Raw genomic sequence first — 71,734 nt, 5'->3', positions numbered from 1 at the left:
TCAGCAAGTTGTAATCTTTTTTCGGGTGGAGGGTGTGGTCTCAATGTTGTGGCTGACCACGGTGGTGATTGCTGGAGGCTGGGGTGGCTGTGGTCGTTTCTCAAAATAAGACAATAAAAGTTGCCATATTGATTGACTCTTCGTTTCACAAACAATTTCTCTGTGGTGTGTGATGCTGTTTGATAGCTTTTTACCCACAGAACTTCTTTCAAAATTGGAGTCCCTCCGCCTGGGTGGCTCAGTTGGTTAAGCCGCTGCCTTCGGCTCAGGTCATGATCCCAGAGTCCTGGGATCGAGTCCCACATCGGGCTCCTTGTTCTGTGGGGAGCCTGCTTCTCCCTCTGCCTCTGCCTGCCGCTCTGTCTGCCTGTGCTCGCTCTCTCTCTCTCTCTCTCTCTGACAAATAAATAAATAAAATCTTAAAAAAAAAAAAATCGGAGTCCCTCCTCTCAAACCCCTCCACTGCTTTATCAGCTGAGTTTATGTCATATTCTAGGTCCTTTGTGTCATTTCAACAGTCTTCACAACATCTCCACCAGGACTAGATTCCATATCAAGAAACTACATTCTTTGCACATTCTGTAAGAAACTCCTCATCCGTTCACGTTTGATCAGGAGATCAAAGCAATTCAGTCCCATCTTCGGCTCTTCTGACTCTGGTTCTCTTGGTATTTTCACCACATCTGCAATGATTCCCTCCATGGAAGTCTTAAAGCTTCACTTTGTAAAAAATGCAAGATTTGCTAAGCACAATAAAGTAAGATATGCCTACAGAACCAATCCCAGGGAGCAGGCCTGAGCCTTGGTACACATTTCCTACCCATGGAGCGAGGGGAATTGTACTCGGAGGAATTTCATAATTGCAATGGACCTGTGACTCCTCTGTGCCGCCCCCCTTTTTCTTAAAGATTTTATTCATCTATTTGAGAGAGAGTGCACCAGCAGGGGGAAAAGCGGAGGGAGAGGGAGAAGCAGAAACAGGACAGATGTAGGACTCGATTCCAAGACCCTGGGATCACAAACAGAGCTAAAGGCAGATGCTCAACTGACTGAGCCACACAGGCACCCCTGCGTTTCCCCTTTTTGAATGGGAGTGTATGTTGTGACCCTCAGTTCCTGTCTTATCGTAAATTGAGTATGTGGGGGCAGATAACCTCTTCCTTTAGTCCACAGGTCTTCAGATCAAGAGAAACCATGCCCAAGTACCTCCTTGAAAATGATGAAATTTAGTTGATGAGAAACTGGACTTCAGGCCTGAGCGGGAGGCTATAATGGATAAGCCTTTGGGGGATTATGGGAAGAGGGGCAGATTTTATTTTGCATGCTAGAGGGACTTCAGGGACCAGATAGTAGATTAGGGTAGCTAGTCTCTAAGGATGACCTCTGATGAATCATACTTCCTGATATCCATGCCTTTGTGTACTCCCTTCCCATGTTGATCTGGGCTGGTCCTGTGACCTACTTTAACCAACAGAGGCAGCAGAAGTGATACTATGTTGCCTCTGGGCCTATGGATGAAGAGGGTCTGGCAGTTTCAACTTCTGCAGGCTGGGGAACCCTGAGCTGCCTCATTAGAAGTCTGTCTACCCTGTGTTGGAAAGACCACAGGGAGGGGACTTTGGAAGAGGGAGGGGCCTGAAATGACTTGGAAAAAGAGAATTTCAGCCTTTCTATTCCTGCTCAGTCCAGACTTCTAGCTATCCCCACCACCTGGCCAGAGAGAGAGCAACATCTTGGATGTTCCAGCAGAATTGAGTCCCCAAGGGACTGCCACCACTGAGGACATCAGGTGGAGAAGAACCAACCCCAGAGGACCCGGGTCAACCCACAGAATCATGAGAGACTATAAAGTAGTGGTATTTTTAAGCCACCAAGTTGTGAGGTAGCTTATTATCCCCCAATAACTAAAACACCATTGGCCCAACCTAATCAGAAACTAAAGAACAAGGAAGCCCATTCATGATGGCCATATAATCAACTTCCTGAGGCAGAGAGTAGAATGGAGAAGGATGGAGAGTGGATCTGGAGGGGTAAACTAAAGATAACCAATTTTGAACATGGTGGCTTGAATAGGGTGAAAGAGGGAGGGATTCCTGGGTGTTAGATGTTTAGAATTATGAGGATTGGGACACCTTTACTGAAGGAGAAAATGCTGGCCAACAACCAGGCTTGGGAGGGAAAGTCACGATTTCTATTTTGTGTAGATGGAAGGGGAAAGGCTTTGAGATACTCATGCAGAGGTGTCCATGGAGAGGAATGTGGGAATCCTCCATGTATCATGAGGGTAACTACAGCCAAGGGGTGTGTGAGTAAGCCTGCAGAGGGGGTCAGAGCGAGGTGGGACGAGAGCACGGACTATGCCCTGAGGACCTCCCAACAGGCAACAGTCATGCCTCCACCTGCCAAGGAGACAGATGAGGGGCAGCCAGTGAGGGAGGGGAAAATAAGGACACCGCAATGTCAAAGAAGCCAAGAGGGTGATGGGCAGACAAAGTGGTCCACCCAATGTCACATTCCTCAGATGTCAAGTCAGAGGAGGGCAGAAGTCTTCACTGAGATTGGTGGCCTCGCTCCCTTAATAGACAGCATTACGTAAGTGGGTCTGTGGAACTGGAACTGGCAAAGGAGCTGGGGCTATTCCCAAAGAGTGAACCCAAGTGGCCGGTAAACCCACAAGGTGCCCAACCTCATTAGTCATCAGGGAAATGTAAATTCAAACCACAATGAAATTCCATTTCACACCCACCAGGTTGGCTAAAAATAAAAAGCCTAACAATACCAGGATTTGGCGAGGATGTTGAACAAATAGAACTCTCATGCACTGTTGGGAGGAATGTAAGTTGGTACAGCCATCTTGGGAATGGTTTGACATTAGCTCGTGTGGTTGAGGATGTGCACAGTGTGTTGGGCCAGGTTCCCTGGGAAACAGACTTGGAGGAGGAGGTTTGCCTGCAAGAGATTGAATGGAGAGCTCTCGGGATCAACACTTCTGAGGGGGTGAGGACAGCAGAATTTCACACGGGGAGATGAACTGCATGGGAGTTGTAACAGAGACCTCAGGCACTGGGAGCTCTGAAAATGGAAGGGCTCTTTATAGATGTCCTGAATTGATGGGAGGGGGCCAGCCCTTTATAGCCCTGCTTGGCCAGTTACTGGCTGGGGTTATCTCCAAAGAGGGACCATCACCTTGGACAACGCAGCCCGGTCAATAAAGGGCAAGACTCCTGGCAGCTGCAGAGGGTGTGTGTGGCTTCTGAAGGAGGAGATGTGAACACACACCACCACATTCACCACACCTCCATATCATTTGGATCTCTTGCTTTGTAAAATAAGGTAAAGCCATCTGAGAACGCCTCCTCCAGAATTCCGATCCTTCTGGTTTCCTGGGGAAACTTTAGCTGGTTAGTGGAATAAGCTACAGCTCTCATGTTATGGCGAGTATACTTGCTATCTCCCTCCCATTCTAGACTCCCTAACCCTCAGCTCAGACCTCTGCTGGTCCAAGGAGCTTCCCTAGCAAGATGACCCAGACCGTCATCTCTCAGGGGTCTGAGACCTTTGTCACTGTGCTTGTCTTAGTTGTGGTTGCTGTGTCTGTATATTTACCGTCTGTCCATTTACCATCAGGAAACACACAAGTGGGTCCCCTGGAGTGTCAAATGTATTTTTCCCTGTCTTTGTGTAACAACAGGTCTGCTTTCTCTTGATGTTGCAGTCAATTCACTTGCCGGGAGGGTGACTCCTCTTCTTGCCTGCTGGTCTCTTGGCATCAGGAGCCTGAAATGATCAAGTAGCAGCCGTAGCTTGAAGTTCTATGGGACTCTCATGTCTCCTGGTGGAAGCACCCCCTGTCCCCTCAACCCCCAGGAACCAGGACCTCTAGACCTACAGAGCCCAGAGTTGTGAGGATGGGAAGCCCAAATTCTCCCAGTGGCTCACTGGGAGTATGGTGAGAGGAGTCCCTCCTATTTCCATCCCCTGATTCCCAAATCCATTTATTCTGCTCATAGACTGCACCCATCCATGTTGTTGGTCTAGAGTGAATGCTGCCTCTTCGCAGATTATCCTTCCTTGCAGAGTATCATTTCCAAATTGGTGCCTCAGTTGCCTCTCTCTCTTTTTTTTTTTCCTAGCTAGAGTATTTTTTATTTTTAGGGCTACCAAACATTTTATTTTATTTTTAAAGGTTTTATTTATTTATTTGTCTGAGAAGGAGAGAGAAAGAATGAGCAGGGAGAGCAGCAGGCAGAGGGAGGAGCAGACTCCTTGCCCAAGCAAGGAGCCCGATGCAGGACTAGATCCCAGGACTCCAGGATCATGACCTGAGCCAAAGACAGATGCTTAATTGACTGAGCCACCCAGGTGTCCCACCTACCAAACATTTTAAATATAAAATTCTGGGTGCCTAGGTGGCTCAGTGGGTTAAGCCTCTGCCTTCAGCTCAGGTCATGATCCCAGAGTCCTGGGATCGAGCCCCACATCGGGCTCTCTGCTCAGGAGGGAGCCTGTTTCACACACACACACCCCCCGCCTCCCTCTCTGCCTACTTCTGATCTCTGTCAAATAAATAAATAAAATCTTTAAAAAAAATACAAAATTCTTTCACATACAAATTGTGATCACAGCAGCATCCACAGGACAGCAGACCCAGGTGAAGAGGGGGAAGGTTTTCAGGTTCCTGACTGCTTCCATCACCCTCCCCCATCTGCCATGTTGCCTGTGAGAACATGGTCTTAGCAGAGGACGAGTCAGGGCCACCAGAGGTGTTAGGGGCCTTAGAGCCTGCTCTAAGGTGGCTTCAGTTCAGTGGCCCTCTCACATGATATCATCACCACCTGTAGATTCCTCACCAGATCTTGTCTTCCTGTTGGAAGACAACAGGAAAGTGGTTGTTACCGAGAGGAACCTTATCATTCCGTAGGATTCTGCTCATCACAACTTTTGGGCATAAAATAGAGTTTTCTAGAGATTGTTAGATTGGCAAGAGCTAAACACATCTGGGAAAAGAACAGAAATTGAATCTGAGCCTACCTCCTACCAAGATTCCTTGCCTATGACTCTAGAAAGCTGGAGTCATGGATCTGCTCAGATGTTTATGAAAGGGAAGGAATGACAAATTCTTGGCCCAACAGGACTGGAGCCCTACCAGCTATTGACCAAGAAAGCCTCCAGGAGGGCCCGGGAGGTGTGTGGGAAGCAGCTCATGGCAGTGGTACTCAAAAGAGCATGATGGTACAATGGCTTCTAGGCAGAATTTATTGCACGTGTGCAAGAGAGGAAGAACAGAAGTCGGAAAGAATTGAGAACTAAAGAACCTGCTTCTTAGAAGTCTGTGGGATAGAAGTGAGATACTCCTGGACTTGAATTGGGAGAGACCCAAAACCTATTCTTTCCTTGAGCTTCACTTTGACTGGCTTGGATGTAGGTTTCAGCACCCAAATCCTCCAAAGTCCTCCAAAAGCCAGCAGTTTCTGGGCAATGTGGTATGTCCTAAGTCCAGTGGATCCCATGATCATATGCCTGCCACTGCACCTCCTTTTCTATAAAGGGAGTCCTTTGGTCTAATGTGATGTTATCTGAGACCAAACATTAATAGATCAAACACTCTGCAAGTCTTTAGAATGGCTCAGACCCAGGAGTCAGGAAAGGTAAATGCATGCTAGGAAGATGTGTCCCTGTCAAGATGAATTGCTTCTTCTTCCAGGTAAAAGAGGTCCAATTTAATTAACTTGCCACCAAGTGGCTGGTGGGGTTCTCCAAAGAATGGTACCACATTGATGGCTCCATGTTGATCTTGGCTGCTGGAAAAGTGGACACTCAGCAGTGGTAGTGGCTAGCTCATTCTTTTTTTTTTTTAAGATTTTTATTTATTTGACAGACAGATCACAAGTAGGCAGAGAGGCAGGCAGAGAGAGAGAGAGAAGGAGGAGGCAGGCTCCCTGCTGAGCAGAGAGCCCGATGTGAGGCTCGATCCCAGGACCCTGGGATCTTGACCTGAGCCAAAAGCAGAGGCTTTAACCACTGAGCCACCCAGGCGCCCCTAGCTCATTCTTCATGAATGCAGAATATTCCTGCCACATGGCTTCTTCACTATGAGTCCATTATGCCAAAACTGGAGTGGCAAAGACAGACTGATGACCTGGCTGAGTCACTCTGGCCTGCTTGGTTGTTTAGTACCTCTTCCATGATGGATGCTGTCTGGTGGAGGTCAACATATGATGCAAGATCTTCACACTTGGTGCCCATTTCCATAGACACCTTCTTTCCCAGACCGCCCCATCCCCAGTCTTTCCATATTTATCCTGCCTGTTTTTGCCACTGCCCTTAGTCTGTGTTTATTCTTCCCTCATGCTACTTCTCTTGTCCACAGAGCATAAGCCTAAGTGCATTGCCCAAAGCCCGGCCCACTGGTAAGAGTCCACCTCATTATTGTCTTTAAAGGTCACCTCTGGGTGACACTGTAATGTAGCTGTCCTCCATTTTCATTTTACACCCACCTCCCAAATAGACACATCTGTGAATCAAGCTTAGTCTTTTCCCTCCTTGTCAGCCGGACATAAGGGAGCCCCCTGCCACCGTAGGTGTGAGATGAAGGAGCAGTGTTGGTGCCATGTTGGTGGATGACATGGGGGTCTGGGCCACCTGCCTGTGCAGCTTACTTATGACCTCTGGACCCTACTTTGGATTATTGTCAAGTCCACCTGACCTTATGATTTGGTAGGTCCCACAGATCCCAGCTGGTAACAGGCCATTCCAGCTACAGGCTCCTTAATGTTCCATTGTCATGTTCTCTGTCTCTACCAGTGCCCACCCCAAGGGGAGTTTCTCACATGGTGATAATTCTAGTTTGCAGATTGAATGGCCTTGCTCCAGAGTGCTAGGGGTCTAGATTGTGTTTATTTCACTGGGCTTGCCATAGACTTGTGGTACCTTTTCTCATCAGAGACATCAAAGACCAGAAGGTCTTCTGGGCCTTGTGGGCCTGGAGGCAGAGAAGCCTGCAGTCCAGCCTGGATCTACTACAAGGCTCATTTCTGGCCAGCACCTACTCAAAAACTGACAGTCTTCCACACCATTCAGAAAGTAGGTTGTATTCCTATCATCAAGTATAAAATATGCTGACTCTGGTCCGCAGAAGCCTACTGGGTACTTGCACTTCCTTCTGAATGGAGGGAGAGACATGATGCAATCACACATTCTTTACTTTGCAGGGGCTGTCCCAGCAGGTCCCAGACCACTCCCCCAAAACTACACTGATGGGGTGAGCACCTAATCCTTAATTGGGGGAATTGGCTCACCTCTAGAGTCCTTGAATTCTTAGAGGCTTCATCTCCTACTCTCCAGAAACAGGTCACATTCATCCAATCCTATAAACATTATTTCACTAATAGAGTGGACCACTGTGATGTTTTGCAGAATGTCCAATGGTCCAGTCCTTCAGCCTTTATTAGGACAGAGAGCTGGAGCAAGAACACAACTGAGATAGATCATAAATGTGTATCGTTATCTGCCCTACGTTAAGAGTGGGCTGTTTCTGGACCTTTTTCCCACAAGGATGAAAAAGAATGTATAATCCAGGTCAACGCTTGGATATCATGAACTTCAAGTTCTGTTACTCTGTCTAGCAAAGCTGCTGTATCCGACACAGCAACTGCAGTGTGGGTTACTGTTTGGTTTTTTTTGCATGGGACAGATTAATGGATTAAGGTGGGGGGATAGATGGTGACTACTACTCCCTGAATCATTTAGATCTTATATCGAGACCTATCAAGAAAGTATTCTTAGCCCCATTTGCAAATGAGGAAACTGAAGCTTCCAGGGTCAGAATAATTTACTGTAAAACCTTCTGCTTTGTCAAATCTGTTTAACTCACAAGTTCTCGCATTTAATCCTATGAGATAGGGAGGTCAAAGTTGTGATTAGTTAATTTAGGAAAGTGAAAAACAATGTCTGACTGAATTGCTCCATGTCCATACGCATCTATCCTGCTTTTTGTGAGAGGTTTTTCTAAGAAGGCTAACTTTGGGATCAAATGGGGCCAGTTCTGCCTGATTTCTTGAGTGGGAAGTCAAGCTCAGTTGAGCTTTTATTCCTGGCAACTTTGTGGATGAGCTTTATTTCCAAATGCTGTATGCCAGGATGTTTCCTTATTTGACTTTTCCAGGATCGTGATGGGGAAAAAAAAAAAGAGGGAAGAGAGTTGCCACCCAAAATTAAAATCTTCCCGTCACTGTGGAACAATGGAGCATGAGGCTGCCTGGAGCCAGCAGTGACTTTCTTTGTGCAAATGATTGAGGCAGCCAGCCCCAGGATACGGCCACCTACTGAGTCTTCCCAGGCAAGTCATTTCATGGATCTCAGTTTCCTCAGCTATACAATGGGAGTAATAGTAGTATCTATCTCATAGGATTGCTGCATCTTGCTTAATCCTGAGTCCCCAAAGTGCCTGGCACAAAGTAACATTCAATGAGGGGCCCCTGAAGGGCTCAGTCAGTTAGGTGTCTGACTCTTGAGCTCAGCTCAGGTCTTTTCAGGTCTTGAGATCAAGCCTCACTTTGGGCCCCACGCTGAGCATGGAGCCTACTTAAAAAAAGAGGAGAGGGTGCCTGGGTGGCTCAGTTGGTTAAGCGACTGCCTTCAGCTCAGGTCATGATCCTGGAGTCCCGGGATCGAGTCCCACATCAGGCTCCCAGCTCCACGGGGAGTCTGCTTCTCCCTCTGACCTTCTCCTCGCTCATGCTCTCTCTCACTGTCTCTCTCTTCTCTCAAATAAATAAATAAAATGTTTAAAAAAAAAAAAAAAAGAAAAAAGGAGGAGAATTTGATGGATATATGCTGAATGAATGAATGAATAAATTGTGAAGATTAAATTAGACGACACGTTTACATAGCACATGGCAAACAGATTCTGTGGTGGCAATTTGACCATCTATATTAAAACCTTAAAAAAACACACAGGTCTTTTGACTCAACGATTCTGTTTCTAGAACTGGAAACTTCATCTGAATAATTTTAAAAATTAAGATAATTATTTAATAATTATGACAATCTTAATTATTTAGATAATAATTAAGGGTACACCAAAAATGTAACATATGAGAATGCTCCTGGGAAAACCACCCAAATGTCCATTGTATTTTAGTGAGGAATCTGTATGCGTGACATGTAGAAAGACTTTATAAGGTTAAACTCTAAGGCAGTGGTCCTCTAAGTGTGGCTTGGGGACTAGCAGCACCAGTATCACCTGGGAACTTGTTTAAAATGTAAATTCTTGAGTCCTGCCCCACACCTCAGAAATTCTGGAGTGGGGCCCAGCAGTCTGGGTTTTAACAAGTCTTCTAGGTGATGCTGTTTCCATGTTCAAGTTTAAGAACTACTGCTCTGAGGTGTTACTAGAAGTTGTTTCTTTGTGAGTGGGAATATTTTAATGTTCTTATATTCTCTGACTTCCTTGGAGTAAGCATTGCATTGCCAACTGATATAAGGAAGATATCCAATAAAATAAAAAAAAAAAATGAAAAGAAGAAAAAGTAAACTGAGTGTGGGTGAAAGGGGAGGAAAAAAAGTTTAGAAAAAAAAAAACAGAACAGGGGCGCCTGGGTGGCTCAGACGGTTAAGCGTCTGCCTTTGGCTCAAGTCATATGGGATCAAGACCAGCGTTGGGCTCCCTGATCGGTGGGAAGCCTGCTTCTCCTTCTCCCACACCCCCTGCTTGTGTTCCTTCTCTCACTGTGTCTCTGTCGAGTGAATAAATAAAATCTTTAAAAAAACCAAAACCCCAGGACAGAAAAGAAGCACTATTAGTTTTCCATTTTTTTTTTCCTTTCCCCACTTTATTTCTACTCCTACCTACACCAATGGGATGTTATATATTTACAAACTTGCTGAGTGTCGAGGATATTTTGCAGCTGTTTTTTTTTTCTCATTTAATATTTCACAGGAACATTTCCGATGATGCCACAAGCTTCGGTATCTTCATTTTTTTAAAAATGGAGGCATTGATTTTACTTTCTTCCTTTGGCTACCTGTTTCCCTGTGTTGTTTTCAATTTTTGCCACCATAAATAATGCTGCCACCAATATTTGTACATACACCTCTCCCAGCTTTCAAATTATGTCCTTAGGATAGGTTCTTAGAAGTGAGGTCGATGGATCAAAGGACAGAAATATTTTAAAGACTCATGTTGTGCAGGGCACCTGGGTGGCTCAGTGGGTTGAGGCCTCTGCCTTCAGCTCAGGTCATGATCTCGGGGTCCTGGGATCGAGCCCTGCATCGGGCTCTCTGCTCAGTGGGGAGCCTGCTTCCTCCTCTCTCTGTCTCTGCCTGCCTCTCTGCCTACTTGTCTGTCAAATAAATAAATAAAATCTTTTAATTAAAAAAAAAAGACTCATGTTGTGCAAGAGTGCCAATTTCCCAACACTGAGAAGTGTCATGATTTGAAATAGTTTCACTAGTTAATGGAGAAAATAAGTTATTTGTTTAAAATTTCATTTATTTCTTTGAGACAATTAACAGCTCTCCTCTTTCCGAATAAACTCATATTTATCCTTTTGTAAATATGATTGGGAGGAAAGCTCTGGACTTCACCCCATTCATGTCTCTGAGTCTCAGTTTCTTCATCTGCCAAATGGAGTGATACCAGAACGGCTGTGAAATTAAGTGAGATGAAGTATGGGAAAGCTCTCTCCACAGTGTTTTCTGCATATGCACATCATCATTACCCCCTTTAGCATGACATTTATCTATTCATTATAAAACCTTCTGTTTCTTAACAATCCAGAAAACCTTCACCACAACTCAATTCTTGAAAGCCTTCTTCCTTTGTGACCTGGTGCCTTAGAAGGCTGTGGGCAAAGCCCCCTTTTAATTTCTTTCGTTTTTCGAGGGAAATACTGCGACGTGTTTGCAGCCTTAGAGAAGGGCCCTCCGTCAAGGCCCGCGGGTGTCATTATCTGACACTGGCGAGAAAACCAAGTTCACTGATGTAAGGGCGCAGCCTCCCCGCCCTCCCCAGACCTCGCATTTGGGAGAAGAGCCCATCCGGAAAGGTCAGAAGCACTCTTAGACCCAACAGAGACGCTCCAGGTACCAGAGGCCAACCCCGGCCCACCTGGCAGGTGCAGGAGCCAGGATACAGTTAATGACTCTCTGCAAGTTTCCTCCTCAAATGTTTTTCTCTGTTGCTAGGAAACCTCATTTCGCGGCAGCTCGCTGGTTAGAGCTCCCTCTTGTGTTCACATGCTGTAATGGCACTACTCCAGTTGAGCAAAGAGTAAAGATTACTTTTTGTCTTTAACACAGTACATGATTTAAACCATTGTTACTGTGGAATATAATACAGAGAAAAGTATCCAAGATAGACACACGGGTTTAAATAGTTATAAAGTAAACTCTCCTGTAACAACCACGACCCAGGTAAAGAAATGGAACACTGAGACGCCTGGTTGTCTAGCCTGTGCCTTCAGCTCAGGTCAATGTCCTGGGATGGAACCCTGCTCCAGGCTCCCTGCTCAGCAAGGGAGTCTGCCTCTCCCTCTCCCTCTGCCCCTTCCCTCTGCTTGTGCGCACGCGCTCTCTCTCTCTCAAATAAATAAATAAAATCTGAAGAAGAAGAAGAAGAAGAAGAAGAAGAAGAAGAAGAAGAAGAAGAAGAAGAAGAAGAAGAAGAAGAAGAAAGAAGAAGGAGAAGAAAGAAGAAGAAAGAGAAGAAGAAATAGAACACTGCCATCACCTCAGATAGCAGGCACTGGCCCCCTTTGTCTGCTCAATCACACTCCTCCTACAGATTAAACACTCTCCCCAGGCTTAGGGATCTGTTTATCGATTTCCTTCATAGTTTTATTACCTGTTTATGTGTCTGTAATCAATATAGCTTTGGTTTTATCTACTTGGAAAATTTATGTAAACAAAACCATATGGTTTTACTCGATATTATGTTGGTAAGGATATAAACATATTATTTTTGTATCTGTAAGTCCCATCCATGTTGTTATCTGCAGACGTAGTGTGTTCATTTCCACTGGTGTGTAACATTCCAGTATATGACTGTAGCACAACTGATCCATTCTCCTGTTCATGGATATTTGGGCTGTTTCCAACTTGGGGCTATTTTGGACAGTACTGCTGATACATTAAGAGTGAAGTTGTTGAAAAGAAAAAAAAAAGAAGAAAAAAAAAGAGTGAAGTTGTCGGACCACAGAATGTGTATCTCTGGTTTTACTAGATAATGCCCAATAGCTTCCCAAAATGAGTGAACCAATAAATGCACGTTCCCTCCCAGCAGGGGTGTTCATTCCTGCTGCTCCATGGGACTACAGTTGGTATCACCAGACACTCGTTTTCATCAGTCTGTTGGTTGTGGAGTGATATCTCATTGTAATTTTGTTTGATTTATTTTTATTTTTATTAATTTATATTTAATTATGTTTATTTCCTGATAATTAATGAGATAAAGCATATGTTCATATGTGTATTGGCCAGGTGCAATTTCGCTTATTTGAAGTGTCTATTAAAATTTTTTGTCCGTTGCCTTTTGGGTTGTTTGTGTTTGTAGCAGAAATCTCTAGTTCCTGATCTTGGCTAATCTCTGACTTCAGCACCTATTGTGGAAAACAGATTTGTTTTTTACTTTTCATTTGACATAATTTCAGACATAAAGAGAAGTTGCAAGAATAGAACAAATACCCCTTTCACCAGATTTCCAAATATTAACATATTACCACATTTATTTTAATCTCCTCTGTGTAAGTACGTTTTTTCCCCCTGAATTTGAGAGCAACTTGCAGACATGATGCCTCTTTATCCTAAATCCTTCAGCATGTGCTTTCTGAAAACAAAGTTGTTTCCTTACATAACCACAGTACAATGATCAAAGCCAAGAAACTGACAATGATACATTAAAAATGTCTTGTTTTATCTGCAGATCCTATTCAGATTTTGCCAATTGTCCCAATTATGTCCTCTATAAATGAAGAATATTCAAGATCATGTTTATATTCATTTATGATATCTCTTCAACCTTGATTAATCTGTAACAGTTCTTTTCTCTGTCTTGCATAACATTGACACTTATGAAGAGTATGGATCAGTATTTTGTAAAATGTCCTTCCATTCAGGGGCACCTGGGTGACTCAATTGGTTGGGCGTCTGCCTTCAGCTGAGGAGGTGACCCCAGGGTCCTGGGATTGAGCCTCACTTCGGCTACCTGCTCTGTCGCTCAGCGGGGAATCTGCTTCTCCTTCTCCCTCTGCGTCTCGCCCCCACCCCCACCATGTTCTCTCTCACTCTGCTGTTTCTCTCTCTCCCAAATAAATGAATAAATAAATCTTTTTTTAAAAAGTCCCTCTAGCTGGTTTGTCAGATATTTCCTCATGATGAAATTCAGTTTATGTACTTAGGCAGGAATATCACAGAATTGATGCTGTTTCCCAAAGCATCATTTAAACCCCAAGATCAATCTAATACATTGTTCATTCATTCCTTTATAGACAAGAGACTGTTGAATATAAGGTTAGGGCTTTTAACATCATAAAAAGTGAAAAGATGAGCCATGAAGTGAGAGAAGATCATTGAAACATACATAGTTAGACATCAAATATTAAACAGACGATAGTATCAAAGATACATCTAGAATTCTTACAATCAACAGAAAAAAGGCAGACAACAGAGAAAAAAAAATAGGCTAAAAACGTGATCCAGCTCTTTCTAAAAGGGGAAATGCAAAGGGATACTAAGTATGTAAAAAACTGTTGAAACTCATTACCAAACAGGAAGTGCAAAGTAAAACACAACTAGATAACATTATATGCCTAACATATTGACCCAAATTAAAAGGCCATCAGGCTTTTGAACTCAAGGTTGTGAGTTTAAGCCCCACATTGGGTGTAGATGCAGCTTAAAAAAAAATAAACTTTTAAAAATCTTAAAAAAATGAAATAAGATAAAATAAAAGGCCGTCAATACCAAGTGTTGGTAAGCTGATAGTGCCACTAGATACACCGGAGGGTAAAGAGTCAACCCACTTTGGAAAAGAGTGTGGTTTAAATTAGAAAATCTCAAGGGACACCTGGTTAAGTCGGTTAAGCTCTGCCTTTGGCTCAGGTCATGATCCCAGGGTCCTGGGAAGTAGGCCCACATCTGACTCCCTGCTCAGCGGGGAGCCTGCTTCTCCCTCTGCCTGCTGCTCCCCCTGCTTGTGTTCACTCTCTCTCTCTCTGACAAATAAATAAATAAAATCCTAAATACATAAACTAGGACAGTTCAAGATACGCACATCCTCTGACCCAGCAATTCCACAACCATTTAGAAACTCTTGCACTAGGAAGGATGTGTATAATGTTCATATCATCATTGTCATAACGCCAAACACTGGGAACAACCAACGTGCTTATTAGTAACAGAGGGATAAATTGCGATACGTTCGCCCAATAGAACAGTCCACAGCAGAACTTCTCCAAGGTGAGCATGCTTCAAAATCACCTGGGTGGTTTTGTGTCCACATGAAAACTTATACCGGAATGTTCACAGCTGCGTTATTCATTACTGCCGAAAAGCAGAAAGAGCCCACGTGCCGGTCCCCATCAACAGAGGAATGGATAAACAAATGTGGTATATCCGCGCAACAGACTATTACTCTGCCATAAAAAGGAAGGCAATGCTGACACACAGCTACAACATGGATGAACCTCGAAAACATTTTGCTATGTGAAAACAAACAAACAAAAAAACTAGATATGAAAGGCCACACATTGTATTATTCTGTCCATATGAAACGTCCAGAATGGGCAAATTCCTAGAGATAGAACGTAGAATATGGTTGCCTCTGGTTGAGGAAAAGGGAAATGGGGAGTGGCTGCTAACACGGGTTTTTTTGGTGGGGAGTGTTGAGAAGGGTCTATACCGCATTGTGATAATTGTGCACCACTCTGTGACAACACCCAAACTGTTCCATTATACCTTTAAATAGATGAACTGTATGACAGGTGAATTATATCTCAGTAACACGGTTTATTTATTTTGTTTTTTGTTTGTTTGTTTTTACAGATTTCGGTTTTATTTTTTTGATTCAATTAATTAACATAATGTATTATTGGTTTCAGAGGTAGAGGTCTTATATAATATGCAGCGCTCATTACATCATGAGCCCTCCTTAATATCCATCACCCAGGTAGCCCATCCCCCACCTCCCTCCCCTCCAGCAACCCTCAATTTGTCTCCTGGGATTAAGAGTCTTTCTTGTTTTATTTTTTACTCTCTTCCCCTATGATCCTCTGTTTTGTTTCTTAAATTCCACATGTCAGTGAGATCATATGATATTTGGCTTTCTCAGATTGACATATTCTGCTTTTCATAACACCCTTTTGTTCAATCCTCATTGTTGCAAATGGCAAAATTTCATTTTTTTGGTGGCTGACTAATATCCTATTGTATATACACACCACATCTTCTTTATCCATTCATCTGTCAATGGACATCTGGGCTCTTTCCATAGTTTGGCTATTGTGGACATTGCTGCTATAAACATGAGGTTCAGATGTCCCTTCAGATCTCTACATTTGTATTTTTGGGGTAAATACCCAGTAGTGCAATTGCTGGGTTGTAGGGTGGCTCGATTTTCAACTTTTTGAGGAACCTCCATGCTGTTTTACAGAGTGTTTGCACCAGCTTGCATTCCCACCAACAATGTAAGAGGGTTCCCCTTTCTCCGCATCCTCATCTATTGTTTCCTGAGTTGTTAATTTTAGCCATTTTGGCTGGTGTGAGGTGGTATTTCACTGTGGTTTTGATTTGTGTTTCTCTGATGCTGAGTGATGTGGAGCACTTTTTCATGTGTCTGTGGCCATTTGGATGACTTCTTTTCAGTTCATGTCTTCTGCCCATTTCTTGATTGGATTATTTGTTCTTTGGGTGTTGATCTTGATAAGTTCTTTATAGATAGTAACACTGTTTAAAAATCACATATGCAGGGCTCCTGGGTGGCTCAGTTGGTTAAGCAACTGCCTTCAGCTCAGGTCGCAATCCTGGAGTCCTGGGATCGAGTCTCACATTGGGCTCCCTGCTCAGCAGAGAGTCTGCTTCTCCTGCTGACCTTTCTCCACTCATGTTCTCTCTCTCTCTCTCTCTCTCTCTCTCAAATAAATAAATAAATAAATAATCTTAAAAAAAAAAATCACATCTGCAGAGGGCCTGGGTGGCGCCGTCAGTTAAGACTCTGACTCTTGGTTTTGTACAGATCCTGATATCAGAGTTGTGGGATTGAGCCTGTGTCTGGCTCTACTCTCAGCATGGAGTGTGCTTAAGACTCTTAAGACTTTATCCCTTTCCCTCTGCTGTGCCCCCACCTCAAATAAGTAATAAATAAATAAACAAACAAAAAAAATCACATATGCCAATTGAAGGCTTTACCCCACAGAGTTTTTCAATAGGTCCAGGGTAGGACCCAAGACTTTTCATTTCTTCCCCCCCTCTTTTTTTTTTTAAGATTTATTTATTCATTTTAGAGAGAGGGAGAGAGCACGTGCAAGCAAGCAGGGATGGGGGGCAAAGAGAGAGAGAGAGAATCCATAAGCAGAGTCCTTGCTGAGTGTGGAGCCCAACGTGGGGCTCAATCCCACAACCCTGAGATTATGACCTGAGCTGAAACCAAGAGGTGGCTGCTTAACCCACTGAGCCACCTAGGGGTCCCAAGACTTTTCATTTCTAACAAGTTCTGAGGTGATGATGATTGTGGTATACTGACGGGGGTGGTTCTGGGACCACGCTTGGAGAGCTCTTGCTCTGTAACAGGAGGAACAATCAAGTTACAACTACACACAACTACTCTAGGCTATTCCAAACCAACATTTATTTTGCTTTCTGAAACTTTAAAAATTCCTTAAATTCACCTCCTGGGACCAGGGCATACTTGCTGTCCCTCTGTCTGACTTACTAATGCTGAGAATGGCCCACTGGCCTGGTAGATTGGGCAAGGGAGCTTCCCTCTCTACTCCTTCCCCAGACCCCCTGCAAAGGAAGGGGTGGGAGATGAGGTCACTTCCTGCCCTGCCCTGCCCAGTGGTCCCAGATACCTGCCCTGCTCACCCCCACTGCTCCCAGATACCCTTCTCTCTCCTTTTCCTCCTCCCACCTCCAGGCTCCCCTCCCAATGGTAAAATTACCCAGGGTCTCCAGGCTCTTTCCTTCTGAGACCCTAGAGGCTTCCCTCTCACTGCAATCTTGGTATGTAGAGGTCCACCTCTCAGGCCCTTGTTCTCTCCTATAAAGGCCACATTAGAGGAGAAGGGATGGCGGAAGGAGAAGCAGGATAGCATAAGAGTAGGAGACCTAAATTTGGTCTGTTCCCAGGAATTCAGCTAGATAATTATCAAACCATTTGGAAGACCTGCAAACTCAACAGGAGATCAAAGAGAAGAGCAGCAATTCTAGGAACAGAAAAGCGACCACTTTCTGGAAGGTAGGAGGTGCGGAGAAGTGAATCTGAGGAGATATATGGGAAGAGAGACAGTGCGGGGAGGGCCCAGATCCCGGTAAGCAGTGGAGCAATGGAGGACAAAATCCAAACTTTTAGAAGTCTGCTCCACTGAGGGATGTCATTCCAGAGACTAAGCGGGGGTGGAGTCCTCGTGGGGACAGTGTGATCTCAGGACCTGCGGGGTCAAGAAAGACCAGGGTGCATGAGTGTGGCAGAGCCCCCAGATATCAGAGTGGGGAAGCTGGCTGCAGAGATGGAGCTGAGGAGTGCTTTCTCAGAACGGGGTTCCCTTAAACCATGATCCAAGGCACAGTCGGGGCACTGCTGTTGGAGCAGGGATCCCACAAGTGGCAGGTCCAGAGAGACTCACCTTCCTCCTCTGGGAGGAGCATCACGGGAGTGTGCTGCAGGAATCTGGTGGGTTTGGAGACTCCAAATGGGGCCATGCACCAGAGATAGAAATGCTTGGTCATAGGCTGGGTGAGCTCAGATTGTGGCGGGAGACCAGGGAGTCGGGAGGGATTGACTGCTTTTTTCTGAGGGTGCACTGTGGTGTGGGGCCCTGAGCTCTTGGCTCCTCTGGGTCAGAGATTGGGAGGCCGCCATCTTCATTACTGTCCTCCAAAGCTCTACGGAAGGCATTCAGGGAACAAAAGCTCCGGAGAGCGAACCAAGCAGATTACTTAGCCCTGGCAAGGACGGTGCAATCTCACCTTGAGCAAAGACATTTGAGAATCACAGCAATAGGCTCCTCCCCCAGAAGATCAGCAAGAACATCCAGCCAAGACCAAGTTCACTGATCAATGAGAACTGCAAAACTTCAGAGCTATAGGAATATACCACATAGAATTCATGGCTTTTCCTCCATGATTCTTTAGTCTTTCAAAGTTAAATTTTTTTAATTTTATTTTTTTCTTATTCTATTTTAAAAATTTTTCCTTTTTCCTCTTTTAACCTTTTTTAACTATTTTATCTTATCAATACCTTTTTAAAAAATCTTTTAAAATTTTCATTATTATAGTCATATTTTATCCCTTCATTGTATTTAACCTTATTTTTTTGTATACATATAGGTTTTTCTTTCTTTAAAATTTTGGGATACAGTTTCTTCTAACAGATCAAAATATACCTTAAATCTAGTGCATGGCTTTGTTCTGGGCTCCAGCCTGATCACACTCTTTCCTCCTTTTTTTTCTTTTTTCAACCAAGTTCTTATCAATTCCTTTTTAGAATCTATTTAAATTTTCATCTTTTTTTTTTAAAGATTTTATTTATTTATTTGACAGACAGAGATCACAAGCAGGCAGAGATGCAGGCAGAGAGACAGGAGGAAGCAGGCTCCCTGCTGAGCAGAGAGCCCGATGCAGGACTCGATCCCAGGACTCCGAGATCATGACCTGAGCTGAAGGCAGTGGCTTAACCCACTGAGCCACCCAGGCGCCCCTAAATTTTCATCTTTACAGTCATATTCCATCCCTTCATCATGTTTACCCTTATTTTTGTATATTTTGTTATTTTGTATATATATGTTTTTCTTTCTTTAAAATTTTGGGAGGCAGTTTCTTCTAACAGAGCAAAATACACCCAAAATCAAATGTATAGCTCTATTCTACTCACCAGTCTAATATATATATATATATAGATAGATAGATAGATAGATAGATACAGATATAGATATAAATATAGATATTTATAGATAATAATATAGATATAGATATAATATAGATATAGATATAAATATAGATAAATATAGATATAGATAGATAGATATATCTATCAATCTAAATATATATATATCTATATATATATAGCTGGTTCTTTGAAAGAATAAGATTGATAAACCCCTGGCCAGACTTGTCAAAAAGAAAGGAGAAAGGACCCAAATTAATAAAATCATGAATGAAAGAAGAGAGATCACAACCAACACCAAAGAAATACACACAGTTATAAGAATATATTATGAGCAATTATACACCAGCAAATTTGACATTCTGGAAGAAATGAATGCATTCCTAGAGACATATAAACTACCAAGACTGAACCAGGAAGGAATAGAAAAACTGAACAGACACATAACCAGTAAGGAGACTGAAACAGTCATCAAAAATATCCCAACAAACAAGAGCCCAGGGCCAGACAGCTTCCCAGGAGAATTCTAGCAAACATTTAAAGAAGAATTAAGACGTGTTCTCCTGAAACTGTTTGAAAAAATAGAAATGGAAGGAAAACTTTCAAACTCATTTTATGAGGCCAGCATTAACTTGATCCCCAAAGCAGACAAAGACCCTATAAAAAGGAGAATTACAGACCAATATCCTTCATGAACACTGATGCAAACATTCTCATCAAAATACTAGCCAACAGAATCCAACAGTACATTAAAAGGATTATTCACCTCAACCAAGTGGGATTTACTTCTGGACTGCAAGTTTTATTCAACATCTGCAAATCGATCAATGTGCTGCAATATATTAATAAAAGAAAAAACAAGAACCATATGATACTCTCAATAGATGCTGAAAAAGCATTTGACAAAGAACAGCATCCTTTCTTGATCAAAACTCTTCCCAGTGTAGGGATAGAATGTATATACCTCAATATCATAAAAACCATCTATGAAAAACCCACAGCAAATATCATTCTCAATGGAGAAAAACTGAGCGCTTTCCCCTTAAGGTCAGGAACATGGCAGGGATGTCCACTATCTCCACTGCTATTCAATATAGTACTAGAAGTCCTAGCCTCAGCAATCAGACAACAAAAAGAAATAAAAGGCATCTGAATTGGCAAAGAAGAAGTCAAATTCTCACTCTTTGCAGATGATATGATAATTTATGTGGAAAACCCAAAAGACTCCACTCCAAAATTGCTAGAATTCATACAGGAATTCAGTAAAGTGTCAGGATATAAAATCAATGCACAGAAATCAGTTACATTTCTATACATCAACAGCAAGACAGAAGAAAGAGAAATTAAGGAGTCAATCCCATTTACAATTGCATCCAAAACCATAAGATACTTAGGAATAAACCTCACCAGAGGCAAAGAATCTGTACTCAGAAAACTATAAAGTACTCATGAAATAAATTGAGGAAGACATAACGAAATGGAAAAACGTTCCATGCTCATGGATTGGAAGAACAAATATTGTGAAAATGTGTATGCTACCTAAAACAATCTACACATTTAATACAATCCCAATCAAAATACCATCAATTTTTTTCAAAGAAGTGGAAAAAATAGTCATAAAATTTATATGGAACCAGAAAAGACCCCAAATAGCCAGAGGAATGTTGAAAAAGAAAATTAAAGTTGGTGGCATCAGAATTCCAGACTCAAAGCTCTATTACAAAGCTGTCATCATCACGACAGTATGGTACTGGCACAAAAACAGACACATAGATCAATGGAACAGAATAGAGATCCCAGAAATGGACCCTCAACTCTGTGGTCAACTAATCTTTGACAAAACAGGAAAGGATGTCCAATGGAAAAAAGGCAGTCTCTTCAACAAATGGTGTTGGGAAAATTTGACAGCCACATGTAGAAGAATGAAACTAGACCATTTCCTTACACCACACACAAAAATAGACTCAAAATGGATGAAAGGTCTCAATGTGAGAGAGAATGCATCAAAATCCTATAGAAGAACACAGGCAGCAACCTCTTCCACCTCAGCCATAGCAACTTCTTCCTAGAAACATCACCAAAGGGAAGGGAAGGAAGGGCAAAAATGAACTATTGGGACTTCATCAATATCAAAGGCTTTTGCACAGCAAAGGAAACAGTCAACAAAACCAAAAGACAACTGACAGAATGGGAGAAAATATTTGCAAATGACATATCAGATAAAGGGCTAGTATCCAAAAATCTATAAAGAACGTATCAAACTCAACACCCAAAGAACAAATGATTCAATCAAGAAATGGGTAGAAGACATGAACAGATATTTCTCCAAAGAAGACATACAAATGTCCAACAGACACATGAAAAAGTGCTCAACATCACTCGGCATCAGGGAAATACAAATTAAAACCACAGTGAGATACCACCTCACACCAGTCAGAATGGCTAAAATTAACAAGTCAGGAAACGACAGATGTTGGCGAGGATGCGGAGAAAGGGGAACCCACTGGTGGTAGGAATGCAAGTTGGTGCAGTCAGTCTGGAAAACAGTATGGAGGTTCCTCAAAAAGTTGAAAAATAGAGCTACCCTATGACCCAGCAACCGCACTACTGGCTATTTACCCTAAAGAAACAAATGTAGTGATCTGAAGGGGTACATGCGCCTGAATATTTATAGCAGCAAAGTCCACAATAACCCAACTATGGAAAGAACCTAGATATCCATCAACAGATGAATGGATAAAGAAGATGTGGTATTTATATATATATCATGTGGTGTATATAACATGTGGTACACACACACACACACACATACACACATGAATACTAGGCAGCCATAAAAAACCAAAATCTTGCCATTTGCAACAATGTGGATGAACTAGAGGGTATTAAGCTAAGTGAAATAAGTCAGTCAGAGAAAGACAATTATCATATGATCTCTCCAATATGAGGAATTAGAGAGGGAGGGCGGGGCGTTGTTGGGGGAAAGGAGGGAAGAAATGAAACAAGATGGGATCAGGAGGGAGACAAACCATAAGAGACTCTTAATCTCGAGAAACAAACAGGGTTGCTGGCAGGGGGAGGGATAGTGTGATGGGTTGATGGACATTGGGGAGGGTATGTGCTATGGAGAGTGCTGTGAATTGTGTAAGATTCATAGACCTGCACCCCTGAAGCAAATAATACATTATATGTTAATTTTAAAAATGCTGTCATTCATGTTCAATAAAATATTTCCCTTTTTCCCCTTAAAAAAAAAAAAAAAGGAGAAGGGGTCGGGGAGGGGAGCAAGGTGTATCCTTAACCTCTGTTGAGCCCCTACGGTACCAGGCACTGTGTGAAGTGCTCCTCCTTTACTCCTACAACTGCTCTATGAGGTAGTAATATTATCATCCCATATCACAGATAAGGAAGTCAAGGCTGGAAAAGATAAAGTGTCACACCCAAAGTCACACAGCCAGTCAGAATTAGAAACCAGCTTCTTTCCACTTTACTAGAAGCCTCTTTGGGCCCCACTCTTAATCTCTCCCCTGGAGACTTCGTACTCTCCTGGAAGCCTATTTTCCAGGTGGGAAAACTGAGGTCCAGAGGGGGCAATGTCTTGACTGAAGGCACACAAGACATCCTGGCAGGGTCTTGGCTTCTTCAAGAGGCCCGGTTCTCCCCTGCCTCAGGCCAGACCTCTGGAGAACTTCCACAGCTGGGCCACCTCTGCAGTAGCCCTGGCTGGTCCACACTGAACACTCAGCTCCCTAGGCTGGGATGGGCCAGGGCCTGTGCTCGGTAGCCCTGGGTCTTTCCCAATGGGTAGGGCATCCTCCCAGAATCCTTTGCTCAGCAGCTGGGCCACTGACAGCACCAGCCTGCTGCTGTCCAATCCTTCCCCTTCGCACCCTACCCCCCCCATCCTGCCACATATCAGAGCCCCCCACATCCTCTGGACCAATATCCTCCCTTTCTCTATGTCAGTCTCCCTTCATCCAGGCTTCATCCAGCTTCTCCCTGCCTATAGCCAGAGGGAGCTCCCCCAGACTCAGAGCTGAGTGCTTTGTGCCCCTCTCCTGCAATTTCCTTCTGTGGCTCCCTTACAGCCATTAGGAAAAGCCCCAGCTCCTCCCCAGTTAAGGCCCTTTGACATCTGGCCCCACCCCCCTGGGCCACTCTATTTCCTGCCACTCCCCCATGGCCCCAAACTCTGACCTCTTCAGAAGTGCCCAGTGTGACCACATAGGCATCAGAGAGCCTCCAAGTCTGCACACATTATTTCTTCTTGAACCACCCTTTCCCTACCTCTCCATCTGGGAGCACATGAGGTTAGGGGGTGGGGAACAAATGAAGGATGACAGGGCCTCTCCAGGGAGGGTTATGACTCTTTTCTGTACTTGAAGTTTTGGTGACCTCATCCAATCTTGGGACCTTGAATTCCATCCTCATGCTGATGTCTCCCAAACGTGTATCTGCAGCCCAGACCACCCCGAGATCTCCAGACTCATAGAATCAACCACCCACATTTCTACATGGATGTCTATTAATGTCTCAAAGTTTACACACTACAGCAAGAAACCCTTCTCTTCCCAACCACACTCCCCTTACCCCACTGCAAACCCCACTCCTCCATTCCATCGCACTCTGCCTGGTCTCAGTGGCTGAGACACCATCATCTCTTGCTTTCTAGTATCTCCTATCAGTGGAACCATACAATACTCATTTGTCAGAATTTCCTTCCTTTTTTTTTTTTTTTAAGATTTTATGTATTTATTTTAGAGATAGAGAGACCGCGAGTGGGGGGAGGATCAGAGGGAGAGGGGCAAGCAGACCTGCACTGAGGGCAGAGCCCAGTGTGGGCTGGATCCCACAACCCCAAGATCATGATCTGAACCGAAACCAGGAGTCAGACAGTCAACCAACAGAGCCACCCAGGAGGCCCAGCATATCCTTCCTTTTTATGGCTGAATAACATTCCATTGTACAGGTAGAGTGCATTTTGTCTCTATGCAGTCATTCATCAATGGATGGACACTTGGGTTGGTTCCACATTTTAGCTACTGTGAATAATGCGGCTATGAATATGGGAGTGCAAGCACCTGTTTGAGTCCCTGTTTTTAATTTTTTTGAATGTACATCTAGGAGTAGAATTTCCAGCTTTTTTTTTTTTAATTTTATTAATTCATTTGAGAGAAGGCGAGAGAGAGAGAGAGAGAGAGAGAGAGAGCGAGCGCACACCAGCAGGGGGAGGGGGTGGGAGGACAGAGGGAGAAGCAGATTCACCACTGAGCAGGGAGCCCGATATGGGACTCCTGGGCCACCCTGGGATCACAACCTGAGCTGAAGGCAGACACTTAACCGACTGAGCGATGAATTGCTGGCTTCTATGTTTAACTTTTTTAGAAACTGTTGAACTGTTTTTGATAGTCATTTTACATTCTGATCAGCAACGTACAAGGAAGGTCTGGCAGGTGTCCAGCTCCACATCCTTGCCAACACTTGCTATATTCTTGGTTCTTTGTTTTTGTTTTAAATACAATAGCCAGGGGCGCCTGGGTGGCTCAGTGCATTAAAGCCTCTGCCTCAGGTCATGATCTCAGGGTTCGGGCCCTCTGCTGGGGGTGGGGGGGGGAGCCTGCTTTCCCCTCTCTCTCTGCCTGCCTCTCTGCCTACTTGTTATCTCTATAAATAAATAAATAAAAATCTTTAAAAATAAATAAATAAATAGATAGATAGATACAATAGTCATTCTAATGGGTGTGAAGTGATATCTCATTGTGGTTTTGATTTTCATATTCCTAATGACTAAAGATAATGAGCACCTTTTCCTGTGCTTATTGACCTTTTGTATATATCTTCTTTGGAGAAATGTCTATTTAATGCCTTTGCTTTTTTTCCCTCCCAGTTTTGAATTTGGTGTTTGTGGTTGTTGAGTTGTAGGAGTTCTTTATATATTCTGGGTATTTATCCCCTTATTGGATATGTGATTTGCAAATACTTCCCCCCCACACCATTCCATGGGCTGTTTTTCCGCTCTCTCGATAGTGTTCTTTGATACGCAAAAGGGTGTAGGCTTATTCTTTGAAGGAAAATTGGAGTGGCAAAAAACACCAGGGAGACAAATAGCAAAGAACAACTACAACCATCCACTAAAGGGCCCAAACCAGAGCTCCAGGATCATCCGAGATTCTCCTTTTTCATATACTTCATCTATCCATCCATTCATTCACTCACTCACACACTCATTCACTCATTCATTTATTTATTGGAGAAACTCAGAATCTAGTGGGAGAGAAAAATGCGGACATAGATAATCCTCATGCTGGGTGTCAAGAGCTACAACCCTAAGGAAAGCCAAGTGGGGCTGAGGGTGGGTGTACAGTTGAAGACAACCCATGGCTTAACCCTTTAAAATGTCTTCAAATTCATCCCTCCTCTCTGTTCCTGTGGCCACCAATAGCCCCTGCCTCTAGTCTCACCCTGTTAGTCTGGGCCCTCTGAGAAGCTAATGCCAGGACGGGATAAATTATAGAAGGATTTTTATTAGGTGAAACACCTGCGTGAGAGGTAATGAGGAGGGAGTGGAAGGCTGGGAGAGCTGTCAACCTGTGATATACATCTAGCCCCAGGTGAAGAAGAAAGGGAAGGAAGGTTGGGTGGAAGGATCTAGCCTGCCAGATTGTCTAAAGAAGGTCTGGTAGATGTCAGGCAGTCCCATGTCTTCCAGGAAGGGACTTGCCTTAGTAAACCCCTTGTGTTAAGTCATTGGCTGGGTGCATCCCATGGGAAGCCCGGCCTTGATGCAAACAAAGAACACAGCAACCCTTGGTCAGTTACAGTCTCTGGAGTTCAAGGTCCATGAGGCTCATTTTCTTGAACCCCACAACCCCCACAGAGGTGCCAGAGTGATCTTTCTAAAAATGCAATCTCACTGTGCCATTCCTCAGCTCAAACACCTTCCATGGCTCCCCAGTGTCCTCAGGGTAAATCTTTAAAATCCCTAAATCCTTATCCCGGTTCTCAAAGTCCTGTTGGGGGAAAGGGGACAATTTACCTTTAGTGCTCCACTGCCCACTAATCCTCACTCTTTTTTTTTTCTTTAAAGATTTTATTTATTTATTTGACAGGCAGAGATCACAAGTAGGTAGAGGAGGCAGGCAAAGAGAGAAAGGGGGAAGCAGGCTCCCTGCTGAGCAGAGAGCCCGATGCGGGGCTGGATCCCAGGACCCCGGGATCATGACCCAAGCCGAAGGCAGAGGCTTTAACCCACTGAGCCACCCAGGCGCCCCTAATCCTCACTCTTTTTTTTTCTTTTTTAAGATTTTATTTATTTATTTGACAGAGAGAAATCACAAGTAGGCAGAGAAGCAGGCAGAGAGAGAGGAGGGAGCAGGCTCCCTGCTGAGCAGAAAGCCCGATGTGGGGCTCGAACCCAGGACCTGGGATCATGACCTGAGCCGAAGGCAGCGGCTTAACCCACTGAGCCACCCAGGCGCCCCCTAATCCTCACTCTTAAGCACAGCCTATATCCCTCAACCACACCGGACAGACTATCCATTGCTTCCTAGATGCATATTCTCTTCTATTCCCTTATGCCTTTGCATAAGGGGCAGATTGTGCCCTCTGCCTGGAAAGTCCTTCCTTACATCTCTCCCATCAAAGCCTAGCTCAATGTCAAGTGCTTTCTCCAGCTTCCCAGTCAGCAGCATTCCTGCCTCTATCTCTGGTTCAGGCCTGCATCCTCTGGAGTAGACAGTGGATTCCTGTGGCTGTAACAGAAGAAGGGGGCAAACAACTACCACTATCCTCTCAAGCTTTGCTCCTATCTTCCCAGAGCAAGCTGGCTGATATGGCCTCAAAACAGTCGCACACCCCCATCTTCTCTCCAGTGGTTACAACAGAAACCCACCGCACAGAATCCAGGGCAACCAGAGATTGAAGCCCACCCCGATCCAAGGGCTTTCTCTCTCCCTCCTCCACTTGCAGTCCTGCCTTCCTGGACTTAGGATGTAATGGTTTATTTTTAGACCACATACTGGACTGGGAATCTGCTTGACGCCTGAGGTGTAACCGGACTCTGGGGTGGCACTAGCCTTGAGCTCTAGCTTGGCAGAGGAACCATGAGAAGGTCCAAAGACTGTGCTGGGTGCTGGGGCCCCTGGGAGGCAGCACACTAGGGCAGATGAACCCTCTACTGAGCTCCAGAGGGTGGGGGGGCTTTCTTTCAGGGCATGAGGTGCTCCTACAACCTGACCCACCTGAGCCCCTCCTTTGACAGTTGGAGCTCAGAGAGGCCAAGATTACCATAGGTAGACCAGGGACTGAATTCATGTCCCCACAGCATGGTCAGGCTTCCCAAAGTTGGAAAGTGGAGCAGAAATGATTGTGACCTTATTCTTGCTCTGGTGTTCTCTCCCATTTTGTGTGCACCTCCAGCTACACACCATGGAGAAACCCCCAACACAGAGGGCCTGCAGGCTGGATCCAGTTTTGTTTGGTCACAGATATTTTGAATTTTTTTAAAAAATTGTGGTAAGATACACATAACATAAAATTTACCATCTTAACCATTTTTAAGTGTACAGTGCAATGACATTGAACCGTTAGATGTCATGCAGCCGGCCCCACCATCCATCCCCAGAACTTTCTCATCTTCCCCAGCTAAAACAGTACCCACCAAACAGGAACTTTCCATTCCCCTACCCCAGCCAGCCCCTGGCATTGGCCTTTCTATTTCCTGTTTCTATAAATCTGATGACTCTAGAGACCTCATCTAAGAGGAACTATACAATATCTGTCCTTTTATAACTGGTTGATTTCACTTAGAATAATATCCTCAGGGTTCATCCATGTGGTAGCACGTGTCAGAATTTCCTCCCTTTTTAAGACTGAGTAATATTCCATTTATGGATAGACCACATTTAGTTTATCCATTCATCCACTGATGGACCCTTGGGTTGTTCCTACCTTTTAGAATTGTGATTAAGGTTGCTATTAATGGGGGTGTGCAAATATCTATTTGAATCCCTGCTTTCAATTCTTTAGGGCATATGCCTCAATGTGGATTTGCTGGATCATGTGGTAATAATACTTTTAATTTTTTGAGGAACCATTTTTCACAACAGAATTTGAAATAAAAAAAAATTAGTTGCCAGCATTAGAAAAAATTTGTTAGTGTATAAGAAAGCAACTGGTTTTTGTATCCTGCCACATTACTGAATTGCTATATGAGTTCTAGTAGTTTGGGGGTGGAGTCTTTTGGGTTTTCCATATAAAGCACCATGTCATTTGTGAAGAGAGAGAGTTTGACTTCTCCTTTGCCAGTTTGGATACCTTTTATTTCTTTCTGTTGTCTGATTGCTGTTTCTAGGACTTCTAGTACTATGTTGAACAATAGTGGCGAGAATGGGCATCCTTGTCATGTTCCTGATCACAACGGGAAGGCTGTCAGCTTTTCCCCATTGAGGATGATATTTGCTGTGGGTTTTTCATAGATAGATTTTGTGAAGTTAAGGAATGTTCCCTCTATCCCTATACTTTGAATTGTTTTAATCAGGAACGGACGCTGTATCTTGTCAAATGCTTTTTCTGCATCAACTGAGAGGACCGTGTGGTTCTTTTCTCTTGGTGATTTGTTCTATCACATTGATTGATTTGCAAATGTTGAACCACCCTTGCATCTCATGGATAAATCTCACCTGGTCATGGTGGATAATCTTTTTAATGTACTGTTGGATCCTATTAGCTAGGATCTTGCTGAGAATCTTGGCATCCATATTCATCAGGGATACTGGTCTGAAATTCTCCTTTTTGGTGGGGTCTTTGCCTCGTTTGGGGATCAGAGTAATGCTGGCTTCATAAAAAGAGTCTGGAAGTTTTCCTTCTGTTTCTATTTTTTGAAACAGCTTCAGGAGAATTGGTATTATTTCTTCCTTGAATGTTTGATAGAATTCTCCAGGGAATCCATCAGGTCCTGGGCTCTTGTTTTTTGGGAGGTTTTTGATCACTGCTTCAATCTTGTTACTAGATATTGGTCTATTCAGATTGTCAATTTCTTCCTAATTCAGTTTTGGAAGTTTATAGGTTTCCAGGAATGCAACCATTTTGTCTAGGTTGCTTAACTTATTGGCATACAACTCACTGTTGATTATAATTTCTGATGATTATTTCTATTTCCTTGGTGTTAGTCGTGATCTCTCCCTTTTCATTCATAATTTTATTAATTTGGGTCCTCTCTCTTTTCTTTTGGATTCATTTGGCCAATGGTTTATCAATCTTATTGATTCTTTCAAAAAACCAGCTTCCAGTTTCACTGATGTGTTCTGTATCTGTAGTTTCTATCTCATTGATCTTTGCTCTAATCTTGATTATTTCCCTTTTTGTGTGTGGGGTTGGCTTAATTTGTTGTTGATTCTCCAGTTCTTTAAGGTGTAAAGAGAGCTGATGTGTTCTGGATTTTTCAATTTTTTTGAGGGAGGCTTGGATGGCTATGTATTTCCCCCTTAGGACTGCCTTTGCCGTATCCCATAGGTTTTGGATTGAAGTGTCTTCATCAAGATCAAAAGCTTCTGCTCAGCAAAGGAAATAGCCAACAAAACAAAGAGGCAACCCACGGAATGGGAAAAGATATTCATGAATGACACTACAGACAAAGGGCTGATATCCAAGATCCATAAAGAACTCCTCAAACTCAACACACACAAAACAGATAATCACTTCAAAAAATGGGGAGAAGACATGAACAGATACTTCTTCAATGAAGACATACAAATGGCTATCAGACACATGAAAAAATGTTCATCATCATTAGCCATCAGGGAGATTCAAATCAAAACCACATTTGAGGTACCACCTTACACCAGTTAGAATGGCCATAATTAACAAGACAGTAAACAAGTGTTGGAGAGGATGTGAAGAAAGGGGAACCCTCTTACACTGTTGGTGGGAATGCAAGTTGGTGCAGCCACTTTAGAGAACAGTGTGGAGATTCCTTAAGAAATGAAAAATAGAGCTACCCTATGACCCTGCAATTGCACTACTACTACTGGCTATTTATCCCAAAGATACAGACATAGTGAAAAGAAGGGCCATCTGTACCCCAATGTTCATAGCAGCAATGGCCACAGTCGCCAAAAGGTGGAAAGAACCAAGATGCCCTTCAAAGGACGAATGGATAAAGAAGATGTGGTCCATATACACTATGGAGTATTATGTCTCCATCAGAAAGGATGAGTACCCAACTTTTGTATCAACATGGACGGGACTGGAAGAGATTATGCTGAGTGACATAAATCAAGCAGAGAGAATCAATTATCATGTGGTTTCACTTACTTGTGGAGCATAAGGAATAACATGGAGGACATGGGAAGATGGAGAGGAGAAGGGAGTTGGGGGAAATTGGAGGGGGAGACAAACCATGATAGATTGTGGACTCTGAGAAACAAACTGAGGGTTTTGGAGGGGAGAAGGGTGGGAGGTTGGTGAGCCTGGTGGTGGGTATTATGGAGGGCACATATTGCACGGAGCACTGGGTGTGGTGCAAAAAGAATGAATTTTGGAACACTGAAAAAAATCAAATCAAATAAAAATTTTTAAAAATTCGGCTTCTGTTGAGAAATTGGAGTTCTGATATCACTGGTCCTGAGCCAGTCTCACTGGGTTCCCTGGAGAGACACCAGTCCAACCAAGCAGTGCCCCCTCCTCACAGGGCTGGGATGCAACTCTGTGGGGCCCTGTCCTGAGCTTCTTGGTTGTAAGAACTCAAACTTCTTTCCTTTGTTCCCCAGCCCTAGGTAGGCTCTGTGATACCTCAGTGACCCCTTTTGCCTTTTCATTCCTTATGTGTGTGTTTAACATATCCCCTATACTAGATCTCTCTGTTGAAACACCTGGTGTGGTTCCATTTTCCTGGCTGGCTCTGGCCTGTAGCACTCGGCTACTGTTCCTGCCTGGTGATGCTGGACAGCGGCTGACCCCCCAGATCAGGTATCATCTTGCCTGGTCACCTCTCCTTGACTTCCTGTTTTTCTACCTCTGGCTAACTTGGCCTGCCTGAGATCAGATGTGTGCCCCTGCTCTGATCAAGTACCTTCCAAGGAGATGCTCCTTATTGAGCACCTTACTGTGTGCCAGAGACCATGTATAAGACTTTATACATCAACTATACTCAAATAATAAAAGCAGACACCAAAAAAACACACAAAAAGGATTGCTTTCAAATAAGAGAATATAAACCTGAAAGAAACTTCTCTAATAATAGGGTTTTAATAAAACCAATTATTATAATATATGAGACATAAAACTAGGCATCTAATAACAATCTGTATGGATGATTCTTTAAAAATAAAGACTTTAGGGGCACCTGGGTGTCTCAGTGGGTTAAAGCCTCTGCCTTCAGCTCAGGTCATGATCTCAGGATCCTGGGATGGAGTCCCACATCGGGCTCTCTGCTCAGCAGGGCGCCTGCTTCCTCCTCTCTCTCTGCCTACTTGTGATCTCTGTCAAATAAATAAATAAAAGGGGCGCCTGGGTGGCTCAGTGGGTTAAGCCGCTGCCTTCGGCTCAGGTCATGATCTCAGAGTCCTGGGATCGAGCCCCGCGTCGGGCTCTCTGCTCAGCAGGGAGCCTGCTTCCTCCTCTCTCTCTGCCTGCCTCTCTGCCTGCTTGTGATCTCTCTGTCAAATAAATAAATAAAATCTTTAAAAAATAAATAAATAAAAATATTTTAAAAAATAAAAAATAAAAAAATAAAGACTTTATGCACTAATCCCATGTAGTCCTTGCCACAACATTGTGAAGTGGGTGCTGCTCTGATCCCCACTATACAGAAGGGGACATTGAGTCCGGGACAGAGAAGGACTTGGCCAAAATCCCAGCCAGGCTGTAGCAGAGCCAGCCACAAGGACACAGCATTCTCACAAAATGAGGCTAACCACACTGTCCCTGAATCAGTAGGTTCCTTTTTCTATCATAAAATTCTACATTCTATAACTGTTTGGTAAATATCTGACCTAGATTTGTGTCTTCATTTTCTCATCTCTAAAATGGAGATCATGACAGATGCTACCTCACATGGGTTTCAGTGAAGATATGGTGTTCACCAAGTGCCTGGCTCCACAGTCAGCACATAAGAAGGGCTGAACAGATGTTAACCATTGATATGATTACCTAGATCTGGAAGGATTATTATGCAAAGCATGAAATGCACAGTGGGTGGAGATGATGCTTATGGAAATATCCTTATTATGTAATGGAAAAATCCTTATCCTATGTGCAAGAGAAAAGGGCCCAAAATAAAAATAAATAACTTATGCACTAAAGACTCACAGGAAACACACCCAAACGTTAACTGTGGTTGATTCTGGGTGCTGGGATTTGGGGCAAACATTTTCTTTTTTTCTAATTAAATGTTAAAAAGGTAATAAATCAGTTAAAAAAAAAAAGAAGAAGCACCATACCCTTCAAATTTATCTACAGATGCAGTGCAATCCTATCACAATTCCCACTGGTTTCTTTGTGAAGTTGATAAGCTGCTTCTAAAATTCATGTGGAAATGCAAGGGACCCAGGACAACAAAACAATTTTGAGGAAGAGGAGTAAAGGTGGAGACCTGTGCCACAGGCATCTACATCATGGCCAGGATCAGAGCTGAATGCTGAGACGCACGATTGTGCTTACTGAGAACATTCCCTACTCAGAAGTCATTGTTCTTCTGAAATAATGCTGTAAGTTTCATTGAGACAGTTGTCTTAGAATGAGAGTAGAAAAAAAAATTTTTTTAAGTCCTTGGAAATTCTCTGGTTTCGTGGTTTCTGAGAGATGACTTTTTCACCAGACCACAGTGATTCGAGGAAAAAGGACACACAGCAAAGTTTTCATAAAGCTTCATTTATTCATTTAAAACCCTCTTTTGTTTCCAATGATAACTTCCCTGCCTCTTTTTTTTTTTTTAAGATTTTATTTATTCATTTGACAGAGAGAGAGAGCATGAGAGGGTGCGGGACAGAGGAAGAAGCGGACTCCCCACTGAGCAGGGAGCATGACAGGAGGCTTGATCCCAGGACCCCAGGATCATGCCTGAGCAAAGGCAGACGCTTAGCTGACTGAGCCACCCAGGTTCCTCTTCCCTGCTTTTTTGATGTGAAACTATTCTTTCTTTTATAAAATGATGATGATGTTTTTATTGTCTTCAATCAGCAAGAGAAAGAGTTGGTAGCCCTCCTTTGACTATTTATTTATTCACTTGAGAGTGCACACCTGCAAGTGGGGGCTGGGGAGGGCCAAGGGAGAGAGAGAATCTTAAGCAGGCTCTACGTCCATCATGGAGCCAGATGCAGGGCTTGATCTCAGGATCCTGAGATTATGACCTGAGCCAAAATAAGAGCTGACTGCTTAACCAACTGAACCACCCAGGCTATTTAATTTATTTTTAAAATATTTTATTTTTAAGTTAATCTCTACACCCAACACGGGACTTGAACTTACAATCCCAAGATCAAGAGTTGAATGCTCCATCAATTAAGCCAGCCAGACACCACCCCCCTCATTAAAAAAAAAAAAAACAAAAAACAAACAACTCTCTAACTCAGATATCCCAAAGTCTGGGAAACACAGGGGAAAACTGCAGCTGCCTTGGGGCTGCTCTCCCTGGAGTGGGGGCCTAGGTTGGCCAAGCTCTATAAGGCAGCTTGGCATAAGGAGAACATAAGCTTGGGTTCAAATGGCGGCTCTGCCACTTGCTTACTGTGGGAACTTGAGGAAGTTACTAAAGTTCCTTGAGTCTCTTTCTCCTTCTGCAAAATTAGGCTGATTGACATGTCAAGGGTGCTGTGAGAATTAAATCAGATAACATATGTGACTGTACTTGAACCATCACAAATGCTTGAGAAAGTATCCTCTAAGAGTCTGTGAGCTCAGGGAAGGCCCCACTTTTCTCTTCTGTAAACTGAAGAGTTCTTACTTCTTCAGTCATTCTTTATATTCCCACTCTGGTCTCTTCTGTATGTTCTCTAGTTTGTCACTATTGCTCTTGAGATGTGAATCTACAACTGAATACATGCTGTTGGTGTGGACTAGCTGTATAAAGAACTACTATCACCTCCTTCAATCTAGACTCTGTACCTCCATTTATGCAACCCAAGTTTGCAGTGAATTTTTGTGTATGTGTGCTTCTGTTTCACTCCTTTGGTATTTGTTGGGCTTAGAGTACCTGACAGCCCCAGACCTTTTCATAGGAATGTTTGCAAAACCCTCTTTTTGAACTTGTGCAATTGGAGTCTTGGCTCTAAAGTGAGGGGCTGTACATTTATTCTCTTTTATACTTTATCCAATAGACAAGTTGCCTTCCCTGACTAGATGGGGTCAAAGGAGACTCCAAATGTGTTCTCATTATCAAGAAACCTGAAAGAACATTTAGCTGACTCTTCTTTTAGTCCAGGGAAGAAAACATTTATTTGAATCTTGTTGGAATCCAAAGCAGCAGGGCTGGCACTAGGCAATGGGGCTAGAGAAGATGCCTTGATGCTGTGGCTTTAGTCCCCAGCAGTTCCTTGTATCAGGCTTATCCTAGGGGCCTGGCATGATGGCTCCCTGCCTCAGGGCAGTAGTTTCTCTTTCCTTGGATGACTCTGTAAGGCTTAGAGGCCACCTGGATGGCCTGGCAATTTGAGAGGAATCAGAGGCTCACACGGATTATAGCTTGTAGGGCTCAGGGGTCTCCTACTGTCTTCTGAGAGTAGTAACATCCTAGAATCCTCCTGCTGATCCAGGAACCACGAAGGGCATAGGCCTGGTACCTTTCCTCTGCCTTCCAACCTGGCAGCTGGATTGCATGCCAGTACTGCCCAAATGATGCCTGGGTCCAGGCTGGTGTCAACGTTCAGACTACATGGAAGGAAAAGCGCTCTCTTTATTGCTCTAGACTGGCCCGCCCGCGTGTCTCCCAGGACGGCGCTCTGCCCTTGTGCACTCAGGAGATGCAGTATGGTCATACTGGGGCCCAGCGTGGCTCCTGGCCCAGCACTGGCCTCAGTCGGTCTTCCTGAATCCTGGAAAGCAAAGCCCACAGGATGGCATGGGATTCTGAAGGCAGCAAGGCCTCATCTATACCATTCCCCTCAGTTGCCCAAATACTTCTCATAGCTGGGATAATGTGGTCACCCTAGAAGCCATGGCTCTCCATCACCTGCAGCCACTGCAATTAATTTCCCTTTCATAAATTAAATAGGTTATAGGAGACAGATATCCCCAGCACAGAGCCACACAGCCCCCTGGCCACTCAGTTTTGAGACATCATGGTAGGCACAGAGCTGCTGTCAGAAAGAAAGAGGAGCTCCTTTAGCCTAGCCCAACCACACTAGCTGTGTGACCCTCGGCAAATCACTCCACCTCTCTGGGTCTCAGTTCCCTCATCAGTCCTTTGCAACATAACTGCAGCACACTTAGTAGGCAAATAAAATCCTGGCAAAAATGGTGTTTGGGTAAGTGTAAAGGTCTATGAGAGAATGAGGAACACCCAGATTCCCTTCACTTTTCTACTGTGTTCTACACTTGAGGACTTTCACCTCCGTTTCTCACACGCTTTTGCACAACACCATTGTGCAGTGGGTATTACTACACCCATTGTCCAGTGGAGGAACGGAGGCTGAAAGATGATCCTGGGCCCCAGAGTTGGTGACTTGGCAAGAACAGCCCTTGAACCCAGGCCCCTGACTCCAGACCCTGTGCTCTTTCCTATAGGCTAAGCCTCATTTGCAACCAGAGACCCTGATAGGGAGAAAGAGGGTGAACATAAGAAGGGTGGAAACATTACCCATCAGCCTAAGCTTCTGAAAGAGCGGGATGAAGCCGTGCAGAACACTGTGGATCCGGTAAACTGCTCACAAACAGAGAAAAGGAGTTTGAGCTTTGTGCCCCAACACCGGACTCAGGCTCACCCCCCACCCACCGGCAGACAAAAGCTTAAACCACACACACAGGGATTAGCGGTGGAATTTCAGGCAGCAGGTTGAGCTTAGATAATAGTACTGGAGTTATTATTATTAAAAACAATGACCTCCAATAGCAATAACAGTGCCAGGAAACTCAGTGAATTCAGTACCCCGCTCCATGAACTGCCCTGTTTTCCATCTCTGGCTAATTCTGTTTGTTTGCCACTTTAAACTGTTTTTGTTGCATTTTTGTGGAGCTGCCCATTTTTTCCATGGGGTTTTGCCAATGACCTCACCATGACCTTGAAAGCGCTCAGGAAGAAAACATAAGCATAAGGAAATCTTGAAAAAATGTTTATGTGGTGGCTTTCTGACCTTCGGTGGGCATCTGTGGGTGTCCAGTCACCACCCGTAAAGAGTCTGTGTGTGTGTGTGTGTGTGTGTGTGTATGGGGGGAGCTTACCCAGCCCAAAATAGATGCCGACAGTCTCCAGGGAGGCGAAGGTGAGTAGGCCGACCCCAAGGGACATGAACCAGTCTGTAAGGGCAGCAAGGGAGAGAAGTGTCAGCCTGCAAGTCTGGACCCTCCTATCCCCCCACCTGTTCCCACGGTCCTCACCTGCATAATAGTGATAACACACCAGCAAGGTCCCAATGGCAAAGCAGAGCAGGACAAAATGGAAAAACTCATCTGTAAAGGCAGAGGTGGGAAGTTACTATTTGCTTCTTTCTTTCTCTCTTCTTTCTTCTTTTTGTTACTAAAAGTAGTGCTGTCTCTGCTCCAATGTAACTTTATTCAGAACCCAACTAAAAAATCACCCCAGCCCCCCACTCCTTTCCAGGCTTTATCTCTTTTTATTATTTTTCTGACACTGACACCACTCAACTTGTTATATATTTATTTCCACCCTTATTCTCAAAAAACAAACAAACAAAAAAATGTGAAACAGATTTATTCTCTGTCCCTCTCAGTAGGATGGTAGGTAGGAATTTTGCTCAGAGACTAAAGTACTGCCAGGCATGCAGAGCTGCCCAATACTTTGTCAAATGAATATTAAATCCAATTTTAAAAAATGCAAATGTGTCAAGCCTAAAAGTTTCACAATGCCCATTTTTCCTCCCTAATCCCCCTCCTTAAAGACAGCTTCCAGGCATATATATGCACATTCAAAAAAACCAAAAGCAGGGGCGCCTAGGTGCCTCGGTGGCTCAGTGGATTAAGCCTCTGCCTTCAGTTAAGGTCCTGATCTCAAGATCCTGGGATTGTGTCCTGCATTGGGCTCTCTGCTCAGCAGGGAGCCTGCTTCACCCTTCTGCCTGTCTCTCTGCCTACTTGTGATCTCTTGCTGTCAAATAAATAAATAAAATCATAGAAAAAAAAAAAAAGCAGGGAGGTGTCACAATCCCAGATTTAAAGATACACTACAAAGCTGTAGTAATCAAAACAGTATGACATTAGCATAAAAATAGACACATAGATAAATAGAACAAAGTAGGGGCACCTGGGTAGCTCAGTCATTAAGCATCTGCCTTCAGTTCAAGTCATGACCCCAAGGTCCTGGGATGGAATCCCATCTCAGGCTCCCTGCTCAGTGGGAAGCCTGCTTCTCCCTCTCCCACTCCCCCTGCTTTTGTTCCCTCTCTTGCTATGTCTCTCTCTGTCAAATAAATAAATAAAATCATAAATAAATAGATATCCAGATAGATAGAACAAAATAGATAGTCCAGAAATAAAGTCATGCTTTTATGGTCAATTAATCATCAACAAAGGAGGCAAGACTATCCAATGGAAAAAAAAAAAACAGTCTCTTCAATAAAAGGTATTGGGAAAACTGGACAGGAACATGCAAAAGAATGAAACTGGACCACTGTCTTACATCATATGCAAAATAAATTCAAAATAGAAGGAAGACCTAAATGAGAGGCAGGAAACCATAAAACTCCTAGAAGAAAATATAGACAGTAATTTCTTTGACATCAGCCATAGCAAGTTCTTTCTAGATATGTCTCCTGATGTAAGGGAAACAAAAGCAGAATTAAACAAATGGGACTGTACCAAAATAAAAAGCTGCACAGCAAAGGAAACCATCAACAAAACAAAAAGGAAACCTAGTGAATGGGAGGAGAATTTTGCAAATGATATATCTGATAAGGGATAATATCCAAAGTATATAAAAAACTTATATAACCTAACACCAATATTAATAATAATACTAATAATCCAATTAAAAATGCACAGAAGACATGAACAGACATTTTTCCAAAAAAGACATCCAGATGGCCGAGAGACACATAAAAAGGTGATGAGCATCACTCATCATTAGGGAAATGCAAATGAAAACCACAATGAGATATTACTTCACACCTGTCAGAATGGCTTAAATAAAAAAGAAAAGAAATAACAACTATGTGCAGGGTGTAGAGAAAAAGGAATCCTCATGTACTGTTGTCGGGAATGAAAATTGGTATAACCACTGTGGAAAACCAATTATGGGGGTTCCTTAAAAAATTAAAAATATAATTACCATACAATCCAGTAATTCCACTACTGGGTGTTTACTCAAATAAAAAAAAACAAACACTAATTCGAAAAGATATATGTGCCCCTATGTCTATTGTAACTTTGTAACAGCCAAATTATGGAAGCAACTCAAGTGTCCATCAAAGGATGAATGGATAAGAAAAATATGGTATGTGTATGTTTTGAAATATTACCCAGCCATAAAAAGAATGAGATCTTGCCATTTGTAACAACATGGATGAAGTATAATGCTATGTGAACCAAGTCAATCAGAGAAAGACAAACATCATATGATTTCACTCATATGTGGAATTTAAGAGACAAAACAAAGAAAAAAGGGAGACAAACAAAAGAACCAGATTCTTAACACACTGATGGTCACCAGAGGAGAGGTGGGTGGGGGAAGGGGTGAAACGGGTGAAGGGGATTAAGAGTATACTTATCATGATGAGCAGAGTAATATATAGAATTGCTTAACCATTATATTGCACACCTGAAACTAATGTATCACTGTATGTTAATTATACTTGAATTTTTTTTAAAAAAGCAGGACCAGTTTGTATACCTGCAGCTCCATCATTTGTTTTATTCCTCTCATAGATAGATCAGGGCCATCTTTCCATCTCAGAACATATGTAGATCTGCACTGTTCTTTTGGATGGCTGCATAGTGTTCCATGGTATAAACCTAACCTAATTTATTTGTCTGGTCCCCCACTGATGAACCTAGAAGCGCCTGATTTTTCGCTGTTACTGATGCTGAACCAAATACCACTACACATGAATCTCTGTGCACGTATTTCTGTGGACCCCATGCCCAGAAGTGGAATTGTAGGCTTGGAGGGTTCTCCAAGGAGAGGCGCTGAGAGTGGGTTCTGTGCCTTGAGCAGTTGTTCAGGTGTGCTCTGTGAATGAGGCCCTCCTGCACTTAGTCAGGTGCTGGGCTAGTCCCTGGGGAGATGCCGCAGGGCCCTCGACTCAGTGGAGGGGCTAAGATTAGATGAGGCTCTGCTGTCTGTGTCCAAAGAGCAATGAGCAAGGGTCAGGGTGGCATTAAAGGCACAGGGGTTCCAAACTGAGATCATGCTCTAGGAAGGAGAGCGGAAAGGGGAATCACCTTCTTGCTTTAGGGTATAATGTCATGTCCTGCACTTTAAGAGTCTTGGTTTTAGTCCAATGAGGCACATTTCATAGCCCAGGGAAGATCTAAAACCCTGGTTCATTTAGCTGAACAGAGACAGAGTCAGGGGCTCACACGGAGTCTCACACTCCCTGAAGGTGGGGCTTTGCAACGACCCCAGATTTTCTAGGACAACTGCCATTTGTTTAATCAAACACCCTGGTCTCCTGCCCCCTTCTTACCCTCCTCCCTGAAGCCCCCAAAGACCCCAGGCTTAGAGTGAAAGAGTTTCTTCCAGTTCTTATGGCTCCTTCTCTAGAGTCAAGGCTAATCTAACCTCATGGCTTCCTCGCCCCCCCACCAGCACCCCCTCATGGCCAGAGGGCTAGGGGGCATTTATCATTCCTATGACTCCACATATAGCAGAAACAGCCCAGGACCAGGGTTCAAGCCCAGGTTGTGCCACTTGCTAGCTGAAAGTCCACACTCCATCCTTAAGCCTTAGTTTCCATATCTGCACAATGGGAGTCATCATACCACCTTCCTGAGGGGATTGCAAGCTGAGGAGTCTGTAAACAGGGGACACAACAGAGGTGGGCTATGATCATTGTTTTTCTAGGCCACTGGCAGACTTTCTACCCATAGAATTCTGGACCAGACAGGCAGAAGCAGCTTCGGGGCACGAATTTCCTTACCATCTTTCTTTATATTCAGTCTTCTTAACTCAGAGGCCTCCACTTCTCCTTAGGAACAAGAGAGAGATGAGTGTTGAACTTTGATGAGGGAGGGCAGGTGGGGTTTTCTCTTCCCTGCTTCACTGAGACTGACTCTCCTGGGTTCTTCTTCCTGGGTAGGAGGGCACTCACCGCAGGACTAGTCAGAGCAAAGCTGTGGGCCCCCACTCACCCCTCTCTTCTCTGCACAGGCCTGAGTCTGTATTCTGTTTCCCTTCTCCTGAGTTTAGAGGTCCCTTTCCAGAATCAAGGTGACCCTCTGGCTGGTGACAGCATCCCTGCTGTGACTGACCCTCCCTCTCAGGCTGTCTGGTCCTGTCCTAAACCCCCGGAATCCAGACCCTTCCTCCTTTCTTCTCAGAGTTTGTGTATTTACCACTTGCTGGGTCAGAGCCTCGTCTTCGGAGTCCTAGAAATGAGAAACTCAACATCAGTGCCAGGCTAGATTGGGACCTTAACAAGTGCCTCCAACCCAGCCGGGGAAATAGGTGACCTCTGAAAATGCTGTGTCAATTTCTGCAGCCCTCAAAGGAGCTTTCCATCTATCAGTTTCTGGCTGTAATCCCTTTGCCTCTTGCCTGAAACCCTTTTCTAATCTGCACTAGACCCCTGCCTGGCTGAGCCCAGGTCAGAGCCCCAGGACCCCAAGTGGATTTGGAATTCCTATCTTACACCCATGAACCCCAACAGTAGCTGGCTCTCCCAGGGGAAAGAAAGTGCCCAAACCTGTCCATCATCAGCATTGACACCCCCTCTCACCCAATTCTCTAGAGGCCACTCACCCGATTCTCCAGAGGGCACCACCTCTCCAGCGGCACCTACTTGCAAGAAAAATCAGTGATTACATATCCCTTACATTCTGGGTGGGGGGAAGTTACACTGTGGGGGAGGCGGATCTCACTCAGAGACTTGGCAGGTGACCTGAGTGGGCCAAGTGGGTGACTGGAGCAAGCTAGAGGCTTATTGCTTCTAAAGGGGCAGCCCCCACCCATCTGCCATGCTAGTGTTATAGGTTATTCAATTTCCCATGAGAAGCCAGAAATCCAGGTTTTCACATCCACTTCTTGATTATAACAAAGGTTGGAAACTCTTGGATTCCACAGAATCAAAGATGTCATCCTTTGTGAAACATGACATTATTATATACATTACTATGTAAGGAAAACCACTGCCAATTTTAATTGTAAGTTGTCAGTGATTTTTAAGATGCATCTTGATTTCAGAGATGTCTAAATGTGAAAAAGTATGAGTTGATGAAATGTCGTAATAATAGGGCGCCTGGGTGGCTCAGTGGGTTAAGCCTCTGCCTTCGGCTCGGGTCATGATCTCAGGGTCCTGGGATTGAGCCCCGCATCAGGCTCTCTGCTCAGCAAGGAGCCTGCTTCCCTCTCTCTCTCTCTGCCTGCCTCTCTGCCTCCTTGTGATCTCTGTCAAATAAATGAATAAAATCTTAAAAAAAAAAAAACAGAAATGTAGTAATAATAATAACAATAATAATAATAAAAAATGCTCTATGAGCCAGACAAAACACACCTGCACACACATGGGCACCAGTTTGCCACCTGTGCCTGTTCTTGACTATGCAAGATGCAGGTGATGACACTCAGCCACGTGGACCCAGCCTCACGAGGCCCTGAGTTCATGGGAGCCAAGCCAGGCTGCACACTGGGAACCACAGCCCCACACCCTGAGTGTTGAGCTCTCTGTCTGTGCTGCTAAGGGTGATGTGAGCCCTATGTACTTGTCCCAAGCAGCAGCCTCTCCATTAATCTGGTCTAAGGTGGCCTACCAATTTACCCTGATTCTTGGTGCCTATTTTAGTTCCTGGGACCTCTCTCCTAGGGTGTCAGATCCTTCCCCTGAAGGGCAGGCAGGACCCCATGTAGCACCCCCACCCCACCACCAGTAGTACATTTTCCATTGTTTGGGTCAGCCCCAGGACACAGACACCAGAAGGGGGCACTCAGCACATGAAAATCAACATGCTGGATTTTATGCATGGCTAATATGTAAATGAGAAGCATCATCAGCATGTCACCCAAGAGTGGCCAGTGCTGAAGGTAAGGAGAACATTCCTACTAGAAAGGCATGATATGAGACTCCAAGAGTGTAACCTCCAATGTCTTGGCGGGGAGAAAGGTGATTCACAAGTTTGTGGTGAAATCTATGTTTTCTATGGTAAATATGAATTACTTTTATGATGAGAAAAAAACCTTTTTAAAAATATCTCATTTTAAAGTAATCTCTACACCCAATGTGGGGCTTGAATTCACAACCCTAAGACAAGAGTCTCATGCTCCCCTGACTGAGCCAGCCAGGCACCCCAAAAACATTTTTTAAAAGATTTATTTATTTGAGGGGGGGAAGGGTGAAACAGAGGGAGAGAGAGAATCTGAAGCAAACTTCACGCTGAGCACAGAACCCAGTATGGGGCTCAATCTCATGACCCCTGAGATCATGACCTGAGCCAAAATCAAGAGTCAGATGCTTAACTGACTAAGCCACCCAGGTATCCCCCAAAACATTTAAAAATATATGTAAGTGTAACAGTTTTTCTCTCTCACATTTTACACTCAGTGAAACCATTCTTATACTACTTGAATAATTAAAAACATTTTTTTAAACCAAGTAAGACTTGCTTTTGTGTAAAAAAAAAAAGGAAGAAAGAAAATCAGAAAATTCAGTTAAGCAAATAAAACAGTGTAAAGATTACTCACAATGCTGCCACCCAGAGGCAGCCAGGGGTAATATCTTGATGTAGAAATTAATATATTTCATTTACATTTCTTAGAATGTATCTGTTTCTTGTTGGTTCTTGGGTTATTATCAGGTGTTAGGAAATTACATAGATTATAGAAATGTTGGATTAAACAAAATTAAGATTTTTTAAAAGTAATCTCTACACCCAACATGGGGGTTGAACTCACAACCCCAAGATCAAGAGTCACATGCTTTCCTGACTAAGCCAGCCAGGTACCCCAGGGATTAAACAAATTAACTGGGTTTTCTTAACATTTGTTAGTCTTTTTGGCAAACTGGTTCATTCCTACAAATTGTCCCCATTTCATCAAAGTGCTTCCAAGGCAAGTGCCATAATGTTTATATCTCCTTGCTGTAATAATCACGATGCTTGGAGAGAATTATTCCATAACACGAGTTTTTTAGAGATGAGAGCCTTAATTTTCCTGTGCACCTGAAAACAGCCCAGTATTCCAATACAGTGGGTGCTAATCATGTTCCATATTGCTGGCTGGGAAGTTCAGGCCTAGAATGATTGGGTGACTGCACTACGTCACCCTACAAGTCAAGGTTATAGTTCAGAAGAGAATCCAGAACAGTCTCACCATGGCAGAAAATGCTTGCCTCCATCTCCATCTGCCAATGCTAACCATTCATCTTGCCATGTCTCCTATATTTTCCTAGCACTTTTCAGCCATGAAACACCCTCATGAACTTGTTTCTGTCCAACAAAACTCAAAGCACTCATGTCCTTTGTGTAACTCCATTTTCGCCAAAGCCACTGGACAATGACTCACCTCCATAGAGCTGAAGCTCATCCTTCAAAAGGTCAGGCTCCTCATGCTCAGCACCTGAGTGGAGACAACCCTCTTTAGTCAGCTCCCCCCATCACAACACCCCAGGGTAGCTTCCATCTCCCGCACATCTGAAGCCTTAAAAAGTAACACAGTCCTTGTTTGTGCTGGTGGTGAGCCAGGCAGTCTTCAGGAGGCAAGGCAGCTTTACAAATACTTCCCCTTTACCCTGTCTACGCCCCCACACACACTCAGAGGTGACTGTGGTCAGTTTCCTGAAAAAGAATTGAGGGTCTGAGTGGGCCTCCTTCAAAGTCAGTAAAAAGCGTTGCCATTTATTGAGCATTTCCTAGGTATAATATGGAACTAAATAATTTATATTTAATATTTCATTATATCCTTACAGAAATCCTATCAAGAAGGTATTAGTACCTCTCCCTCACCCATTTTATGAGTAAGGAAACTGAGGCTCACAAAGTTAAATTATTCCCTCAAGGTAACATAGCCAGTAAGTGGAAATTCCAGGGTTCAAACCCAGATCTGACACCCAAGCATGCCATCCTAATTCTTTTTCTTTTCTTTTTAAAGATTTTATTTATTTATTTATTTGACAGACAAAGATCACAAGTAGGCAGAGAGGCAGGCAGAAAGAGAGGAGGAAGCAGGCTCCCTGCTGAGCAGAGAGCCCGATGGGATGATGGGATGCGGGACTCGATCCCAGGACCCTGAGATCATGACCCGAGCCGAAGGCAGAGGCTTAACCCACTGAGCCACCCAGGTGCCCCAATCCTAATCCTTTTTCTAAAAATATTTATTTATTTGAGAGAGAGAGAGAGAGCAAGAACGAGAGCAGGAGACCGTGCACAAGCAAATGTGCGAGGGGGGTGGGGAAGAGGGAGAGAATCTTCAAGCAGACTCCCCGCTGAGCATGGAGTATGAGGTGGGGCTTAGTCTCTTAAACTACGAGATCAAGACCTGAGCCAAGACCAAGAATCAGATGCTTAACCAATTGCACCACCCAGGCATCCCCAATCGCTTTTATCTTCAGAAAAATAACCCAAAGGGAGGCTCAGTTGCTTAAGCCTCTGCCTTAGCTCAGGTCATGATCCCAGGCTCCGGGGATTGAGTCCCTCATTGGGCTCCCTGCTCTCAGGGAGCCTGCTTCTCCCTCTGCTTCTGCCTCTGTGCTCTCTCTCGCTCTCTCTCTCAAATAAATAAATAAAATCTTTAAAAAAAGAAAAGAAAAATAACCCAGACCGCAACTTCAGCTTCAAGGGCAGCATTTATTAAGTATCTCATGTGTGCCAGGTTCCATCCTAGACATTAATCTAGGCTCTTTCCCCCATGCTCTTTCCTTCCCACAATCCATTTCGGCCAAAATTTACTTAAAATTTTTATTTTTCCAAAAATTTTCTTCTGGTTGTCAAAACAGAACATACTCATTATATAATATTTATAGTATAGGATAGGTCAAAAGAGCAAAAATAAAAATCACCTATGATTAACCATCCAGAGATAACCACTACTACCATTTTGCTATTTTTCCTTCCAGTATTATTTATCACCATGTATGTGTGAATTCTTACAGAGCATATTTGAGATCAAACGAATCATACGACTTGACATCTTTCTCGTTTACTTTAGAGCTATGTGAAGAGCAGAGCTATAGGCAGGACAGGGTGTCCTTTGCCAGTGTTGGACCTTAGGCTGCTTGCTACTGTTGCCTACTATAAACAAGGCTGAGAGGAACACCCTCCTGCAGGCACGCTCAGTCCCACTGAGAAACTCAGTAATGAACTGGGCGGGAAAAGGAGAAAGGGCAAGGCCTACTGCCTACCAGGTGAGCTGTCCCTGGGGGGGTGTCCGGCTCCCTGGCTTTGCTGATGTTTCCCAGTCACTCCTGGGTGCTGGTCCTCATCACTGCTCTCTGCAGGGAACAAACACAAGCTGTAGGGGAACCTCAGTCTGGAATGAGCCTGAAATACATTTGTTCTGGTGTTCTCAGAATTTAGCTTATATGAGGAGTGTGGTTTGGAAGAAAGATAGCTCTTGGGAGGATAAGAGGGGTAGGAGATCAGCCACAAGCTTTCTGTGTGATCTTGGACAAATAATTTAATATTTCCATTGCTGCTTTCATGAAGATAAGAGAAGGTCATCCAAGGTATCCTAGGACAAGCACAGGGGTGTGTCCCCACACCATGCTGACTCTGTTTGCTCCCACCTAGAAGGCCCTTCCCATTTGTCTCCTTTATCTTGAAGGTTAAGGGGCAGGAAGCCTTTTCCAACTGCCCCAGCTCATGCTCATCTTGGCCCTCCTTCGGTTGGGGTTACTATAGCATCAACTGTCTGTGCTTGACACGGTGGGCCTGAGGGCCAGTGGTGGTGGTGTTCATCTCTCCAACCATCTTGAGTTCCTGAAGGACAAGGCCTGGGTCCTCACTGTTCTGAGGGTACCTGGAGGAGGAGATTGATCGAGACCTGAAGAATGATAGACTTGTTTGCACTCTTGGACGATCAGCATTGCAGGAAGTTCCTGGTTTCAGGTCCAGAGGACTCCCTTTTCCTTAGGATGACCAAGATGTCTCTGGCAGTGCTGATATCCCTCAGTGTGCTTGGGGAGCTCCTGCTCAATCTATAAATTTCAAATTTCCAGAAGCCAGATTAACTGTGCTTTAAAATCAGTGCATATGTGGTCTCAGCTAGATATAGAGAAAAAGGTATCAGGAAGTACATCAAGATTACAACAGGAGTATTCATCTCAGAGGATAGGATTTGGGTTGGCTTCTATTTTCTTCTTTTCTGTATTTTATAAATCAGTGTAAGAAAAAAATGCTTTTTTGAATGCCTGGTGGCTCAGTTGATTAAGTGGCTCAGGTCATGATCCCTGTGTCCTGGAATCGAGCACCGTGTTGGGCTCCCTGCTCGGTAGGGAGTCTGCTTCTCCCCCTGCCTGACACTTAACCTGCGCATGCACCACCCTCTCTCTCTCTCAAATAATAAATAGAATCTTAAAAAAAAAAAAAGGCTTTTTCATTGCATTTTGCAAAATATCAAACAAGACAGAAAATTAAAACAAAAATTACTCCAAATTCTATCTGCCAGGGACAACCTCCATCACATGCAAATGAACATTATTTTAGCTTTCTCTATGATATATTCATAATATATAATTTTTTTTAAGTAGGCTCCATGCCCAGTGTGGAGCCCAGTGTGGGACTTTAACTCATGACCCTGAGATCAAGACCTGAGCTGAGATCAAGAGTATCTTTGGGAGCTCCTGGATGCCTCAGTCATTAAGCATCTGCCTTTGGCGCGGGTCATGATCCCAGTGTCCTGGGGTTGAGTCCCGCACTGGGCTCCCTTCTTAGTGGGAAGCCTGCTTCTCCCTCTCCCACTCCCTCTGCTTATGTTCCCTCTCTTGCTGTTTCTCTCTCTGTCAAATGAATAAATAAAATCTTTAAAAGAAATGAACAAAAAGATTTATTTAGAAAAAGTATTTTTATAAAAGTTATTATAAAATTATATGCTGTCTAAAATGAGGACAACTCTATGTGCTCTCTAATTCAGTTACTTAAAAAATTAACCCTGGCAGAAAGTCACAGTTTGTTGCTGGTACCCCTAGTACCCATCCCAGAGCCTGGCGCATAGTTGGTGCTCAACAAATATCTATTGAATAAATGTGAGGAAACACACTAATATGTGTTTAATAGTTATCTCTAGGTGACAGAGCAAAGGATGATTTTTTATTCTTTCTACTTCCTTATATGCTCCACATTTTCCATAGTGTTTCTATGTGTAACCTTTCACAATAAAAAGTTTGTTGTGTTTTGTTTAGAGAGAGAGAGCGAGCACACACATGTGAGCAGGGGGAGAGGGAGAGAAAGAATCTTAAGCAGGCTCCATGCTCAGCACGAGCCTGACGTGGGGCTCGATCTCATGACCCTCAGATCATGACCTGAGCTGAAATCAAGAGCTGGCCGCCCAACTGACTGAGCCACCCAGGTGCCTCTCACAATAAAAAGTTTTAATTAAAAACCAACAGGAGCAGGTGAGCACGTTGCGGCGACATGAAGCTGCTCACCCACAACCTGCTGAGCTCGCATGTGCGGGGAGTGGGGCCCCGTAGCTTCCCACTGCGCCTCCAGGCCACCGAGGTCCGCATCAACCGGGTGGAGTTCAACCCCGACTTCACGGCGCGTATGATACCCAAGGTGGAGTGGGCGGCGCTTCTGGAGGCAGCGGATACCTTGCATCTGGTCGAGGTGCCCAAGGGGCCGATTGAAGGGTATGAGCATGATGAGAAATTCCTGACGCAGATGCACCACGTGCTGCTGGAGGTGGATGTGCTGGAGGGCACTTTGCAGTGCCCAGAGTCTGGACGTCTGTTCCCCATCAGTCGCGGAATCCCTAACATGCTGCTGAGTGATGAGGCAACCGAGACTTAACCGCGCCCGGCACTAGTTTTTCAGTCTGTAACCACGAATGGTTTTGTTTATGTATGTTTGTTAGGTCTGTCTTGTATCCCCAAACCTTGACCCAGTGACACACGAAACACAGTGTTCTTGAGCTCGACATATTTCTTTTTCTCATTAAAGGTTCAAAACCAAAAAAACAAAAACAAAAACAAAAACAAAACCAACAGGATACAGTAAAAACAAAAAGAAATGTAGGCAGAGCAGTACTGGATGCTAGACTATGAGTTCGGGTCCTGTGTGTGGGGGCTGCTGTGAGGTACCCAGCCAGGCTCGGGGCCTTGGGAGCCATCCAAGCCCAAAGAATGGGCAGGGTCTGAGTTCTAGCAGCAGGCCAGCCATTGTGGACCAGAGATCAGAATCCTGATATCAGTATGTCTCTGTGCTTCTGTTTATTTTCTTGTTGCTTTTTTCTTAGTGTTCTGCTTTGCTAACTACCATGTGCAATGTGGAGACCTGAGGGAAGGGGTTCAGAGCCATACTTGGGGGAGGGTATCTGTAGGGGAGCAGCATCCCTGAGGATCAACCACAATCGGAAGACAAAATGTCACCTCCCACCCAGGAAGGAGAAACAAAAGGACAGGCAAGAACCCCCTTGCACCTGGAAGTTCTTCTTCCAGGGCTACCCCTAACAGGTTGGCTCTTGAACAGTACAGGTTCGAGCTGCACAGGTCCATTTACACACACTTACAGGTCCACATAACACAGTGCACTGCGTTATGAATATATTTTCTCTTCCTTTTCTCAATAACTTCTTCTTTTCTCTAGCTTACTTTATTGTAAGAATACAATATACATGATACAATATACAACGCATATTATACATACAAGACACAGAATATGTAGCAATCACTGTTTATGTTTTCGGTGAGGCTTCCAGACAACAGTAGGCTTTAGTAGTTAAGTCTGGGTGGAGTCAAAAGTTATACACAGATTTTCAACTGCCTGGGGAGTCAGGGTCCCTAGCCCCCATGTTGTTCAAGGGTCAGTTGTACTTTTTAATAAGGACAGTGGCAGGGCACCTGGGTGGCTCAGTGGGTTAAGCATCTGCCTTCAGCTCAAGTCATGATCCCAGGGTCCTGGGATCAAGCCCCATGTTAGGCTCCCTCATCAGCAGGGGGGTCTACTTCTGTCTCTCCCTCTGCCCCTCCCCCTGCTCAAGCTCTCTGTCTCTTCCTTTCTCTCTCAAATAAATAAATAAATAAATAAAGTCTTGAAAAAAAATAATAGTAAGGGCAGTGGCTTCCTTTCCAGTCCCACAAGGAGACGGGCTACAAATAAACCCACTGGACCCACCAATCACTCACTCTCCTCTGTCTGGAGAAACAAGCATAGATTTTGTGGTCTTGAGCCTCAGTCCCATCATTTGGAATGTGAGGATGTGAGGCCAGGGCTTTGCAAGCATTTTTTAAGATTTAGCCTGATAATTCTTTTTCCAAATAAAACCTCAGGCCCAACCCCACTCTGTAAAGCATATCTTAGTGCAGGCATTCTGATGGAGGAGTAAACCAGAGCCCACCCCTTAGCCACCCCAGTCCCAGAAAGACCTCCAGGGATCCTGAGTTGGTTACTGAGCCCTCTGACAGCAGGTCAGTCAGCCTCCCCGTGCCTCAGTTTCCTCACCTGTAAAATGGAAATAATAATAATAGCACCTTCCTCCGTGGGTCTCTTTGATAATGAACTGAGTTATTACATGTAAAGTAAGTGCTCAATGAATGCCAGCCATGACATTGCTGCTGCTATCCATTCAGCCTAACATTTTGAATTAAGAGAACAGAAATGAAAGGACATTCCATTTTCATGGGAGAATAATGTGGCAATTTGTAATCAAGGCCCAATGGGAAATGTTCACTTCCTGTTAACCCACTGAAGGACTTGTGGGGAATCGATGCTGAAGACACAATTTGTGCCAAAAATTCAAAAAGTAAAAGCCTTTGAGCAAGGATGCCTATGAGCATGATAAACTGGTAGAAGGTTGGGGGATAATCTGTACAGTTCTTTTTTTAGAGCTTTTACAATGTGCTAGGTACTAAGACTTGAAATGTGTACAAAATGTAATCCTCACAATAATCTTATGAGGTAGTAACTTCTGTTATCATTCCCAAATTCCAGATGAGGACCCGAGGCATGTAAGCATGAAAATTAGCTGCAAACATATTATAGAATAACCTGTCAGAATACCTGGGATGTGCCAGCAAACATTTTAAACAGAGGACAAAATTATCTGTCTGGTAGTTATAACTGTACAAGTTATGTGTACTGTTAGTTATGGTCTGGAAGGGGATATGGAAAAATAGAATTAAAGCATCAAGGTGGGAGGTCACAGGGCATTGTTTTTCCATGCAAATGCTTTTCTTGAATAATACTGTGAATATATGTATACATATATGTTAATATTGCTATACCTGAGGAAGAGGAGGATGACGAGGAGGAAGAGGAGGAGGAAGAGGAGGTAGAAGACTTGTCTCTCTTAGGTTGTTCATGAGAAAAGAGTCCAGCTTCCCTGTCTGGCTTGTGGAAATCCATCTCTTCATCTGGGAGGCACACATAGAAAAGGATGAGTGTTTCTTGTCTTTCCCACCCCAGAGACCACCAAGACCACCCCAGGCATCTACTTGGACTACGAGGCCAGGAATGACTGGATTATCTGGAACACTCTCCCAAACAAATAGGGCCAATGGAAGGTGCAGGATATCAGAGCTCTCAGAGACCCCAGGGGCTCAAGGAAGCCCCAAAGCATAAATTTCTCTGAATATGGAAACCAGAAAGGGCCTTCTAAGCATCCCATTCTGCCCAGAGGCCACTAGACTGTGTACAATAGTTTCCAGCTTAGGATTCACTGTAAATTACAGGGCAGGTATGATCTGGCAAAGTGAACCTTTTCATTCCCAATTCTGGGGTAGTGCAGGAACCTCCCTGCCTTCTCAGGGCCCTCCCTAGTGTCAGCCCAAGCCTCCAGAGCCCCCTTGAGATTTGGGGAGCAACTGAAGGTCCCCAAAGCTAGAAAGTTCTAGGGGACAGACTGACCAAGTATGTGTGTGTGTAAAACATTACTTCTCTAGAGGATTCAGCTGTGACTTGAGCCATTATGTCACATGAGGGGAGCAAGGTCTTCTTCTGTTCCACCCACTGCGGGACTCTACCTCCCATGTGGCTTTGCCCAGAGGGTGAGAGAAAGCAAACATACAGTCTAGATCTTCTGTTTCTCCATGGACTCGACTATGATCTGGAGTCTGGGAGGAAGGTCCTGACATCTCCATGATTTTCTCTGGAGGAATAAAATAATAAGTTATTAATTAGTACCACCTTAGTTAATCCCCTAAACATATAAAGAGTTTGGCAAATAAAGAAGAAAAAGACAAACACCCAATACTCAAAAGTATAAGTGAATAACTTATAAAAAAAAAAGTATACAAAATTAGGGAAATTTGAACAATTGGTCATCTTTTGATAATATTAATAACTTATTTATTTTTAGTTTTTAGAACAGTTTGAGGTTCACAGCACAATGGAATGGAAGGTATAAACAGAGCTAACCAACATGCCCCCTGGCCTCAAACACACATAGCCTTCCCTCATTATCAACAACCTTCACCAGAGGTTTTTTTTTTTAGGTGATATTTATATTGAGATTATATTGATTTAAAGTGTCCTTAAATGTAAGGATACAGAAATTTTTATGATGAAATTATATGACATCTGGGACTTTCTTCAACATGGTCTTGTTGAGGAGTCCAAGGGCATAGGTAGGGATCCAAATAAGCACATAAGAGCCTGAGTTGGTAGTTATTGGAGCTATATCAAAATATAAATAGTAGTTATCTCTGGGTGGTGGTATTATGGGTATTTTTAACTTCTTATTTTTATTTTACATTTTCCAAATTTTCAACAGTATTGTTTTTGTTATAATAAAATCACCAACAGGGATGCATGCCTGGGTGGCTCAGTCTGTTGAGCGTCTGGCTCTTGATTTTGGCTTGGATCATGGTCTCAGAGTCATGGGATTGAACCCTGCTTTGGGCTCCAAACTCAATGTGGAGTCACCTTGAGATTCTCTCTCTCCCTCTCCCTCTGTCCCTTCCCTCATCAGGCGCTGGTTCTCTCAATCTCTCTCAAATAAATAAATAAAATCTAAAATAAATTTTTTTAAATATAAAATAACCAATAACTTTTCCTTATGTACTTAAAAATGTAATATGCCCATATCTTGTCTCAGTGCAGTCCTTCATGGTTTTACAAAGGGCTTATCTGAGGCTGTCACAAACCAGTCAGGTAGGAATTGGGATTCATGGCTCCTCACGTTTGAACTGTAGTTTCTAGACAACAAAACTTCCCCAAAGATTGTCTCATTTGACTCTTAAAATAACCCTGCAAGTACGTTTTATTATCCCTATTTTTTTTTAAAGATTTTATTTATTTATTTGACAGAGAGAGATCACAAGCAGGCAGAGAGGCAGGTAGAGAGAGAGGAGGAAGCAGGCTCCCCGCCGAGCAGAGAGCCCGATGCGGGGCTCGATCCCAGGACCCTGAGATCATGACCTGAGCCGAAGGCAGCGGCTTAACCCACTGAGCCACCCAGGCGCCCCTTATTATCCCTATTTTATAGAGGCACTCCAGAACCCACATTCTGTTTAATACACCCCAAAACGCTGGTCTGGGGGCACAGAACTGGAGTCTGTCCCTGCTAGCATGCCTGTCAGGACTGTGGATGCAAGCAGTGAACCTAACTGCAGAAAGCAGGCACTTGAAGTGACGAGCAAAGTTTGGGAAGCTGTCCCTTAAGGACACCACACTCTGTACTTTCCTTAAATTCTGAGTGGAAGCTAGAGGCAACTCTGGAGGTCAGCCTTCCAGTGAAACCCCAAGAAGGCCATAATGAAGACTCTGGAGGATCCAAATGGCTAACTTCAGCCATCTAGTACTCTCCCCTGGGGAAAACACATGGAGTGGGGCTCCCCTACAAAGCCATTATTTTTGCTGAGCACATGGCCAGCCAGCTAGAGACTATGGCTGCTAGCATCCCTTGAAGCTAAGTGTGGCCATTTGACTACATTTCTGCTCATGGAATGTGGGTAGATGGGATATGCGTGGTGGTGTGCCCAGAATGTTTAATGGCTCTCCAGGAAGAAAGAAGTACACACACACACACACACACACACACACACACACACACACGTTATAAATTTTGTGATGTAAAAAACATATAGGGGCGCCTGGGTGGCTCAGTCATTAAGCATCTGCCTTTGGCTTGGGTCATGATCCCGGGTTCTGGGGATCGAGTACCACATTTGGCTCCCTGCTCAGCAGGAAGCCTGCTTCTCCCTCTCCCACTCCCCCTGCTTGCGTTCCCTTTCTCGCTATGTCTCTCTCTGTGAAAAAAAAATAAATAACATCTTTAAAAAAAAAACATATAGCATACAGTTTACAAATAATAAAATATATAGCACTCTTTACTACAAATTCAACACACCTATAACTTCAGAGCGCTTTGGAATTTCTTGCAAAACCCACTATCAGTTTTTGTAAGTCCATTATCAACAACAGGGTCACAAAATCTGACATATTTTTGAATACTACCAGTTTCGACAAAAAACTTGCCGACATCAGTGATGAACAGGAGTATTTCCAGTGTGAATGTTAGCTGCTGTTTTCTTTCACATTTATGAATAAGAAAAAAGTGAATCAACTAAGACATTTCTTGTCATAGTTTGACAGTGATATGAGCAATGCTGAATTGAATCAGTTTTCAAATTCTGAAAGAATATTTTCTCGATTTTTAGGCTACTCACAATGTAATGGCTATAGGTGCAATGTGGTTTTTAGGTTCAGTCTGCATTATTAGTGTTTTCTTGATCACTTTCTAAAATGCAGACAGTCCACAAAAACCACTGAGCTCTGATTTGCAGAGTTTACTGATTCCTATGGTGTAAACACTCCCACCATGGCTGATTTCAAACTACCTGTGGTCATGGAGTGTGAAGTTGGGAAGGGCTACCATAGAACACACCATACAATGTTTCCACCATACTGATAAAACAGGTATGAAAATCTCAAGTGCCTAGGTAATAGTAGAAGGGAGTAAAATAAATCAGGAAATGATATCCTTTGAGTACTTATTAACTTTGTTTTTAATAGAATTTATTTAATTGTACATTTTTATAATTAAATATTGGTTGGGTTTAATAATCAGCTCCCAAAATTCCTAAAGATTTAATGATTCAGTGATCTGCTTTCACAGGCAATACAACCTAGTGTCAGCCCTGGACATATCTGTTTGCCTTCTACTTCCTCTTTCCTGCTTTTGTGTATGCTGGAGCGGCAGACTCACAGACTCCAAGACTCAGGGGTGGGGGGATGGGGGTTGTGAACTACCTCAATCATGCAAAACAAGTCAATACCCCAGGGAATTCCTAGGCAAGAAGTCAAAAGGAAATCTAAGTCTTGCCAGATCTCACGCACATAACTGCCTGGCTACCTGAACCTGCTTCTGATCAGCTATGTGCTCAGGAAATAAGCTTCTCTTTTATTTGAGCCCTGTGATTTGGTCTATTTGTTACAGCAGCATAGCTGAGTTGCACAGGCTTCATTTTAAAGCCTCCCCTGGGGGCACCTGAGTTGCTCAGTGGGTTAAGTCTCTGCCTTCCGCTCAGGTCATGATCTCAGGGTCCTGGGATTGAGCCCGCATCCCCGCATCCCCGCATCCCCTCATCCCCGCATCCCCGCATCCCCACATCCCCAGGAAGCCTGTTTTCCCCCCCTCTCTCTCTGCCTCTCTGCTTACTTGTGATCTCTGTCTGTCAAATAAATAAATAAAATCTTAAAGCCTCCCCTATTTCTTCTCCCAGCTCTGAGTCCAAGTCCTCAACTGGGAGAGGGGATAGCTTCACTACTCTCTGATTAGTTTAGACTAGGGTTCTCAACCTCAACACTCCTGACATTTGGGCAAGATGATTCTTTGCCGGGGCGCCTGGGTGGCTCAGTGGGTTAAGCCTCTGCCTTCAGCTCGGGTCATGATCTCAGGGTCCTGGGATCGAGCCCCGCATCGAGCTCTCTGCTCAGCCGTGAGCCTGCTTCCTCCTCTCTCTGCCTGCCTCTCTGCCTACTTGTGATCTCTCTCTCTCTGTCAAATAAATAAATAAAATCTTAAAAAAAAAAAAGATGATTCTTTGCCATTGTATGCACTGTAAGATGTTGAGCCTCCCACTAGATGCCAGTAGCATCCCCCAACCAGTTGTGATGATCAAAAATGTCTCCAGACAAGGGGAGGTGAACCATGAGAGACTATGGACTCTGAAAAACGATCTGAGAATTTTGAAGGGGTGGGGGGTGGGAGGTTGGGGGCACCAGGTGGTGGGTATTGTAGAGGGCACGGATTGCATGGAGCACTGGGTGTGGTGCAAAAATAATGAATACTGTTATGCTGAAAAAAATAAAAAAATTAAAAAAAAAAAATGTCTCCAGACATTACTAGATGTCCCGTGGGGGTAAAAATCACCCCCACTCATTGAGAAGCACTGGTCTAGAGAATCTACTCTTTTTAAAAATTTTAATTGTATTAAAAGTTTTTATTGTGGTATAATTGCCATATAATATTATATTTGTTTCAGGTGTGCAACGTAATAATTCAATATTTCTATACATTGTGAATGATTACCACAATAAGTCTAGTTCCCATTTCTTCCCATACATAGTTACAAATTCTTTTTCTTATGATGAGAACTTTTAAGATCTACTCTTTTAGCAACTTCCAAATATGCAATACATTATTATTATTATTATTATTATTAAAGATTTATTTAGAGAGGGAGAGTATGTGCATGTGTACATGCATGAGCAGGGGAAGGGGCAGAGGCAGAGAAAGAGAATCTCCAGCAGATTCCACGCTGAGCATGGAGCCCTGTGCAGGGCTCAATCCCATGACCCTGAGATCATGACCCCAGCCAAAATCAAGAGCTGGATGTTTAACCAACTAAGCCACCCAGGAACTCCCTACAGTACTATATTAGTACTATGTACTCCCTACAGTACCATATTAGTAACTATACTCACCATGTTGTCCATTAATCCCCATGACTTATTTCTTTTATTGATGGAAGTTTGTACCTTTTGACCGCCCATATTAGCCACCTGCCACTGCTACCTCTGGCAACCACCAATCTGTTCTCTGTATCTATGAGTTTGGGATTTTTGTATGTTTGTTTGTTTTTGGTACAGAATCTACTCTCAGTCCATGAAGACCTTGGCAAGGCAGTATCCTTCCCTGTGCCTCAGAGGTGGACCATCTGGGCTTGGATCCCATCTAATGCTCTTGGTCATGGGATCTTGAGCAATTATTAACCTCTTGCTGTCTCAGTTTCCTCAGCTGTAACATGGGACAATAATAGTGCTTATCTCATAGTGTCGTTGTGAAATGGCATGAATTAAAACATGTAAAGCGCTTACAACAGGGCTTGGTATAGAGCAGGTATGGAATAAATGCCAGATAAGATGATTTCAGCCTCCAGACCTAGGCCATTTTTTCTTATTGTCAAAATTGTATCTGACCTTTCAGGCACAGCTCAAATGCCACCTCCTTCATGAAACTTTGTGCTATTTGCCTAACTAATGCCACTCTCCTTACCCCACTCCCTTTATCCTCCTTCCCCCAGCACCCCTGTCCTTTCTTGCTAACAAAACTGCAGTTTTGTTCATTATTACAACAGGAGTAGCATCAAGACAGTATGTATGTAGTGGCAAGGGCATGAGCTTTGGGATCAGACTGACCAGGGTTCAACCATATTCAGTCATCTGCACACAGGATGACCTTGGGCAGAGTGGTCCCCTTTTCTTGGCTCTAGTTACCTCAGTTGTGAACTGGTGATGGTAGTACCTTAGGGAGGAAACATGGCAGTGCTCAGTGAATGTGAGGTTCCTCTTCTCCAGACCTCCTATTACCCTCAGATATTCGGTGTCTAGCCCCAACTCTGCCCATGCTCTGTCAAAATTATTTCTGACCTTCCAAGCACAGCTAAAACATCTCCTCCTTTAGAAAGCCCTATGCTAGTTACCTAACCAGTCCTCATTCTTCCTACCCCACACCTTTAATCCTCCCTGCTCTCATCAGTCCTACCCTCCTTTCTTACTAATGAAACTATAATTTTGTTCTTCCAATCCCAGTTGGATACTAGTTTTGTCATCCTTCCTTGTAAGTTGGCTAGGGTTCTGGGGAGGGTTTTTCTTCTCCTGACAAAAGAAGCCAACAGTGCTGGTGGTGTGTCTTGCCTCTCCTTCCTTCCTTCCTTGGACATAAATGTGATGGCAAGAGCACCCAGTGACCACCTTGTGATCATGAGGAAAAGCCAAAACAAATGTGGAGACATTGTTGAGTTGCTGAGTCCTTGCCAACAGCTTGTTGTTTTCTTGTTATTTGAGAAAAATGAAACTTCGTAGTTTGGATTTTTGATACACACTTTCCCTCTCCTACATTACATCTGTTAATTGAGCATCTACTGTGTGCTAAAACGGGAATACATGATAAACAAGTTGCATCCCTGTCCTCAAGGAATTTCATGGTAGACTAGGGAGCTGCAGGAGCCCAGGGGCCAAGTCAGACCAGGGTCAGTCAGGGAAAGTTCCTGAAGGAGAGAGTGCTGGGGTGAGTTTAGAAGGGCCAGAGGGGACAATGTACAAAGGCATAGAGGCAAAGGGCCTTGTCCCACATGGGAAATAGTTGCAAAAGGCAACTCTAAAGAAGAAAGAGATTGGGGGGAGGCTCAGAGGGAACCCCCAGCTGGTCCCCAGGCATATCACTCTCCTGAGCCTCGTCAATTCTGCCTTGTGCCAGACTCTTCTTCCTCAGGGTAGGGCACCTTGTTGCACAACTCCAGGGCCACTGTTCTTAGTCACACACAAATCTCTGCTCAGGACTCAGCAGGGTGTGTCTCCTCCACTACAGCCTACACCCATCGGGGGAGAGACTGAAACTGATTCATTTCTGTGTCACCTGAAGCCTGCACCAGGCCTGGTAAAAAACAAAAATGATGAAGATGATGATAATAATGATGATGATGGTGATGACGACAACAACCAAGTACTTCCCATCTTCCAGGCAACCCTCTAAGCATATTACAGGTGTCATCTCACGTATTTCTCACAACTCTGTGATGGCTCACTGTGGTTGTACCCACTTTCTAGATGGTACAGGGAGACTAAGAAACTTTTCTGGGGCCAGAGCTAGTAAGCAGCTGAGCAAAGGGAGTTGCTTAGTCCGTGTTGGGAGATGGGAAGGAGTGAAGCTGTCACCTCTCCTCAGGCCCCTGTCATTAGTACCAGGAATGAAGCCACTAAGTCATGGGGGTGCTATGCAAATGATGCTGACTTAGCTCTAGTCAGTCATCCTGGAGCCCTGAGCAGTGTCCTCATGGCCAGGGGAACTGCCTCAGGCACTTGCTCAGCTCATCTGTCAGAAGCGAGGGAAATGGAATTATCATGGAGGTGGGACCTGGGGAAGCCCCATTTCTCCTTTTAATGTCCCTGCCCCCATCCCTCCCCCTCCACATTTCTATTATGAGAAAGGAGAAATGGAGTTTTTAAAAAATTAAAGTTCAAGGATCGGGGTGCGGGGCAATGCTTAACTCAAAAGGGCAGACCTAATGGAGCATCAGGCATTGGCCGACGGATTTCTGGGATGGGCTTCCAAAGCTCAAGGGCACAGTGTGTGCACTCTGAAGCAAGATGGACCACGAGGTGTTGAGACAGGAGAAGTGAAGAAAGCAAAAGGAGGAGAGAGAACATGGCATGTTCCCCAAGATCTTATTTCATGAATGTAAGTTTTATTTTATGCAGCAAGAAACTGAGGTTCAGATAGACAAGTGACTTGTTCAAGGTCTCCTAGTTGACGTGTGGATTCGAATCCAACCCCTGCCCCCAGCAGAGAAGCCCCTTTCCCTCTATTAGGGATTCCCTAAATCCCTCTGATTTAGAGGCCCCTAAAATCCCCTCTCACAGGTGCTCCCCACCACCATCCAAATCCAAGGCTGGTCCTACAAGGAAATAGAATGCCTGACTTTCTAGCATATTTTTCCCAAAGGCCCAGCCCTGCTGAGTCACTGGTGGGGCCAGGGCCTCTGTACCCACAGGTCTTGCTAAACTGGATTTCCCCTTCAGTTTAGCCCACATTTCCTAAGCTCCTCTGTCACAAGGGCCTGGGCCCAGAGTGGGAGGGACACTAAGGGACACCCAGCCATCACAGCCTCACAGTGCTTTCCCAGCCCAGATCCTCATGTGAACCAGGAGGGAGGCAGAGAGGGGATTCTTGTCCTATTTTATAGACAGGGAAACTGAGACCCAGAAATGGAAAAGAACTTGCACAAGGTCTCAAGGCAGCTCAGGGGCAAGGCTGACTCCAGAGCCCTGACTCTTGATTCAGGAGCTGCTTACCCTCCCCTGTTGCCCCACTTTGGAGGAGGGGACTGAGGTGGATTTCAACAGGTGGCAAAAGGCAGAATGGGATAAAGGTTTACTAGAGGAAGTGGGTGGCAGGCAGTTGAAGGGGTAGGAAGCCTGTGAGGTTGGGGAAAATCATCCTGGACTTGAATGTCAGGCGAATGGCCCTTTCCCTGTAGGTAGACTGTAGCCTTGTGCCTATGAACCACAAAAACAGGCCCAGGGCAGTAAAGGGGTTAAGGGAATTGGAAGCAGAAACAGCAGCTGTGCAGAGAACAGAGCTGACTAAGGGTGGACGCTTGTTTTTGCCTACCTGGGATTGAAGCCCCTTCTTCTGGAGGTTATATCAAAGTCCTCCAGAATCTCCTTTGGCTTCCCAAGCCACCCCAAACAGGCATACACCCTAATTTCAAATGTATCCTGGTTTGGCTGACACAGCTTCAGGACAAGCAGTCACTGCCCTGTACCCAGGTAAGACCATCAGCCTGTCCCTTTTGGGAATGTGACTTGTGACACAACACAAATTTAGTCTCTCACGGTTCTGTAGGTGAGAAGTCTAACTCAGGTATCCCTAGGGTCAGCAGGACCACATTCCTTTCTGGAGCCTCTAGCAGAAAATCCTTTTCCTTGCTCTTGTTCCTTGCTGCTGCTATTTCTCTAACACCTGTACTGACTGAGCCAGCCAGGTGCCCCTTTCCTCTTCCACTTTTAAGGACCCTTGTGTCACTGTGACATTGAGCCACCCAGGTCATTCAGGATCAACTCCCTGTGTTAAGGTCAGCCAATGAGCAACGTTACTTCCATCTGCAATGTGAATTCTCCTTTGCCATGTAAGCTTACTTAGTCTGTTTCCAGAGATTAGGATGCAGACATCTTTGGGGGCCATTATTCAGGCTGCCATAGTCTCTAACCCCAGTGCCTGCCACAGCCTGGAACCCTGCAGAGGCTGAACATCTTTCTTAAACCAGTTTCCCTCTCTGACTCCATCACACTCCTGGGCCCCCAAACTCCAAAGACAGGAAGGATGCCCTGGCTCCTTTCTCCTCAGCCAGCCAAAGCCCAAGCTTGTCTCATTTTCCCTTCAAGAGGCCTGGTCTTTCTATTCCCACTGCCTCCTTCCCATGAGAGCTAATAAGGGAACTGAGGGCTCTGAAGTTGGTTGTTACTGTGCTCTTATCCCTGTCCCTTGGATGCCTGGTTCCTCTCAGCCTCAGTTTCCCATCTATAAAGTGGGGTATTAATATATGTCCCTGAGAGTGTTGTGGGGATTAAATGATATTGTGCCTATAACAAGCCCAGAATAATGGCACTTAATAAATGAGAATATCCCCTCTCCTTGCCCATGCTCAATGTCTCCCCAATTTGGCTAATAATCCAATTTCCTTAGGAGCACTGTTGACAGGGCAGATTTCCAGCTCTCTCTCCTTTGGAGGTTTCCACTCAGGGAGCTGCAGTTAGGAGCAAAGTTAGGGTTAGGTTGTGGCTCAAGGAAGTTTGCATTGTTGATAAAACCACCACATGCTAGGCAGAGCGTGGTCCACTTAGACTACCAGAACCTCTCCCTGCCTGCCTCTGGCCTCGCCCCTCCAAAACACATTGCTGGATTGCCTTAGGCTTCAGTTACCCCATATGTAGAAGCTGGGCTGCCTTCTGTAAGGTTCTTTCAGCTTTGGCATTCTAGCGCTCTTCTCCAGTTAATGTCTACCTGATTCATCCAGTTAGCAAAGAACTTTGAGACTCGGTTGATAGGACCTGCAGGAAGGCCCAGGACAGCATGTTCTAACAATAAGATGCATCTAGTTTCTTGTGGGGAACAGCAAGCCATTGAAATGCCCCAAGATTTTGTGTTCGAAGAAGTTTGTGTGACACTGCTTTCCAAAGCCCCCAAGTTGGAGTTCTAAAATGTGCGATTGCATATTAAAGCCTCTGAAAAGGCCTGCAGAAGAGAAAGCTCTTTTACCCTATTCCTATGCTTCCCCAAAGCATGCAAGAGCATAGCTCTTTTCCCCCAGAATATGGTTCAGTGTATTTTGGAGCAGCTTTGGGAAATGTCACAGACTTCAATCCCTGACATTTTCCAGGTCAGCCTTTCCATCTTGGAGTCCAGGCCTGGGCACTATTGCTGCACATTTTGGACAGTGCCAATGCCCAGGTCCGGAGCTGTTCTATCCCACCATTAAGACAGTTAGGGAGGGGAATTAATCAGAAACAGACCCTCGGAAGCCAGGGGCCTGGAACAGAAATGGTCTTTTCATCAGCTTCTGGGATCCCACGGTGTGGCTCATAAGTACTCTCAGCACCGCCAAGGCAGGGACAGGGGTGGGGGAGGAAACTGACTCAACCATCATAAGACCAAGAGCCTCGTCCTGGCCGTGCCTCCAACCCACCCTGGGCCCTTGGGCACATCACTTCCACCCTCTAGGTTTTTATTCTCATTTGCAAGACAGATAATAACACCACTCTTGTTATTCACATTTTGGAGTGCATATGGGGTTGTGGATAGGAAAGTACATGGTAAAATTATCATGCCTTTTGCCGGGACATTATACTGAGAGGTATCTTAATTAAGTCACTGAGGCAATGGGGTCTGACAGAGCCCATTCATGTTGTGCTTTATCACTTTGCTTCCCAGCTCTGTAATAAATCTTTGGGTAAATCACTTTACCTCTGTAAGCCTCAGTTTCTTTGTCTGTAAAATGGGGATTAGTGTCCTTGTTTGCAGGGGTGCTGTGAGGATTGAAATTAAAAAGACTTTACTTCTGAGCTCCCTGGGAAGAGGAATCATGTTTTTCTTGCTCTCTACTACATTTTAGTCCCTGGCATAGACAAAGTGCTTCATAAAAAGAAGTGGAAGAGTACTGAATTTAAGAGCTTAGAGAAATGCCAGCCTACAAAGTTTCTTTAGGATCTCCTTCTTTCCTTTATACTACTTGTTCATACCCCTTCTTCTTTAACACTCTCCCCCTTCCTGTCCCAGGCTCACCTCACCCCCACCCCACCCCCAGCTTCCCAGGTTTGGTGGTCTCTCCTTTTGTCCAAGCTACAATTCCACAGAGTTGTAGCCAAGACACCAAAGCCAAGCCCCAGAAAGGGAAAGGGACTTGCCCAAGGTCACACAGCAAGGCATCTAGATATGAACTCAAATCTGAGTCTGAAGTCAAGCATGAGGGGAACCTCACAGAGAGAAAGAAGGGAGATGCCTCAGTTTCCAACTCCTCCACCATCTTGTCTCAAGTCTGTCCAGGCAGTTTAATGGTGGGATAACAACCCACACTGACCCCAGCCAGTGGACCACGAGCCAAATGGACCCGTTATGAATCTACATGACCCTTTGGCCACAGCACACCCAACAAAGCAGCCAGGGCCTAAGGTTGCCTCTGAGCAGTGCACCTAGGCTGAACCTAGAAGGTTAAAAAGGGACAAAGTTGGGAGGCTTAGGTGGCTCAGTTGGTTAAGTGTTTGCCTTTGGCTCAGGTCATGATCCCTGAGTCCTGGGATCGAGTCCAACATTGGGCTCCTTGCTCAATGGGAAGCCTGCTTCTCCTCTGTCTGCCACTCCCCTGCTTGTGCTTTCTCTCTCTCTCTGACAAAAAAATAAAATCTTTTTTAAAAAATAAATAAAATAGAAAAATAAAAAGGGACAAAATCAAGTTGTACAGAAAGAGGATGGGTGAACCCAGCTTGGAGGCCGTTCATACAGAAAGACCTAGGAGTTTTCAAAGACCCTCTGAAAGATAAGTAAATGTTAGCACAAGCATCTAACTTGGTGTCCAGCAGATAGCAGGTGCATAACCATTGTTTGTTAAAGTGTAATATGAGCCAACAAAGTGATAGAGCTACAGAGCAAAGCTAACACACCCTTAGGTCATATTAACAGAAAGACAGAGACTACAGTGAAGAAGGTGACCCATATCTCACCATCTCCCATCCTATGTTCAATCCTGGGTTCTGAACAGAATAGGGTCTGGACAAACAGATAATCCAGGGGATGTGTGGGGTATTAAGATCAAAGCCAAGAGAAGTGGCTGGAGGAATAGGAGTCAAGGGATAAGCACTGCACGGACAAACTTAGTCACTGTCCCCCAGTATCTGCAGGGGTTCCTGCGGGACAGAGGGACCACATGGGGCTGTGAGCTCCAGAGGCCAGGACCTTGGGATGTCACTAGGGCAGATGCCAGCTCAATATATAAGAACAATTTTCTAAAATTCTTTAGAATTTTGGTTTGGTTGGTCATGGGCACCCTGCCATGAAGGGTGGCAGAGGTTGGCCTAGATGTCCTTAGCTCAGAACCTACCAGTCTCTCAAATTATAACCTCCAAAGTACAGGAGGGACATATTAGTCCATCTATTTCTACTAAACTTCTAACTAAAAATAGCTAACAGTATATAGTTCAACCCTGATGTGCACCCTTGGCTATATGTCAGATACTGAATGTCATGCCTTCTAAGTGGGCATCCCAAGCCCAGTGGGAAGCCCCACAATAGGTCTGCTGTGACCCTGTCTTTCATTTCTCTAGATTCAGCCTATTACCATATATTGCAATACACTGGTGCCAGGTTGGGTGGATTTGAGGCTCAAACAATGCATTTTAACCGAATCAACTTCTACAGAGTAGAAAAATGGCTTCAAAGAGTCCCTACAAAGAAGCCACAGATGGAGATAACTCTAATCCAGAAAGTGCAAGCAAGCAGCAGGAAAAGTGCAGCACAGACTGCTAGCTGCTCCTCGCTCAAGGCCTTTATCAGCCACCTTACCATGTTGAAAATAACAATGAATGGGATCTCATACACGTGGAGAGGTAATTTCAGTAAGCAATACACATGTGAATGTCCACGGCAGCTTTATTCATAATAGCCACAAAGTAGAAACAACCCAAGTGTCCATTAACTGATGAATGGATAAATAAAATGTGATACAATCGTATAACACCATTCAGCCAGAAAGAGGGATGAGGGACGCCTGGGTGGCTCAGTTGGTTAAGCAGCTGCCTTCGGCTCAGGTCATGATCCCAGAGTCCTGGGATCGAGTCCCACATCGGGCTCCTTGCTCGGCAGGGAGCCTGCTTCTCCCTCTGCCTCTCCCGGCCACTCTGTATGCCTGTGCTCTCTCTCTCTTCCTCTCTCTCTCTGATAAATAAATAAAATCTTTAAAAAAAAAAAAAGTGAGAAAGAGGGATGAAGTCCTGATGACATGCCACAGCATAGATAACAATACAATGTGTATTGCTTAATGAAATTCCAATAGGAAAACTACTCGGAATGTGGACTTCCATCCACTATTTTTGTGATTAAATTCACACTGAGTGTATATTGGGCCTTTAGACATTAGCTAATCATCACAGTCCTTGTATATCATTTCCAAATCTATAAATATGTATCTGTTGGGGGTGCCTAAAGCTTTTTTCTTTGGAAGGCTGTGCAATCTAGAAGTGTGACTGGGGCGCCTGGGTGGCTCATTCAGTTGGGCATCGGACTCTTGATTTCGGCTAAGGTGGTGATCTCAGGGTAGTGGGATTGAGCCCTGCTTCAGGCTCTGTGCTGGGTGTGGAGTCTGCTGTGGAGTCTGCTTGGAATTCTGTCTCTCCCTTTCCCTCTGTCCTTGCCCATATTCCCTCTGTCCCCCGCCCCCCCAAAAAAAGAGGGGAAAAAAAAAGGCGTGACAACCACTGCTTCAGATCCTTGGACACAGCTAAACACTAGGGGATGTTGCTCTCTGGTGGGGTTTCAAGGTTGAATCAGATTTGTTTCAGATTTAGGAACTAAGAAAAACTAGGGGGGGAGTGAGCCCCCTAGTAAAAATTATTGAGCCCCTCCCCAACATTTGAAGATTAATGAGAAGAAACCTAAACCTCTTAAAAGGTTTTCCCCAGCTCTGAGTCTCCAAGGTGGGTGCCTATTTAAACAGCCAGAGCCACTCCAGCCTCCCTTCTCATTCTGTCACCAAAGTTTCTCTCTTTTTCATCTTTTTCTCTTGTCTCTCTCTTTCCCTCTCCCCACAACACAGATGCAGTTTGGCAACAGTGAAAACCAGAAAGGAGGAGTCCAGTTCTAAAGAAGGAGCTTGCTGGGTCTTGAACGTCAGACAGACCTGGATTGAGTTCCCACCACTACCCTCCACTAAATGGGATCACTGCACACCACATTCATTCTCAGAGCCTCAGAGCCCTCCCCTGGAAAAGCATGCCTACAACTCAACAATAAAAGGACAACCTAATTTGAAAATCAAAAGATTTGAACAGACATTTCTCTAAAGAAGCGGTCAGTAGTACCTGGAATAATGCTCGACATCTCTTTATTAAGAGAAACACAAATCAAAAACACAATGAGAGAGGCGCCTGGCTGGCTCATTCGGAGGAGCATATGACTCTTGATGTCAGGGTCATGATTTCGAGCCCTATGTTGAGCACAGATATTACTTAAATAACTAAAACTTTAAAAAGACACAAAACAAAACCACAATGAGGTTCTGCTTCATACCCTCTAGGATGGCTATGATAAGAAATCCAGATAATAACCAGTGCTAACAAGGATGTGGAAAATTGGGAGCCTTCATGTATAGTTGGTGGGATTGCAGAATGGTATAGCTCCTTTGGGAAAGCTTAGTGACTTCTCTAAATGTCAAACATAAATTCACCATATGACCCCGCAAGTCCACTCCTAGGTATACATCCAACAGAACTGAAGACGTATGTCCACACAAAAACTCCTCTCACATGAATGTCCACGCAGCTTTATTCCTAATAGCCACAAAGTAAAAACAACCCAAGTGTCCATTCACTGATGAACAGATAAATAAAATGTGATACAATCATACAACAGCACTTGGCCAGAAAGAGGGATGAAGTCCTGATGACATGCCACCGCATGGATAAACCTTGAAAACATGATGCTATGTGAAGGGAGAAAAAAAAAAAAAAAAAAAAAAAAGCCAGTCAGAAAGGAGCACCTGTTAAATGATTCCATTTATATAAAATATCCAGAATAAGCAAATCCACCGAGATAATCCACAACGTAGATTAGAGGTTGTCAGGGAAAGGAGGAAATGTGGGGTGACAGCTAAAGGGTCCGGGGTTTATTTGGGGGTGATAAAAATTCTAAATTCTAAATTAGATAGTGGTGATGGGTGCACGACTCTAAATACACTAAAAAACACTGACTGGTACACTTGAATAGTGTGAATTTGATGGTATGTGAATGATATCTCAATAAAGTTGTTATGGAACGAAAAAAAGAATGAGGAAGACTCCCCCCAACCCCCCCAGGTCCAGCACGCACCACCCCCCCACCCTGCGGCGGAGCCGGAGCGGGAGGGAGAGCAGAGAGCGCTCTCGGAGAGTGGCCTGAGGGGATTTCACAGTACAGGTTTAGAGGCGTTTTAGAGGGCTGCACTAGCCCCAGTTCCACGGGTTTCAGAGACAGGAGAGGGCCCATTACTTACAGGTCCGCTTGGTTTGGACCCCGGACAGAACACCGCATCCTTCCCTCACCACAACTCCCCCTAACACAATCCTGACTCAACTTTTCTGGCAGTTTCTAAACAAAGCAGCATAAAATAATAAGCACATGACTCTTATCTTTTGTCCCCCTTACCAAAAACGGAGTGGCTGAAGGCCTGAAGGCCACCTCTGAGGAGAGGAGCTGGGACGCTCCCTACCAGCAGAGAGGCCCCCGGGACCACGGTGGCTGCGTTAGGGGGGCGGGACTGAGGGGGCGGGACTGAGGGGGCGGGACTCCCTCCCAGGGCCCTCAGCCTGGGTGAGCCTCTGACAGGCAGCAGGGCTCCCTTCCCCTATGGCCCGGCTCTGCATGTTCAGCGTTTTTTCCCCAGAGGTGCCATTGAGCCCAAGGCAGAGGAGACGAGGGGCCTCCTCATCTTCTCGAGTCTATCAGGCCCAGCCCAGAGGGCCCAGGGCGCCTTCGGAGATGTCCGGAGGGCAGCTGCCTTCACGTGCTAGTCAAAGCACAGAAACTGGGATGTTTTGGGGGGAAACACCTTCGTCCTCCCAAGTGTTTGGTCCTGCAAGGGCAGAGTGGACGAAGCTTTCAGAGATCTAGTTTGGCCCTTCATTTCACAAATGGGGAAACAGGCTCAGAGCCATCAAAGATTTTTCTTTGATTTGCAGAGCAAATCCAGGTCCACCTAGGAACCACAAAACATCAGGCTGGTGGAAGAGCCTGTTCTAAAAATTAACCCTTCTCCCCGCCCCTCACCCGGCAGGTGTCCCAGTACCTGTGGTCTGGAGGCCCGTGTTGGCTGCCAGGAGAGCCGTGTGTGGACTGTGCCGATGCCAGACTGGGCCAGGGAAGAGGGCGGTAGGAGAGGCCAGGCCACACCCCCGTGACAGGGAGGGGGCGGGGCATGAGTTGCCCTGGGTCACACTCTCGTTCACCCGGGTAGCATTCCTTCCTGCTGGTACTATCGGGGCCCCAGGCCTTCCTGTCTGATTTGAAATTTCCTCATGACACCCCAGGCACAGCAGATGAGGCAGCTAAACCCCTAGAACCACCCCCTGAGCATGGCCATGACTGCTTAGTCAGGGGGCAGCGATGTGCGGGTAGTTGCACCAGGCTTGGCTGGGCCAAACTCTCAGCAGGGAGGAGGTAGGGTGTGTCCCAGATCCCACCTCATTGGTGAGACTGACTCAGGACCCAGCCGTGTGGGCCAACCCAGTGCCTTCCCAAGGGGTGAAGTTGGGCATGGAGCAGGACCCAAGGCCCAGTACTTAGAGGACTGAGGGACTCCTGTGAATGGAGTGCCCTGGCAGTGCCCTCTCCAGTGAGGAAACTGGGCAAAGGCTAGAATATCCATTGCCTTGTGCAGACAGGAAAACACAGGCCCCAATGGGGTGAGGGGTGGGGACTGACCTACAGCGAGTCCAAGAATAACTCCAGCTCAGCCTGCCTTTGCTTCTTACTCACTTATCAAACAACTTGAAAGCAGAATAGTAAACAAGTCCTATACTGCTTTGGGAAGCACCCAGGCAAGCTAGAGTCAGGCCATGACAGGCCACATTAGGGCAAGGCCCAGAGAGCTGTGGGTTCCCAGGAGAGCTTCCTGGAAGAGGAGTCATTTGGATCCTAAGCTCAGGCCAAGATCTCAGAGTCATCCTTGACTCTTTGCTCTTTCATACTCTGTATCTGACAGATGGGGAAAACCCTGTGGCCCCACCATCAATGTATCCCAAAGCCAACCTCTTCTCTCCACCTCCATGGCAACCATGCAGGTCCAGTCAACATGATCACTAGTCTGTCTACTCCTACCCTCAGCCCAGTAGCTGTCCTAATCATGGCAATCAGAAGTATCAGGTTAAAACCAAAGTCAGCTCATGTTCCTCCTCCACTCAGCACCATTGCAGGACTCCCACCTCACTCAGGATAAAACTCAAGTTCTTACATAGCCCTCCACTATCTGGGACCCACCTCTTGCTCTCTCTGACCTTAATTCCAATGACTTCCTCTCTCACTCTGCCCAGCTACACTGGAATGTGCCCCAAACACTCCAGTTAGATTCTACCCTCAGGGCCTTTGCACTGGCTTTTTCCCTCTGCCTAGAATGCTTTTTCCCCAGTAGCCACCTGGTTCCTTTCCTTACTTCTTCAGGTCTCTGCTCTAAAGTCACCAAGAAGCCCTCCCTGACCACCAGGTACAAGGAGTAACTGCCAGCACCACCTTTCCCTGTCATCTCGATTTATTGTTTGTCATCTGACATACTATATGTTTTTAGTAATACACATTTCCTCCTTATGTATTGTTTGTTCCAGGACCTAGGCTGGTGTCTGACACATAGTAGGTGCTCAATAAAGTTTGTTGACTGAATGAGTGACCTGAAAGGGAAGCTGAAGAAGAATTGCAAGGACATTCCAGACAGGGGGAACCATGTATGCAAAGGTTTAGGAGGAAGAGACACTGCTTGTCCTGAGGATCTGGAAATAACTCAGCACAGCAGGAGAGTGGGGCCTGGAAGAGGGGAGAAGGGAAAGCAAGAGGCAGGGCCTTGGGAGCCAGACCAAGGAGGCCAGATGTTATCCTGAGAGCAACAGGGAGCCACACAAGGGGGACATGATCAAATCTACAATTTAGACAATTTGGCTGCCATGTTATGGATTAGGGAGGCTGTGAGGGGCAGGCATCCAGGTGAGCACAAGCCATGACAGGGGAGATAAGGACTAGGGACAGGGGCACTGCCCAGTCCCAAACAGTAGCCACAGGCCACATGTGGCTATGGAGTCCTCAAAATGTGGCTGGTCAGAGTTGAGATGTGCTCTAAGTGTAAAACACATCCAAGACATGCTATGAAAAGCAAGAATATACAGGAGCTCAATAATATTTTTGATATCAGTTACCTGTTAAAAAGATACTATTTTGAATACACTGGGTTAAAGAAAATATGTGATTAAAATTAGTTCCACCTGCTTCTTTTTGCTATTTTTATTTTTTTATTTTATTTTATTTTTTTTAATGCGGGACTCAACCCCAGGACCCTGGGATCATGACCCAAGCCAAAGGCAGAGGCTTTAACCCACTGAGCCACCCAGGTGCCCTCTTTTTGCTATTTTTAATGTAGTTACCTGACAGTTAAAAATTTTTCTAGGTACATAGAGCTCACAACATATTCCTGTTGGACAGCCCTGATCTAGAAGGTAGAATAGGCAGGGCTTGGTTGATGGACTGGGAGGGTAAGGGGGACCCTCAGTCTAACTATACTCCCACCTCACTCAGCTCTCCTCTCCCTTCCAGCTGCTCCTGGCTGATGACACCATGTAATCCAGAGGCAGAAAGAATGGAAGGGCAAGGGAAGGCCAATAGAGTTAGTTTTCAACTCAACACAAGCACACACACAAAATTCCTGTCTTTTCAGTAAGAACAATCCAGAAATGGCATAGGTTGAGAGAAGAGACAATGAATCCCCCGTCTCTGGAGGTATGTAAGAAGAAAGTTAAAGACTACTATTAAACATGGGAAAGGAAGTTGAACTGATTAGTTACTTTCAAAATGTGGACCAGCAGTATTAGCATCATGTGAAGACGCTTTAGAAATGCAAATTCTCAGGACCAATCCCAGTCCTACTGAATGAGTAACTCTGTAGGTGAGACCCATAATTTGTATTTAACTAGCCCTCCAGGTGCTTCTGATGCTTGTTCAAGGATCTCTGGACTAAAGAATACTTCATATCATTTAAAGGTTTCAAGGACTGGCACATAGTAAGTGCTCAGAAAAACCCTGTTTCACCTTCTGTTTGCTTCCTGATCCCAGGTGAAGGTACTTCCCCTCTGTGAGTAAGTGAAGAGTTTATTTCCTGCCTCACCTGTAGCACCAGGTTGTATGGACCTGACCAGGATGGAGGCACAACCTCAGGGCATTTCCTATCTCTCCGACATGGCCAGATGACCAGGGCTGCGGTGGGGCTGCCAGAGGTGCTCAGGAAGCCCCCGCTCAGCAACCTCCAGAGGTGATCTCACTGCCCTATGTGTGTGTGTATGGGGGGGGGGGTGATTCATGAGACAACCTCCCACTGTACTGTGGACACAGCTGACAGCCCCAGGGAAGCCAACTCAGCAGCTGAGCGTGGCATCCGGCTTCCCTGCATTCCAGAACTGCCTGCTGGGGGCCCACCTGACTCAGCAAGCACATGCACTGTTCACTCCGGAGGCAACAGAAAGCTCAGCCTCAGTCTCCACATCCATCAAAATGGGGAGATGGCAGTCCCTATCCATGGTGACATGATTGGTATAAAGTGCTTGGAAGCATGCCTGCACACAGTCAGCCCACACTCTGCCTCTGCATTCTTGTGATGAGGTTACTGGGATCCCTCAGGCAGATGGGAACTCCCCATGGACTTGTTAGGTCTGAGAGTTATGCCATGCAGGTGTAGGGGGGAAAGAGCATCCTCCTACTATGCACACCCAGGAGCCTGGTTCTCT

The 71,734-nt window shown here is 44.6% G+C and overlaps 2 protein-coding genes across 9 annotated transcripts; one reads left to right on the top strand and one right to left on the bottom strand.

Moving 5' to 3' along the window:
• Positions 1 to 33,594: 33,594 nt before the first annotated feature.
• Positions 33,595 to 68,121, bottom strand: TMEM40 (transmembrane protein 40). Of its 8 annotated transcripts, none has more exons than XM_047744256.1 (11): positions 68,044 to 68,121; positions 51,576 to 51,656; positions 50,794 to 50,922; positions 43,920 to 43,973; positions 41,166 to 41,204; positions 40,760 to 40,792; positions 40,345 to 40,392; positions 36,629 to 36,700; positions 36,473 to 36,547; positions 35,892 to 35,954; positions 33,595 to 35,127 (listed from the first exon to the last, which is right to left on the bottom strand). In XM_047744256.1, exons 2-11 carry the CDS (start codon positions 51,646 to 51,648, stop codon positions 35,108 to 35,110), a joined length of 606 nt encoding a protein of 201 aa, XP_047600212.1. In that variant the 5' UTR covers positions 51,649 to 51,656; positions 68,044 to 68,121; the 3' UTR covers positions 33,595 to 35,107. The 8 variants fall into 8 exon arrangements, with proteins under 8 accessions (XP_047600212.1, XP_047600229.1, XP_047600223.1 ...); XM_047744273.1 differs by having other exon boundaries at positions 41,166 to 41,201; XM_047744267.1 differs by lacking the exon at positions 68,044 to 68,121 and adding an exon at positions 67,404 to 67,487.
• Positions 47,970 to 48,528, top strand: LOC125108464 (multifunctional methyltransferase subunit TRM112-like protein). The gene has a single exon (XM_047744293.1). It carries the CDS (start codon positions 47,984 to 47,986, stop codon positions 48,359 to 48,361), a length of 378 nt encoding a protein of 125 aa, XP_047600249.1. The 5' UTR covers positions 47,970 to 47,983; the 3' UTR covers positions 48,362 to 48,528.
• Positions 68,122 to 71,734: the final 3,613 nt, after the last annotated feature.

Source organism: Lutra lutra, chromosome 1, assembly GCF_902655055.1.
Source record: "Lutra lutra chromosome 1, mLutLut1.2, whole genome shotgun sequence".
NCBI classification, from domain to species: domain Eukaryota; kingdom Metazoa; phylum Chordata; class Mammalia; order Carnivora; family Mustelidae; genus Lutra; species Lutra lutra.
This window is presented reverse-complemented; position numbering and strand designations above follow the sequence as displayed.

Coding starts and splice junctions, on each gene's coding strand:
- TMEM40 (XM_047744235.1), bottom strand. CDS start 46,072: ATGACCTTCTCTTATCTTCATGAAAGCAGCAATGGAAATATTAAATTA. Junction 43,974..45,753: donor CCCCAGGGACAGCTCACCTG/GTAGGCAGTAGG, acceptor GTCTCCACTCAG/GTGCTGAGCATGAGGAGCCT. Junction 35,128..35,891: donor TCAGAAGCTTAGGCTGATGG/GTAATGTTTCCA, acceptor TTTGCTTTCCAG/GATTCAGGAAGACCGACTGA.
- LOC125108464 (XM_047744293.1), top strand. CDS start 47,984: ATGAAGCTGCTCACCCACAACCTGCTGAGCTCGCATGTGCGGGGAGTG.